This window comes from Pteronotus mesoamericanus, unplaced genomic scaffold, assembly GCF_021234165.1.
Source record: "Pteronotus mesoamericanus isolate MK-2021 breed Mesoamerican mustached bat unplaced genomic scaffold, CSHL_Meso_final scaffold_128, whole genome shotgun sequence".
Classification (NCBI taxonomy): Eukaryota; Metazoa; Chordata; class Mammalia; order Chiroptera; family Mormoopidae; genus Pteronotus; species Pteronotus mesoamericanus.
Genome location: NW_026555305.1, coordinates 1,702,076 through 1,772,034, shown reverse-complemented (window position 1 = coordinate 1,772,034; position 69,959 = coordinate 1,702,076). Strand labels below are relative to the sequence as shown.

The 69,959-nt window shown below is 49.0% G+C and overlaps 3 protein-coding genes and 1 long non-coding RNA gene across 4 annotated transcripts; 3 read left to right on the top strand and 1 right to left on the bottom strand.

Moving 5' to 3' along the window:
* Positions 1-1,168: 1,168 nt before the first annotated feature.
* LOC129082441 (zinc finger and SCAN domain-containing protein 5B-like) lies at positions 1,169-5,388 on the top strand. Its single transcript, XM_054588141.1, has 4 exons — positions 1,169-1,429; positions 3,021-3,233; positions 4,248-4,395; positions 4,616-5,388. The coding sequence occupies exons 1-4, from the start codon at positions 1,169-1,171 to the stop codon at positions 5,386-5,388; spliced, it is 1,395 nt and encodes a 464-aa protein (XP_054444116.1).
* A 17,713-nt stretch (positions 5,389-23,101) lies between these two features.
* LOC129082492 (uncharacterized) lies at positions 23,102-26,989 on the top strand. Its single transcript, XR_008530419.1, has 3 exons — positions 23,102-23,192; positions 23,625-23,651; positions 26,972-26,989. It is a non-coding gene; the product is annotated as an uncharacterized LOC129082492 (long non-coding RNA).
* Positions 26,990-30,273: 3,284 nt separating this feature from the next.
* Positions 30,274-37,398, top strand: EDDM13 (epididymal protein 13). Its single transcript, XM_054588140.1, has 6 exons — positions 30,274-30,283; positions 30,352-30,378; positions 31,247-31,273; positions 34,981-35,120; positions 35,698-35,735; positions 37,267-37,398. The coding sequence occupies exons 1-6, from the start codon at positions 30,274-30,276 to the stop codon at positions 37,289-37,291; spliced, it is 267 nt and encodes an 88-aa protein (XP_054444115.1). The 3' UTR covers positions 37,292-37,398.
* A 10,738-nt stretch (positions 37,399-48,136) lies between these two features.
* Positions 48,137-59,198, bottom strand: LOC129082573 (sulfotransferase 2A1-like). Its single transcript, XM_054588285.1, has 6 exons — positions 58,964-59,198; positions 55,866-56,074; positions 53,303-53,429; positions 51,703-51,797; positions 50,007-50,187; positions 48,137-48,469 (listed from the first exon to the last, which is right to left on the bottom strand). Exons 1-6 carry the CDS (start codon positions 59,091-59,093, stop codon positions 48,357-48,359), a joined length of 855 nt encoding a protein of 284 aa, XP_054444260.1. The 5' UTR covers positions 59,094-59,198; the 3' UTR covers positions 48,137-48,356.
* Positions 59,199-69,959: the final 10,761 nt, after the last annotated feature.

Here is a 69,959-nt window from a genome sequence, read left to right as displayed (position 1 = left end):
GGTCCAAGGTTACCTTTCAGGGTGAGGAAAACGAGGTTCTGGAGCTAGACGGCCGGGAGAGTCACACAACATTGGGGATGCACTGAGTGGCCCAAAACTGTACCCTTTAAAAAAGAATTCGAATGGTGACTTTTTCTTGTGCATTGTACCCCAATAACAAACTATCTGTAGGAGCTTAATTCTCAGAGGATTTTTTTTTGTGGTCACCCTTCCTTGGAACAAAGAAGGAAACATTGGGGGACAACCTTAGGTTACTATTCCCCATGTCTGCCCTGGCCCGGTGGCCGAGTTGGTTGGAGCATCATCCCGTGCACCCAAAGGCTGCGGGTTTAATTCCCAGTGGGAGTGCGAACAGGGGGCAACCGATCGATGTCTCTCTGTCATATCAGTGTTTCTCTCTCTCTGTGTCTCTCTCTCTTCCCCTCCTCTCACTCCCCTCCTCTCTCTCTCAAATCAATAACCATCCTCTGATAAGGATTTAAAAAAATCTTTCCCACGGTACTACACCCCATGGAATTCCCTGCTTGTAACTATGTTTCTATACCTTCCTACAGAGTCATGGCTGACATAGTGATAAAAAAAAAAAATTACCAATCAATTCCCCATGTCTTCTCTTGATGAAAAGCCATGTAAGCTGACATTATTATCAGAGTGTAGGACAATCACGCATCATGACCGCATTTAATTTACAGGGAAGGACAACATTGTCCCACTGAGAAAACGCACCCCCGGGCTGCGCCCATGTAGGAGCCAGCGTCTAGGGGCCATTCGCACATGGGGACCAGCACCTGTAGTCAAAGGCGGACATCAGAGAGTAACAGTGCGGATTCACTTCCAGGGTGTTCAATAAGGGACCAGTGAATGGCGTCTTGTATTTCGAGGAGGGCTTTTGAGGGGAGGGGAGGGCGGAGTCACTAATCTCACCCCCCCAACCCTCCCCCGACTTCTGGATCTATTACAGAGTAAATCCCTTCTTTAGGTCTCCATTAGGTGCTGGCTTCAGGAAGAGTTCGCTCAAGTCACATTGAAAACTTTTCCAGTGAATATGGATGCAAACCGGACATTTCCACGGGGCCCTGGGAGACCCCAGGAGAGCCCAGGATCCCAGCCGCCGCCACCCGCAGCGCCGCTAGGAACCCTCCCGCACGGGCAAGGCTGGGACACTGAGATGTGGCACGTGGTCTTCAGAGCCTTCACCTGCTCGGAGGACTCAGACCCGGTCCAGGATCTGCGGAAACTCTCTGAGCTCTGCCGCCTGTGGCTGAGGCCAGACCTGCTCACCAAGGAACAGATCCTGGACAAGCTGGTGCTGGAGCAGTTCATGATCTCCATGCCCCTGGAGCTCCAGGTCTTGGTCAAGGACCGTAATGTGCAGAGTTGCAAGGACCTGGAGGACATGCTGAGGCATAAGGAGAAACCCAAGGAATGGGTGAGCAGGACCCCCAGGGTCGACATGGGGAAGGGGGCGGGCTTGAGTGCTGGAATTTGGAATCGGACGGGCAGGAAGGATTGGTTCTGCATCTCTGGTTCTCCAATGGGGACCTGTGGCGATATCTGGAGCCGTTTTTGGCTGTCAGAGTGGGGAGCAGAGGGGATGCTAGAGATCAGAGATGCCGCTCATCGCTCTGTCCTGCGCAGGACAGAATGATCCAGCCCCGAATGTTGACTATGCCAAGGTTCTGTAACCCTAGTCGATGCCCATACGTTAGGCAAAGCGACCCTTTGGGTCTTCAACCCTAATGCACGGCACCAGTAGATGGATTGAGAGGTGCTCCTGTGTGTCTTCACTGTGTGGCGTTATCCTGTGTGAAGTGGTTCAAGACGCAGCAGGCAGTGTGCCTGTCCCCTGCGAAGGATGGAGGAAACGGGGCGAGGGCACGCGGGCTTACTTCTGCCTTGCAGCTCAGTTAAGAAGAGCTGTGACTACTTCAGAGGGATTCCCAGGGTGGGCCTTTTTTTTTTAAAATATATATATAGATTTTTAGACAGAGGGGAAGGGAGAGAAACATTGATGTGCAAGAGAAACAGCGATCTGTTGCCTCTTGCACAACCAGGGACCTGGCCTGCAGCCCAGCCATGTACCCTGACTGGGAATCGAACCAGCAACCTTGTAGTTTGCAGGTTGGTGCTCAATGCACTGAGCCATACCAGCCAGGGTTCCCAGGGTGGTCTTTTGGGGAAAAGAGACTGGCGTGTGCAGAGAACAGAAATCTCGAAGAACTTTTGGGGACAGCATGGCCAAAGGGTGGAGGGGTGAGTTCCATTTTGGGAAAGCCAAGCAGTCAGGGGTTGGCAAATTTTACCTGTAAAGGGACAGATAATAAATCGTTTAGGCTTTGCCGGGCCATATAGTCCCATGGTCTCTACCATGTGTGTGTGCGTGTGTGTGTGCATGTGTGTGTGTGTGTGTGTGTGTGTATCACAGCCCTTCATGTCAACAGTAAAAATAAAAGCAAAGTATAAATCCCATTCTTAGTTTGAGGGCCGTTCAACATAGCCTGCCAGGCCCCTGTCTGTGGGCGTCCCAGTGGAAAGGCATCAAAACTTAGAACAGGCCTGGGGATGGGAAATTAAAATGGGGAGCTGGACCCATGTAGAATGAGGTTGAGCGATGGCATAAGATGAGGTCATTGGGAAAGTGAGTCTTGGGACAGGAGAGAGAATGTCTGAAGGTGTCCGTCTAAGGAATGCTGCTGTGTAAGGTCTGGGTGAGGCAGAGAGGACCGTGAGAAGACAAGGGTGCAGGGGAGGGAGAGCAGAGGACTCTGAAGCGAAGGGAGGCAGACGTGACCTTCACGATAGCCTCATGAGTTAGACTTATCAGTTCTGCTTCACTGGTGGGGAAACTGAGGCACAGAGAGGCGGGAGCCTCAGCAGTGTCAGGAGACATTCCTGGTTGACACAACTCGGGAGGCTGTGATTTTAAACAAGTATTCCCAGTCAAGTGGGGGCGTCGGATCGGAGGCACACAACGAATATGATGCATCCTGTTCTTTTCTCGTTTGATGTCCTCTCTGCAGACGGTAGTCACCTTCGAAGGACAGAAGTTTCTTGCGCAAAACTCAGACGTCCAGATGGCTGAAGTGGAAGCTGGTGACGCGGACCTTGTGATGGACTTGTCCATGAAGTCCCGAACCCTCGTGAGTGAGGTGGAGGGACATCCCAAGAACAGCCAGGAGGTCAGCCCGGATCCAGGGAACCAGCCAGGAATCACGGACATGTCAAGGGCGCAGGTGATTGTGTGATGCCTCTGGGGACAGGTGGGAGAGGGTACAAGGGGAAGCAGCAGGCAGGGTAATTGGGACATTCGGCCCAGGACAGAACAGGACCCATTAAGGCATCCCAAGGATACATTAAATCCCTAGACATTTTTGAACTAATGTGAACAGTACAGACGCACCAGCCTTTGTCCCTCCTCCAACAGGCAGGCCAATGAGCTCAAAGCTAATTTTCCTCAAAGGCATTTCATGAAATAATAATTGGCCAAAGGACCAGTTTTTGGAATATTCTCCATTCCTTCCATTTAAAAGAATGGGTTTCCCCTGGAGCCCTTTGCCTCCCAAAGACCTTCACAAATGTCTGGAGACATTTTTGGTTGGCTGACTGGGTTGAGGATGCTATTGATGTCCAGTGAGTAGAGATCAGGGCTGCTGTTCATCATCCTAAATGCACAACAGAGAATAATCCAGCCAAAACATCAACAGTGATGACTCAGGAGATCTGGGTCTAGAATAATTTTGCTCCCACAGTCAGGGGGCAGTTGGGATGACCTGGTGAGGTACATTTAGAGAATTAAGAGTAAAAACTGTAAGATATAGCCCTGACTGGCATAGCTCAGTAGGTTGGGCATCATCCTGCAAACTGAGAGGTTGCCAGTTCAATTCCTGGCCAGGACATATGTCTGGGTTGCAGGCCAGGTACCCAGTTGGGGGCAAGCGAGAGGCAACTGATTGAAGTTCCTCTCACACATCCATATTTGAAAAAAAAAAAAGAAGAAGAAGACAAACCCCGTAAGTATAGATTTGATTGAAAGTTGTGGAGGGTACAGATGAACGACAGACTTGGGAGTCAGGTGATGGTTCTCGGGAGTGAAGCGGTGGCCCCAAGCAAGTCTGCGCAGAGCTGCAGAACTGCACCGTTCGGTTCGCTGGGGTCTCAGGTCAGGGAGACGGGTAGGGTGGGGGGAGGAGAGATGGGGCTTTCAGTGCTTGAATTTAGACACATTGATAATCACCCGTGGTTGTCAGGGTCAGGAAGCCCTCCTGCCAGAGACCATGGCCAAGGAGGGTGACCTGGCGGGTCCGAGGCCCACACAGATGTTGGAGAAGGGCCCATTGGAGGATCAGGATGAGGCAACAGTGCTTATGTCTCCAGAGCCTCAGCTTCCGACACCTGGTAAGTACGGACACTGGGACTTTAGTGGGGTTAGTGGCCTGGCCGGGCAGCCAGCATTCTCATCTCTTGGGGACAGTTGGCCCTCAATGCCAAGCCCTCCCTGTCACCGACCTTCCAGGGCGCCCTAGCATCCAATCTCAGGTCTGTTGATCCATGGGAAATGCATTCGATGGTTTTGAAAATGCTCTTGGTTAAGTGTTATGTGGTGTTTTTCTTTCAGAAGTCCCTGTGGGGACGGAGGGTGAGGAGAATCTGCGCGAAGGAACTGGCACTGACAGTGCAGATGCTGATGCACATTCCACCCACAATTTGGAGACGGATGTTTTGACTCAGCTTTGGAAAAGAAGAGATTCTCAGAGTGCGAGAGGTCCCTCCAGAAGAAAACGGGACAACACCTCTACTCCCCAAGGTGTGCCGGAAGGAGGAGCCATCTCGTTGGATAAAGGAAAGTTCTCTAGACAACTCAGGTCCAATTCAGTTCGCGCACCAAGCACCGAGAGACCAACTGGTCGCCCTGTCAGAAAAGAAGCCACGAGGCAGGTGCCGTATGAATGTGCAGATTGCAAGAAAAGATTTAATTATGAATCTCAGTTGACTATTCACCAGAGGACACATACAGGAGAGAGGCCCTTCGAGTGCCAATTTTGTCTCAAGAGGTTTATTCAGCCTTCGGATCTCCGAGTTCACCAGCGAATCCACACCGGCGAGAAGCCGTACAACTGTAGGGTCTGTCGGAAGTCGTTCACCCACGACTCCACACTGCGCGGTCACGAGAAGGTCCACACCGGGGAGAAGCCTTATCCATGCGAAGTCTGTCACAAGTGTTTCAGCCACAGAGGGAACCTCAACGTCCACCTGCGCACCCACACGGACCTCAGGCCCTACCGCTGTCATGAGTGTGACCAGGCCTTCCGTCAGCTGGGGACATTTAAACGCCACCAAAACACACATTCGAACGTGACTTCCCAGGGATTCCAAGTCCCTTCTGCCTAAGAAGGAAATTAATTTGTCACCTGTGTTGCAGAAACGATATATGGCGGGTTAAACGCTTACAAGGTTTCTGGTTCCCACTGGGGCTTCTATAAATTGGAATTAACATCTTTGGACACATACAGCTCTTCCCTAGTGCTTTCCATTTGCCGGTTCTTTACAACCTACCGTTTTCTTCCTCATAGGATTTTTTTTTCTCGGTTGTTCATGATGCTATTATTCTTCCAACAAAATGCAAGTCTTGTTAGTGGTTTCAATAAACATTTCATCATTCAGCCGTAATCTTGTCTTTGTCCTCCTGTTGTTTATTTCGTTGTAGCGTAGGGCCATCCCAGTGGGGTGGCTCGATTTCCTACAGGATACCCAGCGAGGAGTCCATTTCTGCTCGTGGCCACTGTTCCCCACACCTGGGCCGCCTCTCTAGCTGTGGCCCCCCAACCTGCTGGGTCCTTGTTGGAAATTAAAACCTGCGAAGCAGAGACGCGAGCCGGCGGGTCCAGCGCGCTGGTTTAAACGAGCCCTCCAGGTGGTTGCGATGCTTAGCGCCCTGACCCGCAGCCCTTCCTCCTGGTCCTTAGGCCTCGCGTCACCTGGTGCGAGTTCTGCTTCTTTTTAGTTTTACTTTGAAATCATTATAGCGTCACAGGAAGCTGCAACGAAAGCTCTAGGAGGTCTCGCGTATTAAAAATAGGCCTGCCAGCGGCACGGGTGAGAGGATTTAAACATCTGTGGGGACAGGGAGGCGGGACTTGCTTGTATTTCTCCCCATCCCCTTGCCGCCATTCCGGCCGTTTTCAGAGCCGACGGTCTGGTTTTGGTCTCGACAAAGCCAGCGGTCGTTTCTCAGGCCTGCGCTCATTGAAACGCCTGCAGCGCCCATGAACTTGACCTGGGCTCGCGCTGGCCTGACCTTCCCCTGCCACTGGCTTCTCCCCTGCCTCCTTCTCGGTCTCACACCCTCCGTTTTGCCCCAGGTTCATAAGTATCAACACGCCCTTATTATGGGTAACTGACCCCAGATTGTTAGAATGAAAAATTTAAAATGGCATTGACTTGTACATATTCACCATGGAGAAATGATAAAAATACAGAGAAAATAAAACATTTAAGCAGTGTTCTTTCAAAAGCCGGAATTTTTTTTCTTTAAGTGGTTTTAAAAATATTTTCTAAGAATTGCTGAAAACTAATATTAATACCTGGATATAGCAACTGTCAGTGTGTTGGCAAAGGAACGCCCTGGTCGGGGTGAGCGTTGTGGCACCAGGAAGACTGAGCTTCAAAACGTTAAAGGGCGCAACGTTAGCAACGCGGAAAATTACCTTGTCATTGATATTAAAGAAAAACATTTCTGACACCGTTAGGTTCAAGGTCGGAGGAGTGACAGGGCGGGGGAAATCAGGGCTGCGGCGTTTCTTTGCCGATTCAAGTTTTTCGCCGAACAAAGTGGCGATGACTAAGCTGGTGATCCGAGCCGCGCCGGCGTCTCGGTTATTTCGAACACCCTAGATTGATACGTTGGAACTGTTGATTCTACAGCGCGTTTGGGTAGTTATTACGACAGACGCCCACCAGGTGGCAGCAAAGGCCTTTGAATGGGCTCCGCTAGATGGTTTTGCTACCAACTTAAAAAAAAGGCTCTGATTTTATTTAGCTACACTTGACGAATCACAGAAAATTATGAGTATAATAGTAATTTTATATTATCATCTATATGCACATTTTCAAAAATTTATGTGTATGGCTTTAGTAATCCTTTTTCTTTTTTTCCTACTTATATTTATTAGAATGTAATTTTATGCCTTTTTAATGTATGAATGAGCAATTGGCCCTTGTATTTTTTTAAAAAAATGCTAAACGTGAAGGGATTAAGAAGTACAAATTGGCAGTTACAAAACAGTCACAGGGATTTAAGTACAGCATAGGGAAGGTGGTCGATAATATTGTAACAATGTCAAAACACTATGCTCTACATCTGAAAGGAATAGAATAATGAATGTTAAATGTAATTGCAAAACTAAAAAATCAAATAAAATTAAGAAAACAAATAAAATAACCGATGCTTTAAATGGGGAAATGTTTTTCTAACTGAGATACCAATGAATGAGTATCTTTTCAAAAATGAAATCTTTATGCTCTTAGTGTGGGGCTACATCTGACACTTCATATAGTAGCTCACATGATCTGACATTTTGTCTTTTATCAGAATAGCATATTTAAGTTTCACGATGAAATATTTTATTCTTATACAATTGTTAACCCCCAAGTACTACATAGAGATAAAATGGTGATTACTACATAATGATCTTCTAATTAACTTATAACTTGTTTCATTCATAATGCAATTTTAAGAGACCAAAATGATCACTTAATCTATTTTTAGAATTTCTTTTTTAGCCCTGGCTGGTGTGGCTCACTGAATTGAGTGCCAACTTAAGAACCAAAGTGTCGGTGTTCAATTCCAGTCAGGGCACAAGCCTGGGTTGCAGGCCAGGCCCTCAGTGGGGGGCACGTAAGAGGCAACCACACATTGATGTTTCTCTTCCTCTCTTTCTCTGCCCCTCCCCCCTCTCTAAAAATAAATAATAAAATCTTTAAAAAAGTATTTTTTAATTTTTGGTTTACAATTGACACCCAGTATTGTGTTAGTTTCAAGTATGCACATTTTTAATTGTAACAAATTCCAGGAGCAATTGCCAAGCTACTATATAACCTCTCCTAATGTCAGGATTTTTTAAAGGCTCAGAAAGAGGAAATAGAAAGACAATCATGATAAAAAACAAAATTTACCTTGGTCATTGAATAAAATCTTTAAGAAAATTGGTGAGATGCCAAAGAGGAAAAAGACTTTAGAGCTCCTAATTCCAGATGCATATAGGATGCCACCTTGAGGGACAGGTTCTCAACTGCTTGCCTATACCTATGTTAATTATTATTGATGACTCCCCCCAAAACCATAACAGAAAACCAAAACAGAGTCAATTCAAATGAGTGTTCTTTCCTCCAAAAGTTTTAAAGAAGCCTGTTTTTTTTAAAGATTTTATTTATTTATTTTTAGAGAGACGGAAAGGGAAGAAGAGAGAGAAACATCTGATGTATGAGAGAGATATCCATGAGTTGCCTCTCACACGCCCCCTACTGGGGAGCTGGCCTGCAACCCAGGCCTGTGCCCTGACTGGGAATCAAACCGGCGACCCTTTGGTTCGCAGGCCGGTGCTCAATCCACTGAGCCACGCCAGCCAGGGCTTTCCCCACTTTTTAAAATTGTGATAAGGCACACATAAGATCAACTTTACCTTCTTAGGCATTTTTCAGTGTAAAATGCAGCAATAAGCATATTCATGTTGCCACCCTCCACCTCGAGGACTGTTCCCAGTACCCCTCCCCCAGCCTCTGGCACCCCCCCCATCCGACTTCCTGTCTCTATGAATTTGGCTACTTTAAGTGCCTCATATAAGTGGAATCACATAGTGTTTAGCTTTTTGTGTCTGGCTTACTTCACCGAGCGTAAGGTCCTCCAGGTGCATCCATGTCGTACGTAACATGTTTCAGAATTTCCTTCCTTTTTAGGGCTGAATGGTATTCCATTGTATGCATCTACCGCTTTGGTTTCTCCATGCATTCATTCATTGATGGACAGTCGGGTTGTTCCCACCTTTTGGCTATTGTGTGTAACGCTGCTGTGCAAATGAGTATGCAAATATCTGTCCGAGACCCTGCTTTTAAGTCTTTGAGGTCTATAGCCAGGAGCGAAATTACTGCATTGCATAGCAATTCTTTTTCCATACTTTTCCTTGTGCACCCACAGTGCATGAGGGTTCCGACTTCTCCACATCATCACAAGCATGTGGCGGGGGTGTGTGTGTGTGTTTTAGATAGTGACGTATGGGGTTGTATCTCATAGTGGTTTAGGTTTTGATTTGTATTTCCTTAATGATCACTGATATTGAGTATCTTTTCATATGCTTGTTGGCCATTTGTATGTCTTCTTTGCAGAAATGTCTCTCCAAGCCCTTCGCCCAGCTTTTAACTGGGTTGTTAGTTTGTTGTTGTTGCTGCTGGTGGTTGTGGTGCTGAGTGTTGGAGTTTTTTACATATCCTGGCTATTAACCCCTTACCGGGTATGTAATTTACAAATACCGTTTCCCAGTCTCCTTGCATTATAGGCTCCCTTTAGACACTGTGAGTCCTGCTCCTTTGATGCAAAGATGTGATTTTTTAAAAAATATTTTTTATAATTTTATTTAGGTATAATTAAGATACAGTCTAGTGCACACATGAGCAGTTTAAGAACTACATGTGTTGACTTCTGTGCAGGCCTGTGTCGCCTGGTCAAAACCAAGATGACAATTCCCATCGTCCTCAACAGTTTCCAGGGGAGCCTGTGTGACACCCCCCTCCCCCGCCCCGGCGGCCACCGGTCCGCTTTGCACCATTGCAGGTTAGTCTGCGTCTCTTACAATTTTCAATAAGCAGAACCACAGCGGCAGCATGGAGTCAGGGTGTGTTTGCTTCCACCGAGAAACTCGATTTTGTGATTCACCGCTGCTAACCCTCATTTCATGGATTCTTTCCCCTCCTTGCTGGGTATTATGCCATTCTGCAGTCTTACCATTGTTTCTCTATTTGTTAATGGGCATTGAGCTGCAGAGCGTGGCCTTTTATTACACACCAAATTCTCCTGAGTACCTGGGTGTGTTTTTCTTCTCCGTTTGCTTCTGTGGATCTGTTTATTCAGGCAACTGTGCTCCACTAACGCACTCTTTTTGGCACTGCATTTCATGGGCGTCTCTCTCATTATTGCTTTCTTTTTATTTTACTCTGTGTGTGCGCACTTTCTCTTCCATGTGAAGTTTAGAAACTACTTAATAAATTCCATCAAAAAGCCCACTGGAATACGTCTTGCATTCCACTTTCTTCATAGCCACACCGCCACGTGCTGGCATCATACCCAGCTGTGTCCTGAGCTTCATGAGTATGTGCTGAAGGGGTGAATGGGTGACACCACGGGACATCAGGGGACAAAGGTATGTCCTCACTGAGGAAGAACAGGACAGACCTTTACCTGCTGGGCTGAAAAAGTGTCCATAACAATCTGATGACTCTTAAAAAAGAAGCAGGTTACCTAACCCCAGACACCGCTTGGTTCATTTGCATAGTTGGTACAGGTGTGTGCAGATGCATGCAGGTGCGTGCAGGTGTGAGCAGAGTTGTGTGCAGGTGCGCGCAGGTGCGTGCAGGTGCATGCAGGTGCGAGCATAGGCAAGCGCAGGTGTGAGCGTAGGTGTGTGCAGGTGCCTGTGCAGGTGCCTGTGCAGGTGTGTGCATGCATGTGTGTAAAAGGTCTAGACCACCCCGTGGGGGGGGTTACTGTGAGGAAGAATAAAGGGAAAAAACGCGCAGGGACGCTGGTGCTCCCTCTGCCTTTTGAATGCCGCCGTCTCTGGAAACAGCTCAGAGGCTTCCGTTTAGTTACAAAGCTTGTGGGTGACCCCGCTGTGAAAAGGCACACAGAACGGCACGTCCTGTGCAGTGCGAACCGCTGAGGACCCGGGCGGGGGCGGGGGCAGGCCTGGCGGCGTGACCGCAGGGACGGCCTGCGGTCACCCGCGGAGAGTCAGGCCCCAGCAGCAGGCGCCGCCCTCAGGCGCTGGTTGGCGGGGGCGGGGGGATAAACAGCAGCCGCAGCGGTCGCAGGCGGGTCCTTTCTCTGCACAGCCCCTGAGACTGGCCATCTTGCAATTTCAAAGTTCTAGTTCCCTCTCATGGGTCCAAGTTAATTTGTTCCCAAACGCCTCCTGCCTGAGGCCCCCGTCTGGCTTGGCCGCCGGCCCCCGAGGCTGAGCGATCGATCGGCCTAGTCACGCAGCCCGCGGCCCGCGACCCGCCCCCGGGGCCGCTGAACTGGCACCAGAAAGTTCACTCTTCTGATGGCGCAAACTTTTCGTGTCAACGGCCAGCCCCCAGGGTGACCCGCTCCGCGTCCAGGCTGACGCCGAAAGCCGGGCTGGAGGCTTGTTTCCGACCAGAAACTTAACAGCCGTCCGCTCATCGGATACATTTGGAAAAGACCGGCCCAGGGGCGGAGAGGCAGGAACTGCCCAGAATCTTGCCGTGGAGAAGAGCAGGTGTTACTGTAGTTCGTTTTTTTTCTTTTCAATTGTACCTTTTATGTATTTCTTTTTTCCATGAGAGCTGGCATTCAATATTACATTAGTTTCAGGTGCGCACCCCAGCGATTAGCCATTTATATAACGTGCAAAGTGCCCCCGTAAGTCCAGCGCCCGCCTGGCCCCGTGCGCAGGTATTACAGCATCGGCCGCCGCTGGCCCTGCGCTGGGCTCGGCTGTGACTGCCGATCTGGGCTTCCCGCCCCCGCCTTTCCACCCAGTGCCCCTGCCCCCTCGCGCCAAGCAGCCTCCGGTTTGTTCTCTGTGTCTGTAAGTCGGTTTCTGTTTTGTTTATATTGTTTTGTTTCGATTCCACAAATACGTGAAATCATAAGGCATTTTAGACAGGCAGTTTTAGTGTTTCATCTGTGGCCTTCTGATATTCTCCCTGCATGTGGGTGTGCGTATACATTTACGTTACGTATAAATATATATGTATACACCTACATGTGTGTGCATACACATTGCATAAATACACATATATACATGTATACAGTATATACGTATGTATAGATACACACGCATATATTTAAAATGCAGAACAATTTGGGAGTCATTGAAGAGACTCAAACCCAGAAGTAACTCAATCAAAATTTCCTTAAAAATAAATCAGTCTGGCAGTCAGTGCGGGAGAGGTGCCCCGGTGGCAGACACCAGGCGGGAGGCCCCTGCGGGGGCCCCGGGGGCCCGGGCACGTGTGGACGATGCCCTGAGTCAGGCAGCGGACAGAGAAAGAGAGAAGCCTGAGAAACATTCAAAACGTGCGCACGGCAGGTGTCAGCTCTCTGCTGCAGAAGGAGGCAAAGAAAAACAAACCCGTGGCTTGGGGGGGGGTCCCCTGAAGGGAAACACGAGGGGAGGAGCAGGTCTGAAGGGGGACACGTGTCTGGAGGGGACCCCCGCCATGACCGCCCTCCCTGAAGGGTATTGGGGTTTGATACCAGAGGAGGGATGGAGGGGAGGGATATGGAACCTGGGGGACCATGGGGTGGCCGACCCGGGCGAGGGGTATTGCGATATCAGTATTCCTGCCAGCAGGTGACTCCTCAGGTGTGAGGCCGCTGGAGACGCGCCCAAGGGGGACCTCCACGTTCCCGAGAGAAGTCACTGGGAGGATGCGGAACACGTGTTCCTGGGACGCGGGCTGTGGCCTCCCTTCAGTACCAGACAGATCACTGATGTGCAGAAACTGGACACCCACCGCCTTCGCCCGGCTGAGGAGCTCCCCCCTTCAAAGCCAAGGCTATACTGAGGCACAAAGAAGGACATTTCGTACACAAGAGCTGGGATACAGAAACACGCAACGTGCCCATCGCTAGATGAAAACAGGGGAGGCTAGATGCAGTGGAATGTGACTCGGCCATGCCAGAGAGTGACATCCTGCCACCGGCAACTGGGTGGAAGGCCCTGGAGGGCACCGTGCTCGGTGAAGCAGGTCAGACAGAGAAAGACCGGTACCAAACGCTTTCCCTTGTATGCGGACCCTAAAGAACAGAATAAACGAACAAACAAAACAGAGACAGACTTGTAGGTACGGAGGGGGGTTGAGGGAGTGGATAGGCAATCATAAGAACAGGCATGGGGATGCGAAGTCCAGGGCAGGGAATACAGTCAACGATATTGTGGTAACTGTGGATGGTGTCAGGCGGGTACTAGAATTACTGTGGGGATCACCTTGTCATTTATATCAGTGTCTAACGACTATGTTGTACATCTGAAACGAATATAATACGGCATGTCAACTGTCATTGAGAAATAAACAAAGTGAGTTAAAATGAAATCAAATCGAAGTTACATTTCCATGGTTGCATGAACCTCACTTCAAGTGCTCAGAAGCCGCCTGTGGCCGCCGTCTTGGGCACCAAGATCTAGGATGTGCCCATCGCTGCAGACACGCGCAGTATTGTAGATGCGCCCATCACTGTAGAAGTGCCCATCACTGTAGACACGCCCATCACTGCAGACACGCCCATCGCTGCAGACACGCCCATCGCTGCAGACACGCCCATCACTACAGACACGCGCAGCATTGTAGACGCGCCCATCACTGTAGAAGTGCCCATCACTGTAGACACGCCCATCACTGCAGGTCTACTGGACAGGGCTGGTTTGGCACATGCACTGGACACTTGGCTTTAAATCCCAGTCCTGGCAAAGACCGGCTGTGTGGCTTTGTGTTGACCTTATACCTGCTGAGCCTCGGTGCCCTCAGTTATTACATGGGGCCTGTAATGGTTCCTACCTCGTTGGGGAGCAGGAGTTAGATGCAAAGGCACTTAGAGGAGCACCTGGCATATAGTCGATGCTGTAAAGAGTGTGAGCTGTTGATGTGACATCTCCAAGACATCGAGAACCAAGGAGAAACAACTTGTCCAAGTTCACAGAGACAGGAGGCAGAGGTGGAGGTCTGATCGCACAGCTTGCTTTTTGAAAATTGTTGACACTATCACAGACGTCCCTGTTTTCCCCGCTTTGCCAGCCTCCACCCACCTCCCACCCCCAAGCTTCCCTCTGGCCCCTCCGGCCGTCACCACACTGTGGTCTGTGTCTATGGGTCATGCGTGTATGTCCTTCGATGAATCCCTTCCCCTTCTTTCTTCCCCACCCTTCTGAGACCCGTCAGTCTGTCTCCTGCAGCCACGCCTCTGTTTCTATTTTGTTCATCAGTTTATTTTGTTCACTGGATTCCACATCTAAACGAAGTCATATGGCGTTTGTCTTTTTCCGACTGGCTCATTTCACTTACGGCAGGATGTGGAGAGGAGGGAGCCCTCATGCGCTGCCGGTGGGAATGCAGAGGGGCCCAGCCACTGTGGAAAAGTATGGCGTTTACTCGAAAAATTAAAAACGGAACTGCTTTTTCACCCAGCAACCCCATAGTTTTCTTATTTCACAGACGGGCTCCTTCTCAGAAGGGACTTCTGGGCAAATCTCTTAAATTCCTCACTCCCTCATCTGTTTGGGGGGGGCAGAGAACTCCAGCCCCCACCTAGGACAGAGGTGAAGAAACGGGCCCCCAGAGAGCCGGCCCGAGACCAGGAGGTGGGCGGTCAATTCCAGGGCCTGGCCTTCCTGAGACGTTGGGAGGAGGAAGCCAGACAGCCCAGGTCAGGGGAGCGTGGCTGTGGCCGGGCAGGTGGCACATGTCGAGGCCGCAGCCCCCTGCCTGGGGCCCCTTTGTGGGTGTTAGCGCCCCTGGGCATGGACGGACAGCTCCTTCCGCCCACCCTGACTGCGCTCTGGGGCTCCGCCAGGAACAGCCTGCAAGGATCAGACGGTTTTCATTCCTGTTCCCGTAAACAGCTGGGACCTTTGGGACTGGCTGAGTTGTTAAATGTGGTTTGTTTTAACATGTGCTTTGACCTTTTTCTTGTTTTGTAATAGAGGTTGCTATTTTAGTGTTATTTTTAGAAATTGTCGTATATGTTTCCACCCTTAAAGTTTTTTTTTTTATTTATTAATGTGAGAGAGAGCGAAAGAGATTTGTTGTTCCACTCATTTATGGATTCGTTGGTTGACTCTTGTCTGTGCCCTGGCCAGGGATCGAACCTGCAACCTTGGCTTATCCAGTTCACACGGTAACTGACTAAGCTACCCAGTCCGGGCAAAGTTTTTAAAGTTGAGATAATAATCACCTGGCATAAAAACGTGAAAGTAACCATTTGAAAGTGTGCAATTCCGTGGCATTTGGTACAGTCACAACGTTGCGCAACCACTACCTCTACTGGTTCTAAAGCATTTCCATCGCCCCCAAGGAAACCCCACCCTCATTAAGCGGTGGTCCCCGTCCCTCCCCACACCCTGCCCCTGGCAGTCGCTCGTCTACACCCTGTCTGTGTGGATTGACCTAGCCTGGAGGGTGTATACAAATGGACTCGTACAGTCTGTCACCTTTTGTATGATGGCGCCCTGTTTCCAAGGTTCATTCACGTCATAGCGTGTACCATGACTTCCTTTCTCTCTATAGTTGAATCCTATCCCCATGTGGATAAACCGCATTTCCCTTCCCCGTGCACCCGTTGAGGGACCCTTGGGTTGTTTCTACCTTTTGTCTCTGTGAATAATGTTGCTGTGACCGTGTGTGTGTGTGAGGGACTCCACATGTGTGTCCCCCTCGAATTCACATGTTAAAGACCTTAATCCCTGGCGAGATGGTGTTTGGAGGGGAGGCCTTTGGGGGGTGATGCGGTCCCTCTCGGTGGGGTTGGTACCCTTAGAAGAAGACATCGGGGAGCTTGCTCTGCTCTCTGCCAAGCGAGCCCATGCGGAGATGGCTGTCAGCAGACGAGGCACAAAATACCTCTTACATTAGAGTGGTGCATATGTTACAGCATAGGAATGAATATTAACCTCTTAGATTTCTGTGATACGTTTGTTACAACTGATGAATGAATATTAACCTCTTACGTTAGTGTGGTATATTTATTATAACTAATGAATGAATATTAATATGTTAGTGTGGTACATTTGTTACAAAGGATGAATGAATATCAATCCATTGTTGTTAACCAGAGTCTACAGTTTCTTTTAGGGTTCACTCTGTCTTGCACACTCTATGGATTTTGACAAACATATAAATGTCCTGTCTTCACTCTATGGATTTTGACAAACATATAAATGTCCTGTCTTCATGGCCCTAAAACTCCCCCCTGCTCCACCTCCTTAAAACATGCTTTACTTTTACGATAAAATGTCAATGTTTTACTTACAAAACTTTGTGGCTAACAAATATTGGAAGCCTGGGAGAAATGTTGCGTGTATGCTAGGTGTAAATAATAAAGCACTTTAAATATTTATGTATGAAAGTATCACTTCTTCAGAGACGCATGCATAAGATACGCAAATATCATATATTAAATGTATGTATGTACGTGCCATATACCTGTGTTGCATTCCTAATGTACAGAGAGAGGGGGAGGGAGGCCCTGTGCCATGTTCTATGTGCTTTACAGACATAAACGCAATTAATCTTTTCAACAACCCAATGAGGTTGAAAATACCATTGTCTCCATTGTACTGATGAGGAAACTGAGGCACGAAGTGGTCAAGCCACTTTTCCAGGGCACACAGCGAGTGTGAGAGACCGGCGTCAATGCAGACCTGTTTGGGAAGAGGGAATACACAGAAGAATGTGAGCTTACTGTTTATCTCTGAGAAGAATAAGGGTGTGTGCTTTGTGGTTGCTTGTTTTATGGTTTTCCTGAAATTTACAATTTGTCTACACTGGAGTGCCAACCTTCTTCTGCAAAGGGCCAGAGGGAGGCCTGGGGGTCAGGCGGTCTCTGTCACAAAGCTCAACCCTGCCTTTGCAGCTTGAAATACAGCCACTGACCATCCAAACAAAGGTGTGCCTGTCTCCCCAAAAAGCGTCGCTGATGGACACCGGACAGTTGCATTCTGTATCATTTCCACATGTCATGAAATAGCATTTTTTCTTTTCCCTTTTCCCCCCTACCCATACAAAAGTAAGAAAAACCACTTACAGCTATCAGTTCTACAAAAGCGAGAGTCAAGCCCTGGCTGGTGCGGCTCAGCGGATTGAGCGCCGGACTGAGAACCAAAAGGTCTCCAGTTCGATTCCTAGTCAGGGCATGTGCCTCGGTTGGGGGCCAGGACCCCCGTAGCAGGCGCTTAAGAGGGAGCCACACATGGATGTTTCTCCTCGTCTCTTTCTCCCTTTCTTCCCTTCTCTAAAAACAAATAAATAAAATCTTTTTAAAAAGAGATAACAGACTTTAAAAAGAGAAAAAAGCAGGAGCTGAGCAGGATCTGGCCTGTGGGTCGCAGGATGGCTGGCCTCCTGCTCAGCCTGACGTTGCTCAAAATGCTGCTTTCAGATCAGTGAGCGGCTGGGGGCGTGGGCACAGGCTGGGCCCCTGCCAGCCCCAGGACAGCTGGAGGGCACGCGTGGGCAGCTGGCTCTGCCCCTGGCACTCGCGACAGCGGGGACGAGCAGAGTCCTGTCTGCCCTGGAAGGGGAGCGTCCGCCCCAGCCCCGGCCTCATCATGCCCGGACCGGAGCCGCTTCTGAAGATGGCCTTGCTCATCCTCCTCTTCCTGGGCCTGGCAGACGCCTGCGTCACCCGGGAAGGTAATGCCTGCTCCCCTTTTTGGTCTCCCTCCTTGTCTTCTGGCCGGGGCTGGCTTCACACAGGGCCTCCTGAGGTCTACCCGGATGCCTTCCTGCTCCAGGTTCGGACATTCCCCGCCCCGTTTCCCTTGGCGGAGATGGTGGAGTAGACGGGTCCCCGGGCACCGCAGCCTCCGCCCTTGCACGGGGACAGGCTTGGGTCTGCCTCTGGGCTTTACCGTGGATTGGACGGCCGGCCGGGACATGGGGCTCACCGTTCTCACCAGGCCAGCGGGCGTCAGAGACTCTCCGCTCCGCAGGCTGGGGCTGTGTGTCCTCGATGGGCTTATGTTTGTGAGCTGCCCTGGAGTTGATATTTTTGTGGCACAGAGTTGTAAGGGAGACCCCGGGTCTTCAGGACACCACATGCTGGGAACCGCGGTGGAGTCTTGTCCCAAAGCTGAGTCCCTATTTTGTCATTTGCTCTACAAATGTTTCCTGAGTCCCTGTTTATTTTTTTTCCCACGTGCGTAATCTAAGAATTCAGTGGGTGAAAGAGACAGAGGGGTGCCGTTGTCACAGAATTCTCAAGTTGCACACGCAGGCACACCCTAGTCTGGCAATTCAGAGACGGCATCTCTGTATAAGTTGCATTTGAGGCAAGACTCCAACGACGAGGAGGAGTGAGCCAGGGACAGTGAGGGGAGGCGGTTCTGCGTGCGAGTGTCCTGGGCCAGGAAGCCGCTGGCTCCCTGTACGGGCCTGAGGGAAGGGCCTGCGAGGAGGCAGGCGTCCGGGGCGCGGCGTGTGCGGTGAGGGGCCTGGTGGCTGCGGATCGTTACAGGGAAGAACAGATAGGAGGCCGGAGCCAGAACATACAGGGTTTTTGAGGGTTATATTCAGGGTGTGGATATTGTAGGTGGCTGTTAAAGGTTTTCAGCAAGGGAATGTGAGATTGAGGGGGGCGTGTGTGCGCGTGCGCACGCAGGTGTTCGGTTAAGCGATTCGTCTCTGCCTGGGTGAAGAACAGATTAGGCAGGACACAGGGTAGGAGCAAGGACGCCTGTTAGGAGACTGCTGCAATCAGGCGGGGCTATGTGGGAGGTTGTGAGGCTTTTAGGAGCAAGAGTTCATGGGGTCGAGTGATGGATGAGGTACTTGAAGTTAGTGATGGATGAGTGAAGAAAGGCTCCCATTGATTGATTGCCTGATTTTTTTTTTTTTTTTTTTGCAACTGAATGATCAAAGTTTCCCTTAACCGAGATGAGAAAGTTCTGTAGAGCAGTTAATGTTTTAAACTTTATGGGACCCTGGCGGTAACTCAGCTGGTTAGAGCATCATCCCCACATGCCAAGGTTGCGGGTTTGATCCCCAGTCAAGGCGCATACAGGAATCAACCAGTGATGCATAAATAAGTGGAAAAACAAATTGATGTTTCTCTGCCTCTTCTATAAAATCAATAAATAATTTTTTAACACCTTTATTTTGATGTAATTTTAGACTTACAGAAAAGTCACAAAAGAAGCCCACGTTCCCAGCTTCCCTTAATGTTACCATCTTAGTGGTTTTAATTTAGTTAATTTAGTTAGTAGCTACATAGTTGGTAGCTACAAAACTACTGCCTAAATTACAGACCTTATTCCAACGGCACTCATTTTGCACAAATGTCCTTTTCCTATTTGAGGACCCAGTCCGGGACCCCACACTGTGCTGTCATTGTGCCTCGTTACTCTTGTGATTTCGTCCTGGAACTCGTGATGGAAGCTTGTCCGTTTTTCACGACTTTGACACATTTAAAGAGCCCTGGTTAGATATTCTGCAGAATGTTTCATGGCCTCCCATGAAATCCGTCCCCTACAACAAATGGATGGACACTGCGCTGGTCTGAAGCGGTCTCATGATTATATTGTGGTTATGCATTTTGGGCAAGAATATTGCAGAGGTGGTGCCATGCCTTCCTGCGTGCGTTTGTTGGGGGCTCCATAATGTTGATGTGTCTTGTTACCCGATGTTGACTTTGATCACTGGGTAAGGTGGCATCTGCCAGGGGACTCCGCTGTCCAGGTACTAGTCCCTGTGTGTAAGGAACAGGTATCCTGGGGGAGATCGTTAGAGACTGTGCAAATAATCTCATTTCTCCTTGAGTGTTTGCTCACTAATCTTAGCATCCGTCTGTGGATCCTGCCTGCGAAAATGATTACTGTGGTCGTCACACGATGGTGATTTTCTCTTCCTATTCCTACCTGCATTAATTGAAATTCTTCTGGAAGGAAGAGCTGAAACATCTTCCCCATTTATTTATTCAAGTATTTGTATCAATGCGAACTCATGGGTATTTATTTTATTAACAAAAAATAAAAATATTTTTAATGGGTGGGAGGGCGATGACCACCAATTCTCTTTTGGACACGCTAAGTTTGAAGGGCCTCTGTGATGTTCAAGGCATCCATTGGTCCCAGATTCCAGGACAGTAGGGCTTGAGATGTCTTGTTTACTCCTTCCTATACCAGCGTCTTTACCCCCAATGAGCCTTGCAAATGCCTACAGAGTAGGGGATGAATTTAATTCTTTGCATCCCCAGCACAAGCATACACCAATGGCCAGAGTATGTACCAAACAAATGTTGGTTGGGTGGATAATGAATGGGTGGATGATGGATGGATAGATGGATGGATAGATGGACGGATGCATAAGTAATGGAGGGATAGATGATGGCTGGCTGGATGGAGGATGGATGGATAAATGGGTGGATGATGGATGGATGGATGGATGATAAATGGGTAGGTGGATGATGAATGGATGATGGATGGATGCATAAATGATGGGTGAAGGATAGATGATTGATAGGTGGATAAAATGATAACGGATGGGTGGATGGGTGGATAATCGAGAAACGAAGGTATGGATAATAGGATAAACCCAAGTGGCTTCATCGATACAAACAGTGAGTGGGTTGTCTTGTCTCCAATGACACTCCCAGCTCTGGTCTCCCTGGTCGTTGCAGTGATTTGAGTCTAATTCTGAATTCTCTCCCTGCTCCCCGCTTCCTGCTCCTGCTGGGATCCGGATGGCCAATGACTTTGCTTCCAGTCGCAATTGAAGAAAAAAGTAAGAACGGTGGAAACCCCACATTTGCATTCCAGTAGGTAGATCCTTTCAGAGTCCTTCCGCTATTAAGACCCCTCAGGGAATTCTGGGGGAAGTGGCACCTAGATCTGGTTACACAGCCTTTGTCTTGGGGACAGGGCCTTGCTAGTAGTTTCACATGGTGATAACTGCATGAAAATGGCCTCCCATGAAATCCCTCCCCCTGCAACAAAAGGCAGATAAACGAAGGAATAAGAAATGCATGTGGAAGTTAACTGGGGTGGATAACGTTAGTATTAATCCTAGTCTCCTTGTTGCCTTTTTTTTCCATGTCGATTCTCTGACTCCTGGCTCTATTGTCCCTTCCAGTTAAATGTAAGTCCTGTCTCCTTCTCCCTACATCCATTGGGAGGCCTTCCACCCAGAGAAAGAAGGGGCACAAGGGAGAGGCGAAACTGCTGACCGCCACGTTCAACCTGGGCAGACTCAGAGACATGCTCTTAACTTTACGTGGGCTCTGAAGCCAGAATCTGCAGTTCCCCGGGGGTGAGGGTCAGGGAGGTCAACAAGCCTCTGTACTCATGTGTAAAGCTGGGTGAGGGAGAAGGAACCTGCGTGTTTTCTGGGAACATGGATTGCATTGCTTTGACCAGATGTTCAGTAGCGTGAGTGATGTCTGCTGTAAGTTGTGAACATGCATTGGTGCATTTTACTTGGGAAAATGCGGTGCAGAGTGAGTGAACCTCCCTCTTTGGCAAGTCCTAACCGTCCTGGTGTCTGGTAAAGAAATGGAGGTGCTGACTGGTTGTCGTGGAGACCCTCCTTCCGCCAACTTCCCGAAACTGGAGGGGAGGACGGAAGATTTGGGTGCCGCAGGCACCTGGTATCCCCAGGATTTCTTGACTTCTGGGATAAATATGTCTCCAGAGGGGTCCAGGGCTCACAGAATGGGTCACAGCTTCTCCCTCTGGTCCCCTGTCCTATCTCAGGGCCCACGGAGGGGACAGGGAGGTCAAGGATGACTTAATTCTTTTGTGTTTTCTCTGAACCTTCACTGGGAAAATGATCCCCACCGGCCACCATCTGCCCGCTCTGTCCTGCTGCTTGCACGTCAACAGTGCTGAAAGGTGAGCCTTGGTCCGCCCCTCCCCCTCCCTGCGGGGACTGTCCCTGTCCCACGCGGGCGCTCTCTGACGGCCTTCAATGGGTCTTTCCTCCCGGGGAAGCGGTTCGGTCAAATGAAACCACCGCTTCGTGATTGGGTTTGGAAGCTGGGGAGAGAGGAGCCTCCGTGGGAGGAAGTGAGATAGTATCTCGTAGAAAGGGCTCCGCCCCCCTGTCTCCAGAGCCCACGTTGCCCCTCCTTAGCCGGACAGCCTTGGAGAAGCCCCTTCACCTCACCTGTGCCACCTGCATGCAGCTAAAGGCAACCACAGATGTGAAACCCTCTTCAACCCAACCTGGGAACGCCAGGGTTCAGTAGTCCTTCCTGCTCCTACCTGCCCCCACACACATGCGCACAATCCACACCACCTAGGGATGCTATTATTATTACTTTGATTATCATTTGCACCATGTTACTCTTTCTAACACCTACGAAACGTTTGCCTTGAGCCGGGAATTACCTTCCTTCGTGGTCGGCCCAGTTCCACATGGAAGATTAACATCCCCACTTTAGAGGCACGTTCAGTGACCAGCCCAAGGTCACCCAGTCAGTAAAATGCACAGCTTGGATAGCAAGCGTTTACTTCCATGCCTACATTCCTGACAACGTTAGGCAGATACGGAGGATGGTTTTGTGAGCGACATACAGACAGATGTTTCCACTAACAAATTTAGTGGAGTTCCTTAGTTTGTAGAGAGTCCCAGCCCAGCCTCGTAACGGATAATACTAGTCTCATTTTGTGGATGGGGATGCGGAAGGCTTATAGAGAGAGTCGGAGAGAGCTGAGTTTGAATTCTTGTGCTTTCAGTCGACAGCTGTGTGTCTTTGCAAATTATATAATTTCACAGGCTTTTGCTATCCTCATCAGCAACATGGAGACTGTTCTCTGGTCTGAGGGATAGAAGCAACGCTTGACACCTTTTACTAGAGTCAGGGAAGGGTACCCATATTTTGCTGTGTATAATGCGTAGTTTTGTGCCCAAATTTTTGAGGGAAGAATAAAGATGTGCATTGTACATGGGAAAACAATGGTACTTTCTTCCTCTCGTTCTAACGTGACTGAAGAATGGTTCATGATCATTTCCCACTTAAAATAAAATGCAAAGAGGCTCTCCAAAACTCAGAGTTCTGGGTCCTGGTCCCTAACCACTCCCCATGACCCTCTGTGGACTCTTATTTCACAACCTGTTCCCAGCACTTGGCATCTGATCTCGTTTTTGGTTTTCTATTTATGGCTTCACCCCTCCGCTCTGCACCATGTCCGTGACCTTGAACTCCATGCTGTCTCTTCTGGATGGGCTGCTATCAGGAATCCTAGGTAACTACCTTGCCACGTTCATGGTGCCCCTGGACGGTGAACTTGGGCAGCAAACCTTGAGCAAGAATTCCTGAGCATGTCCCATGTGCCTGGGCTCCTGCTTGGGGGGACGGGGACCCACGTTTGGGTGAAGGAAACCCACAGATGGATCGCATCGGCTTGCTGTTTAGGAACTCAGAGACTGGCGGAGAACAGAAGCGAATAAACATAAATTAAATGTGATGAGAGAGAAGGGACGCCTGCTAGCGGTGACAGGGTTGGGAAGAGGGACAGCGGGAATATCGAGGTGCCCTAAAATATCCCGGAGGCATCGTAGCCAGACTTCCCAATGACGAGAGTTTCTGAAGTCTGTGGCTCTGGGGAAATTTATGGGTTAGGGATATTTCTTTCTGATGCATTTTCACCCATCACCTGGTATGTTTCCTCCCTCAGGCATGATGAGCAGGCTGTCAGGGGATGGTAAGTGTGAGAACTCTGGTCTTTTTCCCGGTGTGTCTTTCCTCTTGTCCTTGTGGAGTCAGTTGTCTTTTTCCTTGTTCATTGAAAATAAATACTGTTTTGTTTATTTAATTTGGAAGAACCATTCGGATAGTAGCCAGTCCACATTTTGCAACTTTGAGTTTGGAGGTAGTGGAAATCTTTATTGGCGTATCGCTTTAGAGCTCGGACTTTACCTACTTATTATTTCGTAACTTTTTAAGTTCTAAAAGTAGTACATATGCACCAAAAAATTGAGGGGACATAAAATGAAAGTGAAACTCTTCTTCGTCATCCCAGTCCAGCTCTGCTGTCTAGAAACAGCCACACCCATCAATACAGGGAATTATCTAACTTCTTTGTCTTTGACTATGAGATGGCTGAAAATAATTGGTCCTCATTTTTCAAAGACAGACTGAACCCCAATAAGCATTCCTGCCACGTCTATGTAGTACCAATCCTATTCTTTATATATATATTTTTCCATCCTCTGCTGAGGACATTTTTTTTTTCCTTGCTTTACTTGGAGAGAGAGAGGAAGGGAGAAAGTGAAACATCAATGTGAGAGACAAGCATTGATTGGTTGCCTCCTGTATGCACCTGGACTGGGGATTGTACGTGCCCTGACTAGGGACTGAACCCACAATCTTTTAGTTACGGGACAACGCTCCAACCAACTGAGCCACACTGGCCAGGGCTATATTTTTCTTTAAATGGACTCAGTTTTTATTTAGATCAGCTTGAAAAGGAAACTGTGCACCACCTAAATGGAAAGCCAGTATTGTTTGCTATAAGCAGAAGACAGCTGTGCAAATAGGTTTAATGTAAATAAAACGCTACCAGATGATAACATTAGAATGTTATAGTTTGTTAAGTTACAGCTTTTGTCTACAGCCGTACCACCCTGAATGCGCTCGAGCTCGTCTGATCTCGGCAGCTAAAGTATAACTCTTTGCTGCTGAGGCTCTTCTCTGGAGGCTGTTCTCTCTTTGGCTCAAAGGGCAAGTAGGGGGCGCTACACAGGTGTCATAGACCAGTTAGTATCATTGGAGACGTACTGTCCGGTAGAATAAGGATTGTAAAAGGAGTTTACAACCTGGAGTTTCAACCTAGCTCCTTTTTTTTTTTTTTAACCAGTATATATGACCAGGGACAAGTCTCTTTTTCCCCTCTTAACATAGAACTAATAATTCACACTATACGGGTGGTTATGACGTTAAGATGAAAATATATCTATATATTTAAAGATTTTATTTATTTAATTTTAGAGAGAGGGGAAGGGAAGGAGAAAGAGAGGGAGAGAAACATCAATGTGTGGTTGCCTCTCATGTGCCCCCCACCAGGGACCTGGCCTGCAACCCAGGCCTGTGCCCTGACTGGGAATTGAACTCTTGACCCTTTAGTTTGCAGGCCGACACTCAGTCCACTGAGCTACATTAGCCAGGGCTAAGATAAAATATATTTTAAAAACTCAGGTACGAGGAAGCCGGTTAAAATTAGTTCAACTCCCCCCACCGCAATTCCATGGATTCCAGAATCCAAAGCCTTCTTCATGGTTCCTGCTGCTTCTAAGATAATTTCTAAGTTCCCTCCACCTGGGGTCGTCTGTTTTCTCCTCAACCTGGGAGCATCCCTCTCTCTCCTTCACTGGTATCCACGAGAAATCAGCTTATATTCACAACTGGCCGGTTCCGCTGATGATCGGACCGTGGAGAGCAGCGGCCGAGAGGGTGGGCTTCTCCATCTCCGCAGCTCAGCTCCCCTCCATCTCTCCTTTGCTTCCTCCCACGCTGCTGGGGGAGCCCTGAACCTCTCTCCTAATGAGCCACACCGCTCAGCGCTCCCTAACTCGGGCCCTCAGACCATCCACCTCACCCAGAGACAGCGCCCTCTGACAACCGGAGCCTCCCTCCTTGGAAGGCCGCTGGACTTGATAAAAAAGCGAAACGTGCTTCTTGTTCCCCACGTGAAAAGGCCAGAAAGCCAAAGATCCACGGAATAGAGCCCCAAATGGGCTTCACAACCTCCCACCCTGGAGTGGAAGTGGAGGAGGCGAGATCCATGGGCTCATGGAACTGCGCCCCCGAAAGAAGCAGGGGTTCAGAGACAAAGGGCAACCCGCAGAAAGGTGTTTAAACTCCTGTGCCTTCAGGGCTTTGCGGATATTGTTTTCTTTAATGCTCAGACCTCCCCCTCCAAGACAGGTCCACGGTATTTTCACCTGGGGTGACCCCGTGTGCCCAGGACATTTCTGGTTTTAGCATGAAAACTCCCTCACCCCGAGCACACCTTCCATCCCTGGGGAAGCCAAGGTGGTTGGTCATCCCGTTAACATTGCTCTTTTTGGGGGCGGGGGGAGGGAAACGGAGGCACAAAGAGGTGGGATACGTTGCCGAAGGTCACCGAACTCCTAAGCAACAGAGCTGGAATTTGGACACAGGTCTATATCTCTCGGGACGCTCCTTTTTTTAAAATTTTTTCTTAAGAGGGAGTCGGAGGTCTTTTTTCTTAATGGAATCATTTTTTTCCTTTTTATTGAATGTATGAGGGTGACATTGGTTAATGAAATTACACAGGTTTCAGGGGCCCACTTCTGCAACACGCCATCTGTACGCTGCATGGGGTGCGCACCACCCCACGCCAAGTCTCCGTCCAGCACCATGTACCCCCGCAGGCCGGCCATAGTCCGAAGTCTTTAAAACTACCGACGCGGCTCTGCATCGTCTGGCTCTGGTTACTCCCAGGCCACTGCAGTCTCCTCCCACGGAGGGTCTCTCCATGTCCCCAACGCTGCAGACCAAAACCTTCCCTCCCAGCGCCGCGCCCATGCTCTTCCCTCCCAGGGAGGCGCCTTCCTCTCTGCCCTTCCAAAGGTTCTCACTTGCCTAAGCCCCACTCATGTGCCAGGCCTCAGACCCACCAACACACTCTCCAAGATGCCTTCCCGGGCACCTCGAAAAGCTCAGCCACCGTAGCCCCCTTCTAGGTGGCCCCTGTGTCCCGCAGGTGTAGCCAGAAACACCGTCCCACCTGTTCCCCGTTGCTGACTCCCGGTGGGGGCGCGGCTGACTAGGCTCGGCTCGCTGACGTTCTCTGGGTGCAGGGACCTCGCCCGCTTCTGTTAGCGAGGAAGGCAGGCCACACGATGGAGCCGAGTCTCACCTGCCTCATCCCCGGTAGCGTTTCTGCCTCTGCTCTCCTCTGGCGGGTCGGGGGTGCTTCCTCGGTGGGGCCCAGGGTCCCGGTCTAATGCCGATTTCTCTCTCTGCTCTGCACCCCCTCTGGAACCTGGCCGCCTGCAGACAGGACAGAGGAAGAAGGTAAGTACCGTGGAGTCCCAAGTCCGTGGGTTTGACATCGACTCCTTGGGAGCCTCCTCTGGGCCAGGAAGCTTCTTAAAATTTCTGGCGCTCGCATGTTTTAAAATTATTTTTTATTTATTGACTGTAGAGGGAGGAAGAGAGAGAGAGGTCAATTTGTTTTGTTCCACTTATTGATGCATTTATTGGTGGAGTCTTGTATGTGTCCTGACTGGGATTGAACCCACAACCTTGGGGTATTGGGATGATGCTCTAACCAACTGAGCTACCCGTCCAGGGTCCTGACACTTAGACAGAGGCCTGGGGTCAGGGGGAAAATCAGTGCATACAGACTCCACTAAAGCATAAAGTTGTGGGGGATGGGTCGGGAAGGGAGCCCCGATAGGGAGCAGCTGCCAACTTGTAAATATTGTGTAAATACTTCAACTCTGGCCGATTGCAAGATACTAATGGTTTCGTAGCCGGCTTGCAATATTTGTAAAAATGTAACCTTCTTTTTGGGGAGCCAGCTCTGGCACAGGGGTGCAGTGTACGAACAAGGTTAGGGGTAGGGTTCCCCTCAGCCTCCAGCCTTCTGTTCATGTCCCGCTCCCACTCTGCCCTCCCGATGGAGAGGCAGGGGTTCAAGGACACCCACCTCTTCTGGGTCATTAGCTGGATCTTCAAACTGAACACCCCCCTCCCCATGACTATATAAATCTCCCTTCTTTCATTTATAAAGCAAGAGAACGATGTCCTTCTTATTTTAAGATCGCTTCCCTATGACTGAGATAGATATTTTCAAAAGTACAAAAATATGAGTGCATGAAAACACTGTGAACTCTGAGTAAGTAAGATCCGTAGTTTAGGTAACAGCCTGGGGCCAATGTCAATTTACTGGGCTTTTATTTAAGGTTTTATTTATTTATTTTTAGAAGGGAAGGGAGAGAGGAAGAGAGAAAGAAACATTGATGTGACAGAGAAACATCCGTCGGTCGCCTCTCATACACACCCTGACCAGGGACCAAACCCATGACCCAGGCTCTTGCCCTGACCTGGAGTCGAACTGGTGACCTTTCGGTTTGTGGGTTGATGCCCAATGCACTGAGCCACACTGGTCGGGGCGACACTCTGGCTTTGATAACATGCTATGGTTGTGTGAGGTGCCGTCACCAGGGGGAAGCTGGACAATGGGTACATGAGACCCCTCGGTGCCGTTTTTGCAGTGTTTTGTGAGCCCATAATTACTACATAATCACAGTAAGCTTCAGACTCTTTAGGGAAGGAACAATGGACTGTCCTGGGGGTGTGAATGTTGATCCTGCTCTCTCACTCCCTCTTTTCCGTATGGACTCCTTGACTTCTGGCTCTGCTGCACCCTCCAGTAAAAAGTAAGTCATTTCTTTTTTTTTGTTATGGGTAACTTGGATACTGGGAAGAAGAGAGAGAAGGGGATCCTTGGCTGCTTCTCCATTTAAGAGCCTCTGCTAAGGGAGGCTCCTTCTGCTGTCCCTGTCTCTGAAGGAGGCTCAGGAGAAGCAGGAGGCTCAGGGATGGCCCCTGATAGGATGTCACACTGAGTGTCGCAAGGGTGTGTCGGGGATGTCGGTGGCTCCTAGGCAGCAAGTATGATGGAATAGGTGAGCCCATAAGCATATATGGTCCCCAAACGTTATTGGATTCTCAAAAGCCAAGAACCACTGCCTCAGAAGACTGAGTTGCATGTATTTGTTGGATAAGGAGGACCCGAGAGGTACAACACTTCTCTCAAGTTTTCTCCTTCCTGACCTCTCAGGAGAGCAATGAGATAAAATGGGGTCAAGGGGACCTAACCTCTGGAGGGGGGTGAATCCCCAAGGACATTGGGTACCTGGGGGTTCTGGCTACCTGGATAAATGTGTCTCCAAAGGGGACCCGTCTAGTAGAAGCATTTAAAGTCAGCCACTCTGGCCCCCAGCGCATCCCATGAAATCTGGGAGCCGCTCTCACTTCCCTCCTATGAGAGGGTCCCTTTTGGGAACCAGCAGAGTGGGACACGCTAGGAAGGAGCCATTGACACACTTCTCCCCTCATTCCTGTTTCTGGTGGTGCCGACGACTCCTCCTGGATTTTCTCCTCCTTGCTGCTCACATCTCGACAGTACTGAAACGTAAGACTCTAGTTCCACATCCCTGCCCCTCCCTCTTTGGGCGTGTTCACTTTCTTCTTTTTAAAAGAAAAAAGAAGATTTTATTTATTTATTTTTAGAGAGAGGGGAAGAGAGGAAGAAAGAGGGAGAGAAACTCGTTTGGTTGCCTCTTGCACGCCCCCTACTGGAGACCTGGCCCAAAACCCAGGCAGTTGCTCCCATGGGGTTACCTGCTTTGCAAGATGATGCCCAAAGCACTGAGACACACTGGTCAGGGTGGCAGGTTCCCTTTGTTATGTCTGCTCTAGGGTCCATTCCAGACCATAGATCATCTCTCAGAAAACTTATTTTAGCCCAGGGATTGGGGAAAAAAAAGCATCATCTTCCCCTTCAAAGAGTTGGGGTGTCTTCGAAGAACCCAGCCCCTCCTCAAGTCAAGGGTGTGGGCAATGCTCTTACGAGGATGGTGACGACCATCACTAAAAGTTATTAAGAGCTTCTTAGGTGCCGGGCCCTGGAAGCAGCACCTTTAATGTGTGCCCCCCAAACTTCTGCATGAGGTAGGTGTTACCCATCAGAAGTGCGTAGGTGCCCACCACGTGGTGACAGAGAGTACACGAAGAGGTGGCTGCCTTCGCGTCTAACCCTGATTCAGCGCAAGTCCTTTAAGCCATTGGACCCCCCTCTGACCCCCACAGTGAGGCTTGTGGTCGTCCCCCCGCATCCTGTTACCTGCCATAAGCCCTAACTGCTCACCACCACCCACCTGCGCTCTGCTCTCACTGGGTCCCGATCTCCCACCTTCTGACCTTGTGATTTTCCCTCTTACTCACGGTCTGTCTCATCTTTCGTGACCTCTTCTACTCAACTCTCTGGACTTTGCGAACTGGACTGTGGTTTCGCCTTCTGGACCACACTTCCTTCTGGATGGGCGACATCAGAGATTCTAGGTGAATATCTCACCCCATTTATGACCTGGGATTTTGGTGGAAATCTTACCTGGCAAAAATATTCTTTAATACTTAGTATGTGCCAGGACTGTGGAGGGGTGGTAGAAACCCAAAAGATGAATCTGATGTCCTCATACCTCTACACAAACCTGTAGTCCGGGGCGGGGGAGGGGGGGACAGACAGAGAGTTAGAATAAAATATGAATGAATGTCTTTGGGGAGGAGCAATGAGAAAAGGTAGTGGTGGCTTGTAGAGTCTGTCAGCCTGGGGGTATTTATCATTGTTTGTGCGCTGTCTTCCACAGGTTTGCTGAGCCTCCAAGTGTTAACCGGTAAGTGGTAGCTATGTTATTTGACCCCACTATTTGGTTTTGGTTCTGTGCACAGAAATAGAGAATTATTCTTTTTAAAAAAATGTTGGAAGAGCCTTTAGATATCATCAGACGTTATACTCTCTGTCATCATCATTAGCGTCATAAATGTTTAACATTTTTCATTCATCTAACCACAAATACTAGTAAATATTAGCGAACCTGTCTAAGTCCAGTTCTAGGTATTGGAGATATGGAAGAGAATCGAACAATCAAAAATCTGTGCCCAGATGGAACTAATGAGAGGAGAAAGAAAGGAATAAGGAGTAGGTTAAGTCTGTTGGAGGCTGACAAGTTCTATGAAGATAATAGGGTAAGGGAGAGGAAACTGCATCATGGGAGAGGTCGAAATGTTTTTGAAGGATGATCAGGGAAAGTGTCATTTCTGCAAAGACTTGAAGGAGGTGAGGGAGCCAGCCATGTGTACGACTGGGCTAAGGGTGTTCCAGGCAGAGGGAACAGCATGTGCAAAGGCCGTGAGAAGAGAGCTGGGATCAGGGATGGCAAGGAGGCTCATTGTGTTCCCTTCTCATGTGAGGCATTTAGAAGCACTGTTTATAGTTTGGTCTTCATCCATTTCATAATTTGTTGATGATTTCTTTTCTTCTTTTCTCTCCTCCTCCTTCCCCTTCCCTTCTCTTCCCCTCCCTTCCTCACTCCTTCTCTCTCTTTCCTCCTCCTATTCTTATTCTTGTTTTTGTTCTTTCTGCCCTTCTTCTTGTTCTCCTCCTTCTCCTTTGTCTTCTCCTTCTCCTTTGTCGTCGTTGTCTTCTTCTTTTTCCTGCCCTTTTCCTGCTTCTCGTCCTTCCTCCTCCTCCTCCATTTTTAGAAGAAACAAATGACTGCAAGGAAGAAGGTGAGTGCATGGAATCTGGAGGACAGTGAGTTCCTCCAGCCTGGGTTACAACAAAGCTTTGAGGTGACCTCAGATAGCCAAGATCAGGGCTTCAGTACCTGAGAAGTCCTTTCAAAGGCCATCCAAAGCCTTCATACCACCCCGCCCCTTCATACTGCTCACTAGTATCCAGGTGACCCAACACATTAAGGTATGAGTGGAAGACATTTTTGTTTTTCCCAGTAGCTTCTTCTGTTGACTATTGAACCTTGTCCCCTCTCTGGAAATTACCAGGTAGGTTCTGCGTGGCAGGACTGTATGGCTGAAAAGCAAGAGAAAGGACAGCAGGGAATCCAAGCAAGCTTCTAGGTGATCCACATATTAGAGATCAGCACTTTTAAGCAGCTGAGATTATTCTGTTCACAAAAATAGATGAATTGTTTCACCAGAGAATTATATTTTATTTAGAAAGGTAATCAAATGGAAATTCTAGAATTGAAAACATATAACTGAGATGAAGAATTCAGTCATTGGACTTTACATCAGAGAGGGTGATTATTAAGCTAGAAAGACGGAGAGACCATTCAAATAAAGCACAATAGACAAAAGTATAGAAAATACAAAAAGGAGCACAAAAGATAGATGATAGATACCCAGTGAACAGTTGTGATGAATGTAAAGTTAGAATTTCAGAAAAAGCGGCAAGAGAAAATAAAGCTGAATTAATTTCTGAAGAGTTAATGACTAAGAATTTCCCATATGGATAAAAATAACCATCAAGCAACAGATTTTAAAAGTTCTGAGAACCCCAAGGGCACATGTATATTTAAAAAGTCACTTCTAGGAACACTGCCACAAAATAGTTGAAAGCCACAAAGACAAAAAAATTAACTTCACCTCACATTAAAAAAAAGGACTGAATTCATTTCCTAGGGTTGCCATAGCAAATTATCATAAACTGGGTGGCTTAAAACAACAGAAATTTATTTTCTCACTGTCTAGAGGCTGGGCACCCAAAATGATGGAATTGGCAGGACCACGTTATTTCTGAAATTTCTAGGGAAGAACATTGTCTTGTCTCTTCCGAGCTTCTGGTGTTTGCCAGTAGATCTTGCCATCGCTTGCTGAAGATGCCTCACTCCAGTCTCTGTCTCCATCACATGGCATTCCCTATAGATATATGACAAGAAAAATAATAAACATTATATCATAAAAGTGCACCTTGCGCTGCTCACTAAAAGAAAGCTGGCATAAGCATGCCAACATCAGACAAAGTAGGTTCTAAGTCAAGGAGTATTCCTAGAGGTGAAGCCAGACATTGAAATTGGTAACAGGGTTAACTTGCCAGGAAAACAGACCAGTTCTAAATTTGTTTTCTTGCAGTAGCATGTTTTTTTACATAAATAAAATGAAAATTAACAAAACTAAAATAAATAGACAAATCCGTGATTATAGTGAGAAATTTTAACACCTTTCTCAACAGGCGATAAAACAAGCAGGTAAAATTTAATTAAGAATATAGAATATTTAAACAGCCAACAAAATTATACAGGTTTTAGGTATGCCCTGAAATAAAAATAAATTCAAGAACAAAACAACAACAACAAAGAAAAAGATTAAAAAATAAAATGAATGACTAACACCCATGGCCTAGTTGACATATCTAGAACTCTGAACACAACAGTGACAGAATGCAGTCTTGTCAGATGGACATGGAATTTTTAAAAAATTAAATGTATTGGGGTAAACATTGGTTAGTAACACTTACAAATTTCAGGTGTGCAGCTTTATATTACAACATCTGCCTACTCCATTGCGTGCTCACCACCTGAAGTCTAGTGTCCTTCAGTCGCCAGATATTTGACCTCCTTTACCCTCTTCATGCCTGTCCCACGCCCCTTCCCCTCTGGTAAACACATACTGTTGTCCGTGTCTGAGTTTGCTAAATGTGGGATTTTTGTCTTACCAAGAGTGGGGTATACGTTTGTTCATAATGCAAGCCTCAAGCAATTTCGGATTGATGTCATTTAGGGTATCTCCCTGAGTAAAATGGAATTAGCCTATAAATCAACAATAAAGGTATTAGAAAATCCAAACTTATGGATTAATAGATATACTACTAAATAACCTATGAACCAAGGAAGTAATCATAAAAACAACTAGAATTTTGAATTGAATTATAGTAAGGATAATCATTATTAAACCTCATCAGATACAGCACAAGCTTTACTTAGAGGGAAATTTATAATTTTAAATACATAAATTAAGAGAGAGGAGGGAAGGTAGATAATAAGTTAGAAAAAATATTTGCATATATTACAACTACACATTTTCCAAAGTAAAGTTCCTAAGAAAAGGAGAACAGGGTGCCTCTCCCTTAATTTTCAACAAGGAGCATTATTTTTTTTTTCAATTTGTATTTACTTTTACATTGGTAATGTTGTTTTTTGGGAGGGAGGCCTATTTAGGCAGGTGTGTTTTGTCAAAGACCCAGAAGTAGCAACGTTACAACCATAAGATCAGTAAAATAATATTAAATAAAAGTTTATTGTTCAAGTAAGAACAGTTCCCAAAGGGGGAGCTTCCAAGTGCAAATCTGATGTGAAGCTCACAGGCACGAGGTTGCAGGACGAATAATAAAGTGTTTCCTTTTTACAACAATGGTCATTACAACAGAAGTTTCCAGGTAGCAGTAGGATTGGTCAAGTGATTAACTTGTACCATTTTAGGGAAGATGACAAATTTCTTTCATGATTATTAGAGGCATTTAAAAAAACTTAAGTTTTGCTTATGTTCATGAAATAAGTTAGATTTAGTTCAGCTTGTGAGGCTTAAAATGGTTTTGTCTGCCCAGGGAATTTTCAAGTTCCGTCCTCATTTTGTATTTAATTTTAACAGTTTATTTGTAGAATTCTGAGTTTTTCATATGTAAAACTTTCATTAAATTTTTTTAAATCCTCGTCCAGAGGATATGCCTACTGATTTTAGAGAGAGAGGAAGAGGAAGTGGGGAGGGGGAGAGAGAAAGAGAGAGAGAAAGACTGATGTAAGAACCATCCATCAGTTGTCCCCCATGCTCGCTCCTGACTGGGGATCAAAGCCACAACATTTTGGCGGGCAGGACAACGCTCCACCCAACTGAGCCACCCAGCCAGGGCAACTTTCATTAAAATTTAAAATGAAAAAAAAGTACAGCATAACATAGTAATAACTATGAATGGTGTCAGGTAGTAACTGGGCTTATCAGGGAGATCACGTCCTAAGTTATATAAGTGTCTAGTCACTATGCTGTAAACCCAAAATGAACGCGATATTACAATTACATCAAGTATAAATGAAAAGCTGTTAAAAATTAAAAAAATATGGAAAGAATGTTGGGTAGGCAAAAAGAACACGTGTGCGCTGCATTAGGTGTAAAATGAGGAGGCAACATGATTGGGTCTCCGGGTTAGAAAGATCCTGGCAGCCTCGTGGGCAGTGGTTTGAGGGAGAGGGAGTACGGAGCTGAGGCTGGAACGCCGTAGTCCATGGGACGCTTGGCCACAGGACACCTGCTTAGACTGGTGCCCTGGAGATGTCTGAGAGCTGTGGAGGAACCTGGCAGCATTTCAATCCAGCGGGCAGGTGAAGACGTGGGTGTGGGGCCGGAAAGGAGATTCATAAAGGCAAGACTTTCTAGGCGGGGAGGGCATGCCTTCGGGGTAGGTCATTGCCATCTGCTTCTCCCAGTTAAGCTTCCCCCAGCTAAGCTTCCCCCAACGACCACCCCCACCAAGAAAGCACCCAGGAAAAGGAACAAATGGAACTTACTGAAATGCGCCTACATGATGGTCACCTTCTTGTTTGTGTCCTACAATAAAGGAGACTGGGTAAGAAGGAGCCTGGCACCTAAGCGGGGAGAAGGGTAGGGGAAGAAGGAGGGAGCAAGAAGAGAGAGAAGGGAGAGGAGCAGGAAGAAGGGGAGGGGGGCAAAGAATGGCCCAGCAAACAAAGTACACAAGAGTACGCCCCTCCTCTGTAAATCAGACCCTCCCTCCCTTTCCCCGTTTCTCCCCACACACTCGGACTCGGAGAGCAGCCACTCCCTCTGCAGGCCCACAGCCCAGAGATTCCTCTGCAACAGCACCACCCATCTATCCTCTCCCTCTGCCTCTTCCCCTCTCTCTCCTCCTCCCTTCACTTAAGGGAAGCTCTTAAGGACCAAGCATTTGCCAATAGGCTGCAGATGCTGGAAGGCCAGGCGGAAGGTGGGAGCTGTGAGACAGAAGGGAGGCTGAGTGGATCAGCAAGGCCACAGGATGTTACAATAGGAGGAAAGAAGGAGAGAGGGGAGGGCAGGAAAGAAGGAAGGAAGGAGCGGGAGGAAAGAAAGGGAAGGCGACAAGGGGACTTGCCTCAACCGTACCATTTCTCTGTTTCCGGCTCACTCCTTCGCCAACCTCCCAGTGCTACTGCCACTACTGTAGCGGAGACCCGGACGTCAGGTATGCTGTGGCAGGGAAGGAGGTTTTTCTCACCCCCGGGGTGGGAGGGCTGGGGCCCAAGCACCTGCTGTTAGGGTAGGGGCCCCCGGCGGGTCTGACACTCCAATCCTACAATCACAGAATTGTATAAAAAGGTCCAACTTCATCCCTGTTAACCTCAAGCCACTGCATCACAACTGATAGGGATTTGAAGAGCTGGAGGAATTAATTTATGAATTCTCTTAACATAGTTTATGTTTCTTTTATTTGTGGCAAAATACACATAAAATGAAATTGATCATTAGCAACCTTTCGTGCATGCCCAACGCTGTGCGAACATCACCACTATCCAGCTCCAGAGAATTTTTATCAACCCAAGAGGGAGCTCTGTCCCCTCAGGCCGTCCCTCTGCCCAGCCTCTGACAACCACTAACCTACTCTCTCTCTTGCTAGATATTTACCTACTCTGAATGTTTTATGCAAATAGAATCATACACTATGTGGGCTTTGGTGCCTGACTTTATATTAACTTAGCACACTCTTTTCAAGGTTCATTCAGGTTGTCGCATGGATCAGTGCTTTATTCTCTTATGTGGCTGAATAGTGTTCCATTACATGGATATGCCACATTTTGTTTATCCGTTCATCAGTTGAAGGACATCTGAGTTGTTTCCCCATTTTGACTATTGTAAATAGAGCTGCTATGAATATTTGTGTATGAGTTTTTGTTTGAACACCTGATTCCAATTCCGTTGGGGACATGCAGAGGAGCAGAACGGCTGGGCCATTTGATAATTCTGTGTTTAAGTTATAAAGGAACTCAGTAAATTTTTATTTAGCAGTTCTTCTGGGGACATAGCCAGGAGCGGAATTGCTGGGTCATTTGATAATTCTGTCTTTTAAGTTCTTAAAGAACTCGATAAATCTTCATTTAGTATTGCTCTGTAACGCATTCTGGATTAATTAAAATGATAAATGTTGTGTGGCCATTACCACAATTTAAAAAAAAACTGTAAAAGGGGTGGAGGCTGGAGTCAGCCTCAGGCTGTAGTTGTGGGCCCCTGCACTAGACTGTGAGCCCCTCTGGGAGCAAGAAGTCCGCCTGATCGGCCTCTGGGACTCCAGTGCCCAGAGCAAACCTTCTATATTCACTCCTGCCCCAACCCTGTGTGCCGCAGTCTGCTGCGCTGCAGGTACAGGGGGCCGCCGCAGAAGAGGTCCTTGGGCTCGTGAGGTCGCCCTCTAGTGGGAGGCCAGCAAGCAAATTAAATCGAAGGAGTTTCCTTGGAAGGCTGCACAGGGTGCGGTGACAGAGAGGAGACGGAGAGGGCCCCTTCTTTCCACTGGCTGGTCAAACGGGCCCCTCTCTGAAGAGATATTTGTACTGAGTAATGGGGAGGGGCAGCCGGACTGAGATCTATGGACATGTGTCCCAGCTGATGGGACAACCTGGGGAAGGAAGGACGGAGTGGAGCACAGTGAGTGAGGGCAGTGGTCTAGGCTGCAGCCTGATGCACTAATACATTTCTTTCTTTTTTCCTCTTTTCCTTAGGAATGACCCCTGCTGTTCTTTCTAGCAACTTTGCTCCATCTCAGGTCGGCCTTCACGGGTCCTTCATCTCCCAGGTAGTCTCACCTCCCAAGAAGGCTCTTTGTGCCCTGGACAGCAAATGTGGAGGGGAACGCATTAGGTCCTTTGAGGAATGACCTCTGTCTGCCCAGAAGCACAGTGGGAGGGTGTCTCTGGGGGCCCTAAGGAGATGGGTCCAGAGAGCAGCTGAGTGGGAAATTGGCAGGGGTTGCCCTCCCACTTTTTCTTCCAGACGCTTCCGACCCTTCTTCATTGTTTCTATAATAAACTGTACACTTGCTGAAATGTTACACTCGGTTATTCCATTCACCCCACACGGAGAATTAGTAATATGTAGGGAGTCAGGGGACGCCAAGATTCACAGGAATCACTTAATCCTGGCAACAGCCCCAGAGGGAGGCTCTGCTACGCTGCCTGCTTTATGGCAGAAGAAACTGTAGCTCAGAGGGATCGATCATTTGTCCAAGGTCACACCAGTGACAGAACTGATTTTTGACCCAGATCTTACTCATTCCAAAAGCTCTATTTTTCTAAATAAAGGTTTAGGATTTCCCACTGAGGAAATAAAGATCTGAAGATGTAGCCGTTCCAAGTGTCTCAGCTCTCCAGCCTGCATGTGCCTCGCTGCTACCTGAGGAGGCTTGGAGTCCTGGTTCAGGTGTTAGGAGGATTTTCTTGAGACCGAGCCCCACATACACTCCGGGCTGGATGTGCAACCTTGGGGAGTTGTTGCCTCTCAATGCTGCATTTTTCCTCCATAAAATGGGGGCATTAATTGAGTAAAATCCCTCTTATCATCATGACCAGGGACAGTTGTTAGTTGGTTCATCACAAAGTTGGTTAAAATGGGCAATTAAAAATACATAAAAATTTTTTATTCATTAATCTTATAGAGAGAGGGAGAGGGAGAGAGAGAAGAGAGAAACCACTTAGTATGCATTCATTTGTTGATTCTTGTATGTGCCCTGACCTGGGGTTGAACCTGCAACCTTGGTGCATTGGGACGACACTCTAACCTACTGAGTACCTGGCCAGGACCTAAAAAATACTTTAAACCATATAAACATAAATGTATTTGCCAACCTTTTGGTATAGGACCAAGGTTTTCTTTTTAGTATGGGTCATGGTTGGACCTGTGGTTATGTTTGTTCTTAGCAAATGTGACTTCGTTGAAGGAAATGTGGCAAAGCTATAGATAAGGAAATAAAAACTTTACTCCTCAGAGGGAAATTTCATGTGCTTTAGCTCAACGGCTACCCAGGCTTCTAAAAAGGCCTCCAAAATGAAGGACCTCCCAAGTCAACAAAACTTCATTCAAGCGGGTGGGTAAGTGTGGCTGTGTTTGCACAAGTGAGTCTGTGCGGCTGAGCCTATGGGAAGCTTTCGTCTTCTCTTACAGCAACCTGTGTACAAAAAGCGTTGCCCCTTAAACAAGTAAAGAGAAACTGCTAAAGGGCACAAAAACCAGTAAGCTGATGGCAGATAGATGGGACGGAATGCCAACTCTCTGCAGATAAGTGAGGCGAAAAAGATGGTGCGGTGTCCTGTACCCCAGTGAAACCCAGTAGTGACTAATTTTCAAGCTAGTTTTAAATCTTTAAACTAGTTTTTATTAAGTAGTTCATTAAAAGGAACAGGTTTTATATGCTTACCTGAGGCAACCCTGGTGGTTGACGTTAGGTTTTGGTAACTTCCCCCCACATGCCTTTAACGGCCTCTGCATTCAGTCTCCCTTTCCTGGTGGATGGTGGTGTGAAGGAGGGTTGTCTTAAATTTTATTTAAAACTGAGTTCATAGCTCTGGCTGGTGTGGTTCTGTTGTTTGTAGCACCGTCCCTTAACCGAAGGGGACATTTGGCAGAGTCAGGAGACATTTTTGGTTGTCACAACTGGAGGGCAGGGAGCGGTGTTGCTCCTGACATCTAGTAGGGGGACAGCAGAGATGCTGCTTGATGCCCTTCAGTACACAGGACAGCCCCCCACAGCGAGCAGTGATCAGACCCAAGAGACAATAACGCTGAGACTGAGAAACACAGGTTCTCTTCCTGCGTCTCCTTGCTCAAAGTATAACATTCTAGGCCGTTTGCTGTGTGTCACTGCCGTCTCCCTGGCAACTGGCCCTTTTGGGGCATCTAACAATGGCCTGCTGACTGAATAAATGCACGGCCTGAGCCTGCCATCAGGCCCAGAGCAGGCAGGGGGAAACCCTGAAAGGTAGTTGTGACCTACTTTCCCTAGAGACAGGCGTTAACCTAAAAATGAAAAGGCCTTTCAATGTGAGAGGCTACACTATTTATTTGAGATCAGATATTTGGGATGCATTGATTCAGGCAGAGCCCAAAGGGTGCTCAGGATTAAGAGACAAGAGGCAATGGGTATTTATGAGAAAGGGGAACGAACGATTCATCTGTAAAAAAAAATGTATTGTTATTGGTGTAGATAACATAGCAATGTTAATTCTAAATAATGTTCTTAATTTTCAGTTCAGTGGCCATCAGTCCAGTAGTTTTGCTATCTGCTTCTTGTTATTGTGCAAACGGGTTTGGGTTTCTGTTCTTCTTGTTGCTGTTGTTGTTTGGAGGGTGGGAGGGGTATAATGTTTCTTTGGTTCCCGTCCCAAGGGTATTTGGCTCCGTTTTAACATCCAACGGTTTGCAGCATTAAGTGTGGAAGGCTCTTCCTCTGGCAAGGCAGCTCAAGATCCATTTTAGCGTGGTTCCATTTAGTAGTATTATTAATGAATCCCAGGGACGTTTCTGAGCAGATACAGAAAGCAGGCACCCAGGCACAACGCTAGGTGCTCCTACGTATACTGTTGATGGTTTTTTTCCTATCATTTTTATTCTTCAATCACAGTTGAAATTCAGTAGTATTTTAGATTAGTTTCATTTCAGGTGTACCACACAGTGATTAGATATTTGTACCATTTATGAAGTGATCCATTCCCTTCCCCTAGGAACACACCCACCCACCGACCCACTCACTCACTCACTCTTCTCGTCTCGCACGGCTCACGTAAGTACCTTCTGGTCCGAACCCTGGCTCCTCCTACACCTGACCCTACCACCTCCCTCCTCCCGCGCACCCGCCTGCTGCCTCCTGAGGGGCCCGGTGTGTGACGTCACCACGCAGGGGCGGAGGGCAAATGAAGGCTGTTACCGTGGTGACCGTTCACTCAGGAACCTCAAGCAGCGTCTTGCCCCTCCCCGCCAACCGACCCCGAGGCTCGGAAACGGGTCGACCATCGGGGCAGGAGATGGAAAGTGGACATAAAGAGGGAACGCCAGGGTTAGGGACTCCCATCAGCAGCTCCGTTGCTCGGCGGCTCCTTCTTTATCCGAGGCGAGGGGCCGGCTCCCAGCCCGACCTCAGCGCGCTGAACTACAACTCCCAGAAGCATCTGCGGCAACTCCTCCCTTCTCGCTTCCCCAGCAAATAGCCGAGGGCGACAGCGGTTACCAGCGCTTTCTAGGCACGAAGTCCTGTCTGGATGTAGGCATTTTGGTCACAGTCTGTTCTTCTATGAGCAAACGCGCCTCCCGTTTCTCTGTCCCATTGAGAGTACGACACCCGCAAGCCTCTGAGCCGCTCAGTCGGAGGGTTCCCTCGGAGACAGCGAGACGCGGAAGCCTGACGAATGAGGCGGGGCCAGGTTGGAAGAAGGATTCCGATTGGCGGAGAGGCCACGCCGCGGGCTTGAGAAAACTGGTCACGGGTGCACGTGCGCCTGGCGGCCCCACGCGGGGCCTTCTAGGTCAGGTGAGTTGAGCGGCGTCCGCCAGCTCCGGTCCCCCGGGCAGGGTCTCAGGGTAGCGCAGGCGGGATACCGAGTCTGCGAATGCGAGGCGCTCGGGGCCTAGTTCCCGAGGCCAGAACGGCGGGCTCCGCCGAAGTGCCCCGGAGGTGAGTGCGGCCCCTGGTTCCCCTGCCGCGGTTTCCCAAAGGCGTGCCCGGTCCCTGTGGTAACCGCCCCCTTCTCGCTTTCCCCGGAGGGACGTGTCCCAGCTCCGCCTGCGGGGGTGGGGAGCGCCAAGGAGAAGGGCCTGTTGATTCTGACCCGCGTCCGTTCCTCCAGGCCGCCGGGGAAGGGTGGGCTGGGACCCTTTCACCCTCTCACCCTCTCTGGGCCTCGGTTTCCCCTTTTGTGAAGTGATCTTTGGAGCCCCTTCTGTGCCCCTTGCTAGTTCCGGGACCCGAATCAAGGTACACACGCCCCGTTCCTCAGTTTCCCCATGTAAGAGGAGGCGGAGGATAGAACCTGGCTCGTACCGTTATTGTGAAGTCTCAGGAACCTTACTTAGGACAGGGTCCGGTACACAGTGACCGCTCGGATGCTGGTTTGGGGATTTGGACAGGCGCCTCGGCCCCTCTGGGGTCCAGGGTGTGGATCTGCCTTAACCGGTCGGCTTATTATTATTGTTTCAGTTCTCTTTCAGGCTTCACGGGTATATGGGTAACCTCTTCTGTATCGGGTTGTTTCTTTTTTCATTGTATTGTGTTCATGGCGAGTGGTACTGTCTGTCCATTGGGGACCATGAAATGTAGCTTCACTTTGAAAATACACTTGGTACGTTCACGGGCTCTCGATGTTGGTTGTGCGTCACAGCCACGCGCGCACCTGGCGCCCAGCTGGAGGTGCAGGTGCGGCCGTAGCCGCGTGACTGCAGCACGCGAGCACGTGCACCCGCGAAGGGCTTTTGGATGTCAGGTGTGTGGGCAGGGCCTCATCCGGCGGCCGTCGTCCGTGGAGCAGCACCTGCGCGAGCACGGGGGCGAGAGGCCCATGGAGCGGCAGTGCTGCGGGCAGGCCTTCGGTACGTGCGTGCCGCTGGCGCGGCAGCGCTGGCCCCACGCCTGTGCTGGGGCGCGCTCCACTGGGGAGGTGCACCAGGAGCGCCGGGACACCTTGGTGGGGAGCCCCAGCCTGCAGGGACCCTGGGACCGGCGCCCTCGCAAGCTGCCCCCCTGCCTGTGTGCAGCGTGGGAGGGTCTTCAGGGACAGCGCAGTCCCTGTGTTCCCCAAAGGGAAGGACCGGCCAACCTGCGTCTCGAATACGTGGGCGTGGGTGTTGACATGGCCCCTTTCCAAGACACGGGATGGGATTTGGGGCAGAAAGTCAAGGGCAGGGTTTTCTACAGAGGCCTCACTCGTTATGCCGCACCCCGTTTGCAGAATTCGTTGGAAAGCCTTAGGTTGTCAGGCTGAGTTCCTACGCCTCTTTCTTTGGAGCTGAACCTGAGGGTGTGCAAGGTCACTGGTCAGGAGGCTCCTTGGCGGCTCGCCCTCCTGCCGGCGTCTGCTCTGGGCTGGAGTGTCAAGGACGGGAGGCAGCCGCTTTAGAAGTTTCCTCCGAGGCCGGAGACCCGGTTGAAAATCCATCCCCAATGGCCAAGGACCTAATCGAGCCTATGTAGGAAGCCTCCATAAAAACCCAAAAGGACGGTATGAGAGAGCTTCCGGGTTGTTGACCACGCGAGAGGACGGGAAATTTTGAGATTCCAAGGAAGCTCCACACGCCTCCCATATACCTTGTGCTATGCCTCTCCCAAGTGGCTATTTCTGATCTGTCAGTAATAAGCGGTGATCTAGTGAGCAGCGTTTCTCTGCGATCTGTGAGCCCTTCTAGGTAATTAAACCCCAGGAGGGGGTTGTGGGAACCTTGATCTGTAGCCAGTGTGTCAGAAGCTCAGATGACAACCTGGTCTTGTAACTGGCACCTGATGAGGAGGGCGGGACCAGTCTTGTGGGACCCAGTCCTTCACCTTTGGGATCCGGAAAATGGCATCAGAATTGAGCGGAACTGTGGGACACCCTGCTGGTGTGGGGAATTGCCTTGTGGGGTGGGAAAAAAACACGATAGTAGGTGTCAGAATCGGAACATGGAGTTCCGAGTCCCCCTTGTCCCAGGGGAGACCTCGTCTTTCTTTTTGAGTCTGAAGTCCAGGACTGTCGGAATAACCATTAAATTAAGGTAGGGTCTGGGCCTGTGTGGTTGCAAGTCTTCAGAGCAATGTTATTGCATTTACTTAACCTCTTGCAATTTGGACTCACAAGTGGGAGGCGGGGCTGGGGCTGGGGATCCGCCCTGAAGACCGGGCTTCATTTGACCACAGGGGAGGCTGTGTCAATTTTGTTCTGTTTTTTTAAAGGAGTGGTATTGATGCCTTGGGATGGATGGTGGTAATCGTTTGCAGTAGCGATATGTCAAGTCAACGCCTCAGACTTCCACGATGTTCTGTGGCCATTGTACAGTGTGATAAAGCTGGGGAACGAAAAGAAGAAATAGCAAGGCCCCCCCAGGGTTCAGCCCAGGTTAACAGCAGGCCCTGCGGACCGAGGCGCGCCTCCTCGTTCCCTCCTGGGGCTCTCTGTGACTGCCCTGGGCAGGGGCGGACAGAGGAATGGACAGCCATGCCCGTATGAGAAGTGCTATGATGAGGACGAGTACAGGAGCCCAGGGGACCCATATCAAGGTAGCACTTACTTCACTGGGGCTGGGGAGGGAGACAGGTCCGGGGGCACCCCAGAAACAGTTTCTGAAAAAGTACTGTGAAATCTGAGAGAGAGAGAGAACGCACAAGTGGATGTAGATGGTTGAAGACTAGGTGAGTTCTGTCCCATTTCTCTGGACACTAGATTCAAGGGGGCAGAGGAGCGCAGCTTGGATGGACAGAGGCCCTCGGGCCCGCTCCGAGTCAGGGTCCCATCGCTGTGCTGCCGAAGAGCCTGGCTGCAGGGACTGACCAGCAAAAGTGGACTTATATAGCTAATAGGTAACAATAATAACCAAGCAGCTGTGAAAGTATACACACCTAAATGCCATTTGCTGGGTGCATGCAGCTCAGCAGAAATTCTGCCAACCGCTTGACCCATAGCTACCTCCGTGTAATATGCTGGAAGCCCAGAAAGGTGTTGCCCTGTCTTATAAATGACGCTGAACCGGGTGTCGCTGTCTGAGCCTCACTTCCCTCGTCTGCCGCGTGGAAAGCCCAACTGGCTACGCGCACTTGTAAGAACTTGAGGATGTAGCCTGCCATGCTCCCAGCACACAGTAGGACCTCAGTAGATGGCCTGTTTTTCTGACTCGGCCTGACAGTGGGAAGTGCTCGCCCGCCCTCTAGTGGTTGACGAGCGCGGCCAAGGTGCCACCTGGTGGCCACATCCTGCAATTGCGCCTCCGAACAGGGATGGGTGTGGCTTCCCAGGCGGGTTCTCAAACTCAGGTAGGCTGGGGGGCTGGACAGGTGACGGTGACGGAGGCTGCCTGGCTGTGACACCAGAGAGGTATGATTGTGACAGACTGCGAAGCCGGCCCAGGTCTCCAGCAAAGTGTTGCCGCGTGGGTATGCAGACCCAGGATTTACCTAACACGTGATTCCGCGCCCCCCCCCCCCCGCCCCCAACAAACCCCAATTCATGTCCAGGTGTGTCTATATTTTAAAGATGGGCACTAATCAAAATTGTTTTTACGACCCTGGCTGTGTGGGTCAGTTGGTTGGAGCGTCATCCTGTGCAGCAAAAGGTTGCGGGTTAGAACCCTGGTTGGGGAGCATATAGGAGGCGGCCAGTCGATCTTTCTCTCTCACCCCACACACGGGCGTCTCTCCCTCCCTCCCTGGCACCCTCCCTGCCTCTCTCCCATCCTCTTTATCTAAAAGATAAAGTGGCCGCCCACTTGGTGACATCTGTCTTGCCTCGTGTCGTCTCATGATTTTGAAGTCAGTCTTCCCCTCGTGTTCTTTGGTGGCCACAATGGCTGATTTCACACGTTAGCCCAACTGGGTCACAGGCCTAGTATACTCAGTGCCTTTTTAGGAAGTGGCAATGTCGCCAGCCACGTTCACATGTCATTTCCCGGCAACGTGAAGGGTAGCAGTTATAATCTGACGTGAACATCATGAATAATAAAAAGGCCTGAATTAATCGAGCTCTCTGCATGGGCTAGGCGCTTTGCTAAATGCAGTGTGTAAATGACTTCTTGGGGTCTCTACACCCAGCAATCAGGGTGCAATCGGGGTTAAGACCGACTTGTATCTTGCGTATGCAGAGAGGGGCACAACGAGGGGGAGTGCCCGCCCCCAGCTCACACAGTGCTCAGGGGCCTTCTCGCTCGTGGCGACGGTTCTCATGCTCAGCGGGTGGACGGAGCGGCGTCCGAGCGGACAGTTAGTGACTGAGTCGAGCCCTCGGTCCGGGATTGCTCTGTGGGTCGGATGGGTCACAGACCTCTTCTGACAGCAGAGACATCCTCCTTGTTTGCAAACGCTCCGTTCGATGCCACAGGCGGCGTCTTTGACCCTGGCAAGGAAATTGTGAGGGACTGTAGTGCTACCTGTTGGGATATAAGCGTCTGCCAAAGCACCAAATGTCCTGAAGTCTCCCAAGACATCTCCCCACCCCAACCGTGTATAAGTCAGGGTCCAGAGGCCCCTGTGACAAAGCTGCCCGTTACCATGAGCAACATGTGGTGGACCAACGTTCTGGACCTACTTAGTTAGGGAGCACAGTGAAGCTTTACAGCCGGGAGCAGCAGGGGACAGGCCGCCTGAGGCCGTTTTCCCAGCCTGCTCTGCTCTCGTGGGCCGACAGGAACATTTGGAGAACCAAGGCAGAGGGACAGTGACGGGAATCGTGAAATGTACCCTGTCCTGGGAAAGAAGGGCCCGCTGACCTGGGGTGTCAGCTGTGCCGGCGTTTTTATCTTTTGTGGTGACAGGATATATAAAATATCCCCACCCTCGTGGTCATGGTGATGTGGTCTTGGACACCTGGAATCTTCTGTCACCAAACACTTCATCCTCGACGCCACTCAGGTCACATACGTGTGAGCTCCTTAGCTCCCAGGATTGTGCCACATAAACGTGCCGGTTGACGAAGGCAGAAAATCCACGGGTCTGTCCCAGCTCCACGCTCTTCTCAGCACAGCGGGTCTTATTCCGAAGCTCCAGAGCTGATGCATTGGAACAGGTGGCCCTGAGACTCCCCGTGGTAATGGGACAAGAGTCCCGTGCCGCTCTGGCCACTCTGGGACGCTCCAAAGTAACAGCGTGGCCTTTCTGGTTCTCCAGACCTGACAGAGACGACTAAGTGAGGAGGAACTCTGGTGGTCCTGGGTGGAAAATGCAGTTTCTGCATCGGTTCACCAGCGCACGTGGTGCCTAACTAGAGCCTGTTAGAGAGCCGAGGTTTCCCGTCAGGTAGGAAAGGTGAGGCCGAGTTACCAGACTGACCCGTTTCCTGGATTGGGGAGCTGGTGATTGGGCCGTGGGGAGGTGTGTCCGAGCTGCTCTGTTCTGTTTGTTTGATCGCACTCTGTGTCCTTTCGCCGCAAGGCCATTGATCCCGGTTACTGACCCGTTCTCTCACTCGACAGCAACCAGCTCAGCTTTTCTTTTCTTAAATTATTTTTTTAATCCTCACCCAAGGCTACTTTTATTGACCTGAGAGAAAAAGGGGTGGGGAGAGAGAGAAAAACTTCAATGTGAGAGAGAAACATCAATCGATTGTCTCCTTTATGCACCCCCGCAAGGGATTGAACCTGCAACCTAGGCATGTGCCTTGACCGGGAATGGAACCCGGAACCATTGGTGTACGAACGATGCCCAACCGCCTGAGCCACTCTATTTTAGCAATTCCATCTCTAGCGATATACTCTTTATTAGTTAACTATTGCTGTGTAGTAAACAACTCCAGTGCTTGGTGACCTAAAACAAAAAGCATTGACTATAAGAACTGGGCAGCCCTGGCCAGTGTGGCTCAGTTGGTAGGAGCGGCATCCTGAGGACAGAAAGGTCACAGGTCCAATACCCAGTCACGGCACATACTTAGGGTGTGGGTTTGATCCCCTGTCGGGCAGCCCATCAATGTTTCTCTCTCACATTGATGTTTCTCTCTCTCTCTCCCTTCGTCTCTCTAAAAGATCTGTGTAAGGGTCCTAAGAGAAAAATCTTCCTTTGTAAGCACAGGATAGGGAAAGACCAAGGAAAGACCTTGGTGATTCATAGTTTATTAAGCAAAACTGGCATATGAGGGCGGCCACAAGGTAGAATGGATGGCCACACCCCTTTGCAGGTGCCAATGTCTGGTACAGGGACGAAGGATGGGAAGACTCAGGGCCCTCGTACATGAAGCTACCACTTATGGGATATTCCTGTCTGTGCTTGATCAGGTCAGCACAACTGGCGTGATTGCCAGACCCAGCACAAGCCGGGAGGCTCGGGGAGGGGCTGCTTAGTGTCCAAATACACAGAGTCGAAAATCCAACTGCCACCACGGAGGTCCACGACAGGCAGTGCCCCTCTGGCCCAGCTGTAGCTCGAGGGCCAGTCAGTGGCCAGGCCGCGGAGCAGCCTGTCCCCGCAGCAGGTGGGCCTTCCGCTCCAGGCTGCGGATACAGATGTGGACGGGTGTCCCTCACGTGTCCACACCCAGCTGGCCACGTGACTGGGGTCTGGTGGTCTAGAGCGACCTCAACAAAGAGCTCCCTGTGCCTGAAGGCTCGCCTGGGATCGGTCGTGCGGTAGTGGCCAGATTGCCAGCGCCCCGTGATAGCTGTTGTCCTGACGTGTGCCACAGCCTACGCCACAGCCTCAACCACAGCAGCTGGTGAATAGGCACTCTAAGCCTTCTCTGCAGAAATATGCACGCTCAAGTTCTCATTTAAGGTGGGATGTCACAGATACCGAGAATATGTGTGTTTGGCGGTGGGCACCGAAGGTGTGGTGTGTTTGTGTGTGTGTGCACGCGTGCGCTGTGGCTCCTGGTGGTGGTGTATGTGCCACACATGTGGGACTGTAGTAACATTTATTCATTAACCCATTTAGAAAGGGCATTAGCTTTAAAACATTGTTTTCTTTATTATTCTGACCGTTACTATTCCAGAACTTTTTGAAGCTGACATGGCTCAAACCTGTAAAAAGGAACACGGTTATTGTCAATTAAGTGCAAATGCACTGTAACATTCAACACAAAGCTGGCTTGTATGAGCAGGCCGGGACCCAAAGACCTCAGGAAGTTTCGGCATTTAGACCACATGCAGGCACACGAGGCCATTAGTCCCATGGGAAGAGACCCGGGGGAAGCCCGGCCGTCTTCTCTCGGTAAACTTGATCGAAGGCTTCGCTCTGGGCCACTGTGAAGTGATTTTTCCAGTCCCCGGTGATTCCTGTCAAACACAAAGTCAGTCCAGGTTAGTGTAAACAAGGTCCAATACATAATTTGAAGGTCTGTGTCTGTCCCTACTGTGAATGTGTCACATGCACTGGACTGGAAAAGGCCCTCAATGTAGCCGAGTGGCCAGATTTCTGTGATCCGGATTCACGTGCCATTGGCTGCAGTCCCAGAACGACTTGCCTAATAGATTGAGTTTACGCTATGCCATCTGTTCCCGGTAGCGCCCTCACAGCGACTGTGAGGATGAGCAGCAAAGGCACAACAGCACTTTCTTCTCTGCCAGGCACTGAGTTAGGATATGACTTGTCTGCCTCTTTAACACGCAAGGCATTTCTTTAGGACAATGTTGCTCTTGCCCCGTGTCCTAAAGGTGGGACTGGAGTTCTCGTATAGATGTCGAGTGCACGTCAGTCCTCATCCTTGCACTCTGCGCCCACGAGGGGCATAGCACCCAACTGCACTACCCGAAGCTATCAAGAGTCTTCCTTGCCTTGAATGCTCTTCCTTTGGGTAGCCCAGCCCACAGTCCAGTGTATGTTCTCTCTTTTTTTCCTAAAGATTTTATTTCTTTATTTTTAGAGAGCAGAAGGGATGGAGAAAGAGAGGGAGAGAAACATCAATGTGCGGTAACATTTCTCGCACCCCCTGCTCGGTACGTGGTCTGCAGCTCAGGCATGTGCCTTATACTGGGAATCGAATAGGCGACCCTTTGGTTCTCAGGCCTGCGCTCTGTCCACTGATCCACACCAGCTATGGCATGTTCTCTCTCTCTCTTTTTTAAAGACAGTATTTATTTATTTTTAGAAGAGAATGGAGAGAGGGGAAGAGAAACCACACCAATGAGGGGTTGCCTCTCACGTGCCCCTACTGGGAACATGGCCTGCAACCCAGGATGTGCCCTGTCTGGCACTCAGCACAGAGCCACACCAGCCAGGGCTGGTATCATCTGCTTTAGTTCACCCCAAACACTCTGTTTTAAATCCAGATTGACAATGGAATCATCGCAGTCTTCGCATTCAGCACTGTCATTTCTTATGTTCAATAACCATGTTTCAATTTTATCATAGGCATTTCATTGGAACATTAGGTCTGAAGCTAAATCTCACATCCTTCCTCTCACTTTTTTCTCCACAATGGCCCCATTTAATGCTTGTTTTAATGGAATAGATATTCCCATTGTCATGCATATTAGGAGTTTGTCATTCTACACGCCTAGGTACCACACTAACACTGTGAGTGGAATCTCCGTATAGAAAACAAGAGTGTGCTCTACCTGATGGGCCACATCTAGGAAATGGGTGGGCCAATTTGCACCCCAAGCGATGTGGGGTTCAGCAGCAGTGTTTCTTGTGTCTGAGTTTACTTTACAACCTAATAAATACAAAACACCTTAAACTCTTAAGGCCAGCTCCCACTGTGTGGTCTGTGTACATTCCCACAGCTCCATCATCCCATGTCTCAGAGTGTCCGTAGAGGTGGGGAGATCATTGTCCACTTCATTTGTGTCGTAAAAGTAGAAACTCTCTTACCTTTTCTCATAAGTTTTCCTTTGCTGTGATCCATATAGGCATCTGATACTAGAGAGAAGTTGCTCATTTTATTGTCCTTCATGGCCTGGAAGGACACATTCTTGAGGACTGAGTTCAGTTCTCCTGGACTTAGCTTCACACCCAGGAATTGGCTGACCCTCTCTACGCTGGCTCTTATGTCCTAAGGAGAAGCACAGAACAGGAAACGTGAAAGTAAAGTGAGAGAGGGAATAAGAAAAAGGCAGAGACGGCAGAGAAGCAGAGAATGAAGGTGAGGAGAAGTGAGAAAACAAAGAATAGCAGGAGGAGCATTAAATCGCCATGTTTGTCTGGAACATGTGTAACTGAGTTCATGATTGAGGAGAGTCCTTACGAGGTAATGCTTGTTAGAGACTAACAGAGTGAGTGAAATTCGCTTCAGCTGCTTTGACTTTGCGAGTATAGTTACATAGCTAGTATGATTAAACAGTCAGAGGAAATGGAATCAACTTAAGCCTAATCAACGCAGGAGCTGTATTGGACAATAGCCTGATTCTCTAGGAAGCCACAGCCTTCAAAGGCTTTCTAGGGATCGCAGCATCGTCCACTGAAGTGACTTAATCTCTTCTGACTGGTAGCAGCATTATCTGCAGAGAACTGGGGGAAATCGTCAGCGGGGACGTGTTCAGTAGGCTTCAAGATGGAGACCCTAGAGGGGAGGTGTCTAATCTGGTGAAAAGACCAGACTAGTTAAAGGGAAGGCCCAGCCCAAGCTTGTGAAGAACTGTGATAAGGACTGGTCACTTTGACATCCTGAGGTCCTATAATCAAAGCTTAACAAAGGTCTCCTGCTTGATAACAGCAATCGCCCTTTGTTAGTGCTCACGTGTTCTCTCTCTGTAGCAGCCTTGGGGTTTTAACAGTCACGTGAGGCTTACACTGTGGCTCCAAGTGCAGTCCGGCTGGAGTGCAGCTGGGAATGGAAACTAAGCTAGCCCACGTGGGGACAGAGATTGAACCGGAAAAAACTTTGACGTGAACTCATTAAGTGATGGCACAGAATTCTGGGCCCTGGCCTCTTCTGGGCTTGGTGAAGGCAAGGCTGACCTTCTTCCTAAACGGCACAAACAGAAGGCACCAAGGTCATAGGGGTGGCTATTTATTTCTACCCCAGTAAGTCTCAGCACTACGCCTCGTCCTCCCACGTGTGCATCTCCAGAAATGCTTTTCTAGTGATTCTGTGTACAAACTCGGTTTCCACAAGCAACATTTTGATGCCAACTAACACTTTCTATAATTTCTGACGTAATCAACTCCTACAGGAACTCCTTTTCTTTCAGACAACCTGCGAACATGTCAATACTTCCGGCACCTGTCCAACCCTGTCAAGTCCCACGTTACGCTTTATCCCCACTGACGCTGCGGCTGGCTTCCCAAATTGCACTCGATTTTTGTTGTAGAATCATTGATAGCCTTCACCATGTACATATAACATTAAGCGCTTCCTCAGCACATGCATTAAATATGTTAAAATGACGTAAATAAGAGAATCAGAGGAAGAATGTGTGCCAACCAGAGGTTAATGAAGGAGAGACGATGACGTTTCTGTGACCGGCTCTGATAGGAAGTGTAGAATGGGAACAGTGAGTAATGGAGGGGAAGCAGACAGCTATGAAATAAAGCTGGAAAGCAAGTTGTTTTGGGGTAGAAGAACTACCTGATACAGCTCCTCATAGGATATTACTAGGAAATTCTCTTTCCCTTTCATCTGCAGCCATCCACGAACATGGTCAAACCATGAGCCAAACATCACTGTAAGAGAGGTGAAGCACGAAGGTAACTAATTCTCGTTTGAGCTCTGTTGCCTAGGGAACTCTGCAAAGGTTAGCTCTGCCTTAGCACTTGATGAGCAAGTGACTGAAGTGCTGGAAATTCTTTCTCTCATTTGCATGAGAAGTAGAATTCCACATTAGCGGCCTGCATGGCTGAGCAGTGGATGCTGTGTAAGAGACCATGTTTAAGATGAGTTCCACATCTACCAGCGATAAAATAATTTTGAATTCTGAAGAGAGTTCAGTTAAGAAATTAAAGGGCTAAAGTGAAACTCCAGCTAGTTTGAAGTCAGTGTCTTTTTTTTCCCCCCGCCGTGAGTCATAGTGTAACTACCTGTAGCAGACATTTGTTTTTCTCTCTTCCTTGCCCGCCCCAAAGCTTAGGGACAGCACATGTTAGGAGGAACGCTTCCTTACCCACGGCCACTGTATTCAGATGCTTGTAGCTGGGGGGTCCTATGGGGTGATCCTATCACTTTGATGTAATTGATTTGTCTTGGACAGGGCATCGTACGAATAAGGATTATTTAAATAGTCTTATAAATCCAACTTTTCTGCTTTTGTATTTTTTTTTCTATTGGTGCATGGCAAGTCACACATGAAAGCGTAAATACTCAAATGTCAGAACTTTAAAAATTACCATAGATTGGTTAGTACATTTTCCTTCCCACCATCAACACTTGAGCATGTGTTATATGCAGGGTCTCACCACCAGATGTGATTTAAATGTTTTGAAGGAGAGCTAAGGTAAGAAGAATAATGACCCCCACCACTGTATTCATGGACTAATCCTAAACATCTGTAAATATTATTTTTATGGGAAAAGGGAATTTGAAGATGTGATTAAGGATCTTCAGATGGACTGTCGTGGATTACCCAGGTCGAAGCATTTCTCGAATATGGGGGTCCTCATAAGAGAGAGCAGGGGCATGAGAACCATATAGAGGGGATGTGACGACGGCCGAGTCGGAAGGATGTGGCCATGAGCCAAGGACCGTGGGCACCTCTCGATGCTAAAAACCCAGGATGTGCATTCTCTCCCAGAGCCTCAAGAATGGAATGTAGCAAGGCCCTCACATTAATTTATGTCCATGAAACATGATTTGGCTTTCTGACCTCCAGATAGTAAGAAACTTCTTGGTTGTTGTATGGAGGCACTAAATTTGTGACAATTTGTTCATAGCCATGAGAGAAAAGTGACACACTTCCCAACATATTGGTGAGATGCAAAGTCTCAGTGTACTTTACATTCACACTTTTTCTATTTGACGTGTTCTGAGTTATCTTAGTTATCTCTTTATGTGTGTATGACACCTAGGAAAATGCTCTGGGAGCAAAGGATGTTGAAGATTCCATGTTATAGGTGTCGTGACTGATGTTGTTTGTAATGTTGTTGTCTAGACCATGAGATATTAAGACCTGAAGGGAGAGGGTCAGAGACTCCTCCACTGTTTTATCTGAAACCTTGTTTTGAGGTAGACTCACCTTTTCCTTGAAGGAACCATTCAAAATGTTCTTCAAATGAATCCGTATTTTTGATGACTTTCACTGTCTTATTGAAATGATAAGCAGAAATAAGAACATCTCTGGGATTTCTCATGATGTAAATGAGCTTAAATAAAAAAGGAGGAAACGAGAGTCAATGTATCCATATTCCGTGCTTAAGGATATTGGCCAACGGAGAAAAATCTAACTCCCATTACCATGTTGGCTATAATTTACTCTTCTCTAATTCATTGATTTAACAAAATTTGTGGACACCACCATGTGGGAGACATTTTCTTAGGCACCGTAGAAGCAGCTGTGAACAGCAGTTGCACCATTCTGCTCTCAGGGGCATCATGACGCTCTGAGGCATGGCAGAAAAAGGTCTCCAAAGGTTCACGGGGAAAGGGAGGTTGTGACTCTTAGGCGCCACCGTGTGAGAGGTTGTGGGCAACGAATCAGGAAATCTGTGTTTTGTTGGCAGTATGACAGTGGCTTCTACTCAGCACTTTTCCAGGAAGATCATGTTCGGGGCCTCTGTTAGTTTTCCTAGAAATTTCTACCACATAAGCATTTCCCAGATACTGATCAGACAAATGTTAATGATCTTAATAAACCAGGAAGGCCATTAACATTAGTCAATAAAATGTTAATAAGTGTTAATAAAATTCCAAATGGTGGCATGAATAGGCTCATTTTCCTGCTGTAAATGGTGCAGCCTCAGGGGATGAATGCAATACGAGGGTTTCTCAAATGTTTACTCAAAATGTGGAAACCAGGTGCAGAGAAAAGAGAAAGTCAAGTGTTCTCAGCCTCTAAAATCTGCTTAAGGCTTGCTTTTCGCATGTACAGGCATGGGGAAGACCTGGCCTACAACTCGGCCATGGATCACAAGTGGCTGAGAACAGGTATGAGAGCCCATGGCATTCGAAGCAAGGGGGGTCCAAGGTCTAGTTTAGTGAAGGGGAGCGAGACAGACAGCAGACATATGCAGGCGCACCACAGGGGGCCGTGGCGTTTAAGTGCCCAGCACTAACGACACTCCATAAGCGTGAGTTCTTTGTGGTAAAACGCAGGCCCCTGAAATTCTCAGAAACAGACAGACAGAAACAGCCAACCAATCAAGCCAACCATATATCTGCCCTGTTAATCTGCTAATTAATTCTGTTTGCTTAGCCCCTTCCAGCTCTCACAATAAAATACAAGTATATCTACTCCTAGGGTTGATGAAATAGCTGTCACTGACTCGTCTTCCTGAGACAAAAAAAACTACCAGACCTGGTGAACTACATCAGGTAATACTTTTCAGGTACTAGACACGAGCCATATGAGGCAGAGGTTCGCTGGAGAAAGAACTTGGCAGATGGAGACCCCGACAGTTGCTCTCTGCCTGTGGGTTATTTGTTAACCGCAGGGGAGATCGCATGACCCAAGCAGAGGGCCATACTGGCCTGAGGAGACAAAGTGAAGTCTGGGCATCCAATGTGACTGGAAGTGACAGCATGGAATGCCAGAGGCGAGGGAGGTCTGCAGAGATGGCCCTGGTATGTCCAGAGGTACGGGATCCACAGCCGAGGGCTGGCCTATTGTGCACACACCAAGGTCACCGGATATTTGTCCTTTCTGGATGCAGTATTTCCGTAACCTTTATCATGTTCTGAGCATTCTGCCAGGTTTGTAGAAACGGTTAAAAAAAAAATAGTGACAAAATAGCCAGCTCTCGAGTGGTGGAGGGATCGGGCGAAAAACATAATGAACTAATGGACACAGTCAGCAGTGTGGTGACTGCGGGTAGGGGGTTGGGTGGCAGTGGAAGAGGGTATAGGGGAGAAAAATGGTAATGGAGAATAAGGATAATGCAAATGAACTATTCAAAAAATTAGTACAAAGTAGTCATGCTCTCGGTAATAATGGTGATCACTGTAAAATAAATGAATCTGACAGTAAAGCAAACAAATGTACAATAGTAGTGTAATGTAAGCCTGTGTGGCATCAGTGTATTTTCATGATACTACTACTACCACATCACACGAGATGTTTTGGGGCAGTTTCTTCCAAGGTGGGTGATGCTTATGGCATCATGTGTCTTCACCTATATCTCAGGTGAGGAAAACTGCACACGTAAGCCTCAAATCACTCAGTACCACAGGCACCTTTTCAAGCTCCTGAAATTTTTCATCGGAGGGCTGTGCACCTACTGAGCGGGAAAGACCAGCACAACACGGATGGCATCGTGACTGGGAAAAGCCAGGTGGGTTTCACATGCAGGAGCCCAGCGTAGTTGCCTCTGCGATACAGGCGCTGCCTTACAGTTGGGCTGCTCCCCCACAGTCCTGTCAACATAGGGGACGGACCTCGGTTGGTGCTACTGCCAGGACTGATTTACCTGAAGAGTGAGACTGCTGTGTGCCAACACCAGGGAAGGTATCTGGAATATGACACTGTACCTCAGAAGCTTTTCTAACATCGCGCTTTACTGAATCATCTGCAAACCTGCCATAGGTCGCAGGCGCCCAGGCCAGCCCGAGGAGTGACCCAGGCCAACGTTGCAGAATTAGCTCACCTTGGCCTTGGACTTGAAGAATGACTTGGGGAAGAATTGAACGGGGAGATGGGAGGTGTAGGAGCGTGGGCCTTTCTGATTCACAACGAGATCAAGCTGCTCCTTTACTTCTAGCCACGGTGAACGTTCCCAGCTGAGAGTAGATTGTACCCAGCTGGAATCTCCCTTGGTGTGGATCAGATTGACAATCTCCTTTATCCAGTTAGTTCCTGCATGAGAAAGAACAGTTACCTTCTTCAAATAACTTTTGACTCCCCCGTGATGTCTTCAAGACACCGGCAGTTCTGCATCGACCCCGTGTCTGTAAATTTCCCACCTTAGTGCTCGTCACATACCATTGATCTATCCTTAAACACTCTGTTGCTCTGGCTTTCCTGAGACCATCACCCCCTCGCATTCTTTCTAAATATAACAAAATTAAAATTATAATAAATTACACATGACATAAAATTCATTATCTTAACCTTTATAATGTGTTCAGTTCATTAGTGTTAAGTACATGTATACTGTTCACTCTTGTGTACAGAACTCATTTCATCTGCCAAACATGAAAGTATACTCATTAAACAACAGGCTCCTCCCACCTTTGCCCTTGGCAACACCAGTCTACTGTCTGTCTCTCTGCAGCAGTCCACGCTCGGTACCCCGTGTGAACGGAATCACTCATCATTTGTCGTCTCTCAGTGGCTCATTTCACCTAGTATAGTGTCCTCAAGGTTCAGTTATGTGGATGCAAGTATCAGAATTTGTTTCTCAAGGCTAAATAATACCCCGCCATATGTTTATACCACATTTTCTTTCTCTGTTCCACCATTACCGGACATCAATGTGGATTCCACCTTCTACTTATTGTGAATAACGCTGTTAGGGATGTGGGTGTACAACTACCTCTTCCAGTTACGGTTTTCAAATTCTTTTGGTTTATACCAGAAGTGGGATTGCTGGAGCCCTGTTACTCTTTCTTAAACCGCTCGATATCCTTTGCTTCTCGAAACACAGGAGCAGCCCTGGCCATCCTAAAATTTTGACGCCATACTATATACATGGAGCTTGACTCGCATGCACCAGCAGGCCAGGCAGAGGAAACATCGTTAAGGAAGGAAGCTTGTACAAACATCAAAACTCCATCAGGAGAGGGAGCTCTGCCTTCCTCCAAGCAGGGTCCTCCTAGCTAAGTGTGGCGTAGAGATCGCACAGGGAGGAGTCGTGGACACACGCTCTCCCAGTGAGGTAGACACTGTTTTTGCCTTGACAGTAGTCACATGCTAATTGTTCCTTCTCAGGTGAAGTTAGGGCTGAACACACGCCTGGATGCCTGGAAATGCTCTACAAGGGAAAGGGTCTGGGAAGCTTCAAAAGAGGAAAGACATTTGCCGTTCTCCTGGAAGAAACGCCTAAGAGGGGAACGGTCAGCCATTGTAACCACCTGCCTCTGCCTTTGAACGAACGGAGAGGACTCACTTGCCCAGACCGCACGCTTCCCTGGGAGCCGTGGGGAGGAAACCACCATCAGACATGCCAGCGGGTCAGCCCTTCTCAATGCCTAAATTTTGAATGCAGTGTGCCAATGGCATAACTCGAGACAGTGCATTTACAATAAAAGGAATCACACTCTGGCTAGGTGGCGCAGTTGTTGGAGCATCATCATGTACATCCAAGGTTGTGGATTCTATCCCCGGTTGGGGTGCAATATAGGAGGCCATCAAGCAGTGTTTCTCTCACTGATATTTCTCTGTCTCCCTTCTTCTCTCTCAGAAAGTCACCAAACATATTCTTGGGTGAAAATAAAAGAAATCCCCTTATGTTAAGATGTGTTTGATAGGAGTTCTGTTATCAGCAGCCATCTACATCTGCACCCTTATACTTGGTTTATTTGTATTTGTCCTGACCAGATAAGTAGGAGAAAGTATCTTTTGCTCCAAATACTGTTATCCAACACCCACAGTATATAATGTCCAACCTCTGGACAAATGCACTTTCAAAGTATTTAGGTTTTCACCAATATGCTTTCATTTTTTTCAAATTCTTCCCAATATGTAAAACTTTGTTTTCACAACCAAAACATTTAGTACCTAGACCAAAGTGTCTGCGGTGCCACCGTTCAGAAATGCTGCCCAATTTAACAATCCCCAAATCATTTTGAACCCACTGCCTATCACTTGGGTCTCTTTCCTCTGTCACTTTCCTAGTGTGATCATAGTTGTCCATGGACTCACTTACTGACACAGAATTCTGAAGTCTAATCTCATCCTCTGCTCCATCCTTACCCTGAACTCTTAAGTTCCTTCATGGTAGAGAGCACCTAGTGATCTTTACACACATACCATGCCCCGGCCATGTGCCATTTAAATGCTCTCTATGAAATGAGCCCATCAGAGAGAGAGAATACCACACGATCTCACTCATATACGGAATCTAAGGAACAGAATAAACTGATGGACCAAACAGACACAGAGGCATGGACACATGGAACAGACTGATAGATCTCAGAGGGGAGCGGGGTGGGGGGACTGGATGAAAGAAGGGGAAGGAGTTAGCCAAAGAGCAGACACGTGTGACCTGTGGATACAACAGTGTGGTGATGGCCAGAGGGAAGGGGGTGGGGGTGGGCGGAGGTGGGCAAAGGGAGAAGTGGGACATCTGTAATAGTGTGAAGTATAAGAATAAAGGGGGAAAAAAAAAACCTCTGTGGAATTACATTGCCTTTGAATAATTTCCTAAATCTTTGAGTTTCAGGTTCCACAGTAATTTTCCATTTAAGCACAGCCAGCCTGCCTTCTTGCGCCTACTCTTCCTGTACTCTCCACAATGTTTTTTTTAGTATCTTTAATATCTGAACCATTCTGTGCGGGACGTACCCTGCTGTTCCCTCTTCACCTCTGGCAAAGACTCCTGAACAAACTAGTCTGATTTTTCTGAGTCCTTTTTTCAACTGCATATTGACTTTGGCCTTCTCTGTCCATCATCGCTGAACCAGTGTAGCAAGATTCCTACTGAGTCAACAATGAAAGTGCTCCCACTATTGATATCGGATTATGGTCTTTAATTGGTAGGGACCCCATTCCCTACCTCCTGAATTGCTGATCCCGCTTCCTCACCTGACTTTGGGTAAGAAACTGTGATGACGTCTTCATCCCTCACCACAAACTGATCCTGCAGAGATCTCAGGTCTTCGGTAGTAGTTTTTGGGAAAGGAATCCCTTCAATCCAGAGATACTCTCCAGTCATCTCAAACAGCAGCCTTGCAAGTTTTCTCTGGTGGTTCTGATCTCAGCAATACAGACGGCCAGCCTGCCTCGTTTCTGATCCCGGTCACCTGTCATAGGTCCACCAATGCAGTTTCTGGATGACAGTTGTGAAACAAAAAGAGTCAATGTTCTTTTGTAAATATTGGCTAACTCAGAATACTTTCTATGTAGTCATCAATTAATTTCATGCCAGGGGACACCAAAGGTTAATAGAGAAAAAACAAAGAAACATAGATGCCTTTTCATTTAACGACAATTTCTGGAAAAATGAGCCTGATGCTTTCTTCCTGCCACGTAATCATCCTTATTCTGTGGACAGTTTCTCTCAAGGTCCACAGCTAATTGTTGGGGCCCTAAGGAGATGGGCCCAGAGGGCAGCTGAGTGGGAAATTGGCAGGGGTTCCCCCCTACACCTTTTCTTCCAGACACTTCCAACCCACCTTCATTGTTTCCATCAAAAACTGTACACTTGTTGAAATGGCTGAACGCTCGGTTATTCCATTCACCCCACACAGAGAACTAGGAACAGGTAGGGAATGGGGGGATGCCAAGAATCACAGGAATCACTCTATCCTGGCAACAGCCCCAGAGGGAGGCTCTGCTACGCCGCCTGCTTTATGGCGAAAGAAACTGGCTCAGAGGGATTGATCATTTGTCCACGGTCCCACCCGTGACAGAACTGATTTTTGACCCAGGTTTTACTCATTCCAAAAGCTCTGTGTTGTTTTTTTAAATAATGGTTTAGGATTTCCCACTGAGGAAGTTAAGATCTGAAGATGGAGCTGTTCCAAGTGTCTCAGCTCTCCAGCCTGCATGTGCCTCGCTGCTACTTGAGGAGGCACGCAATGCTGGTTCAGGTCTTGGGAGGGTTTTCTTGAGTCCGAGCCCCAGATACACTCCTTGCTGGATGTGCAAACTTGGAGAAGTTATTGCCTCTCAATGCTGCATATTTTCCTCCATAAAATGGGGGCATTAATGGAGTAATTAGTCCCTCATCATCGTGACCAGGGGCAGTTGTTGTTTCATCACAAAGGTGGTTAAAATGGGCAATTAAAAATACTTAAAAAATGTTTATTAATCTTAATGAGAGAGAGGGAGAGAGAGGAGAGAGAAACTACTTACTATGCATTCATTCATTGATTCTTGTACGTGCCCTGACCTGAGTTTTAACCTGCAACCTTGGTGCATTGGGACGACGCTCTAATCTACTGAGTACCTGGCTAGGACCTAAAAAATACTTTAAACCACATAAATATAAATGTATTTGCCAATCTTTTGGTATAGGACCAAGGTTTTGTTTTTAGTATGGGCCATGGTTGGACCTGTGGTAATGTTTATTCTGATCTCTGTGTTAATAATAAGCAGTGATCTAGTGAGCAGCATTTCTCTGAGATCTGTGAACCCTTCTAGGTAATTAAACTGCAGGAGGGGGTTGTGAGAATCTCTGATCTGTAGCCAGTGTGTCAGAAGTTCAGATGACAACCTGGATTTGTAATTGGTGTCCAATGGTGGGGCGGGGGGGCACGGGCCAGTCTTGTGGGACCGGGTCCCTCTCCTGTGGGATCCGGAAAATGGCCTAAGGATTGATGGCAAACATCCTGAAGCCAAGGGGGTCTTTGGCGGCAAAGTGTAGGAAGCTGTGGTCTGAGGGGAAAGCTTTAGCTTTACGAGTCCAGAGACCCCCATGGCTATAGACAGACCAGAGTGCCAGGGCTCCGGTGTCCCGAATCCTGATCAAGCTATGTTCAGCACATTCTCTGAATGAGAAAATCTTCCCCCAAGAAGTCTGTGAACTTGTCTAAGGCAGTGAGCTTCTCTCCCTTGCTCTTCCTCCTTCCTTCCCCTCTCTCTAAAATCCATACTCATGTCCTCGGGTGAGTATAAAAAAAAAAAACAAAACTCTGATTTTTTCTATCTCTATGACCTTGGGTGAGTTACTTAACCCCCTGGAAACTGGAGATTTTAATAGAAACACACTAAGAGACAAGCTGAAGGATTTAATAAAACCTTAAATGGCAGAACACTCTGGGCCAGGGACAGCAATCAGTAAGTGCCAGCTAGCTGCTACTACTATTACTAGTGGTGACAATACTAACAGGAGTTCTTCTAATAATGTGTTATTGCTGTTTTAATTCCATCATGTAGTTATTGAGTCGGGACATCAAAACTCAGTAACTCTTGATACCTAGTCCCAGAAACTGACGTCCTGAGTCCCCCCTGCACACACACATACTGTGATGTTTCATTTGTGTGAAGAAATAGGTATTTGCTCTTCTCCAAACCCTTGGGATTTCCTAAGCATTGAACCTGGTGAAGGAGTCTTCTGTTATGTTAGTAAGATGACTCCAGGAAAGCCTCACAGATGGGGGCTGTTTACTGGAAAACCTACCACTGTGACCTGAGAATGGACGCTTTCGGCTCCACCCCAGACCTCCTGGTGAGGCAGGACAGTGAGAAGCTAGGAAACTCCTTGACAAGTGGAATAAGAGAAAGAAGAAAAAAAAATTAAACACGGCCAAACAATTTGAGCAATTTACATCAGCTAATGAATCATGAGGTTTTATCTTCTGACCAAGGACACTTAGGAGCAAATGGTTACGCACTCCAGACCATCCCAGTCCATCTTTGATGTTTTCTGAAAATATAACCAGAAAATAACCACTGACCCATCTATACGCACATTTTGATGAACCAACATATTGATGGACACACCGGAAAAGCTAATGAATATTCTATTAAGACCCTCCCCTGAGACCTTCCCTAGGAGTCCAGCTGGCCAAAGATGAAAAGCCTTAAGACAAAGGGTCCATAGCACCCATGCCTTGTATCTCTGCTGTTTCTCTCCTAAACTCTAAGGGTCCCCACGAGACTTGCAACCAGGGGGCCACTGGGCAGTGGCAGCTCATCCCAGGCTTACCCGTGATCCTGTCTCCAAGGCCCCCCTTTTCTCTCTCTCTCCTGTTGCTTCTTGTACCTTAAACCCTTCCTTTGTTTTACTGTCTCCAGCTTTAAAAAACGTACTCTCGAAATCACCTGGACTGGTGTGAAATGTTTCCTACACTAAGTCAAGAACCCACACACACTGCTGGCAGGCCCGAGGCAGACCCCCCAGCTCTGGGCCCAGACCCTGTCCAGTGACACTGGGAGGGGGGAAGGGCTGAAGATTGAGTGTAAGCTCCAATGGTTGTCAGTCATGCCTGCGTAATGCAGCCTCCATAAAAGCCCACAGAGGGGTTCAGAGAGCTTCTGATGGAAGAATGCATGGAGGTGTTGCAAAGTGGCAAGCTCAGAGAACATGAAACTTCCAAGGCCCTTCCCATGCACCTTGCCTTATGCATCTTTTCCCTTTGGTCATCCTGAGCTATATCCTTTCATGATAACCCATGATCTAGGGAGTAAAATGTTTCTCTGAGTTCTGTGAGTCACTCTAGCAAGTTAATCAAACTTAAGGAGGGGAATCATTGGGTTTAGCTGGTCAAATGCACAGGTGACAACCTGGACTGTGATTGGCTGCTGATGGGACACGCATGCGGGGGTTGGGGAGCAGTCTTGGGGACTGAGCTGTGGCATCTGAAACTACAGCCAGCTAGATGGTGTCAGAGTTGAGTTGAATTGTAGGACGCCCAGCTGGAGAATTGCTGGATGGTAGGGGAAAAAATCCACACACCGGCAGTGCAATCAGAATCACACATACGTACACCTGTAAAAATGCAAAAACTGTGTCTTTACATACAGGTCACAGTGATTTCCCAAACAGAACCACAAAAACGGAGCCACACACATATAATCACACACTTGTACAAACACGTATACACATTCGCTATCTGTAGTTCCCTACACACAGACACTACACACCACAGCAACTGGGATCAATCAGTTAATTTGGGCCCCTTGAGTCTTTGGATTTCTGTTGCAACCACACAACTCTGCAGATGTGCAAAAGCCACCAGAGAGGATACTCTCTCTCTCACACACACATACACACACACACACACACACACAACCACAAAAACTGGACTCTAAAGGGTCAGAAAGACAGTAAATATTTGAGGCTTTGTGAGCCATTCAAGTGTGGGCAGAAAAGGGGGTTGTATGGAAAGGAAACTCAGGGTGATAATGTTACCAAGGAGTTTGGGGAATTATCTCCTGGTATAAAAGAATTTAGGCTAGGGACACTGATAAAAGCAAAGGTCCGTTTCTTGAGGATCTGCAGAGGGTGAGAACACCAAGATAGGATCCCAGGTTCTGCACCCCAAATGCAGGGCTTAGGAGTTTTTATGGCTGGAGGACATGGAAGTTGCTGGGGTTAACCAATCAGAGGATAGGTTAGGAGGCTTCTCCCTTTTAAAAAATCATCACCTGAGGATATATTTATTGATTTCAGAGACGGGGGGAGGGGGAGAGGAGAGAAAGAGGAAAACATCCATCGGTTGCCTCCGGTACACGCCCCAATTGGGGATCAAACCACAGCTTAGGCATGTGCCCTGACCGGCAGTTGAACCCACAACCTTTTGGTGTGTGCGACCATGCTCCAACCAACTGGGCCACCCAATCAGGGCAGCTTCTCCTTTTTTGGAATACTGATGTCTAGGTAGACATCAGCAAAGCGAAGCATTCTGGCATTGTGCAGCTCTTTATGGGATGCAGGAAGGGACTTTCCCTACCAGGTACAGTATTGAGTTTGTCTTTGTGACTTGCAGTTTGGCTTTAAATCTGAAAAACATGCCTAAAAGAAGTCAGGTTCCTAACAGGGCAAGCCATGGCAGTCATTCCCACCCCAGACCCACCTTCTTTAGTAAAAGCATTAAGCAAGATCTTTGCCTCAAGCAAGTTCTGTGCATTGTTTCTGTGCATCTAGATTAATACACTTTTGAAATAAGCACCCTCAAGAGCTCGGTTGAGCAAAGTCCTGCAAAGCAGAAGGTCACCGGTTTGATCCCAGGTTGGGGGACATCTGTGGGTTACAGGCCTGGTCCCTAGTTGGATGTTTCTCTCCCTTTCTTTCTCTCTCCCTTCCCCTCTAAAAATGAGTAAATAAAATCTTCTTTTCTAGAAAAGAGCAGATAGCCCTGGCCAGGTGGCTCAGTTGGATGGAATGTCATCCCATACACCAAAGGGCTGGGGGTTCCATTCCTGGTCAGAGCACTACCCAGGTTGCAGATTCAATCCCCAGTTGAGGCATGTAGACAACCAATCCATGCTTCTCTCTCACATTGATGTTTCTCACTCTCCCCTCCCTCTCTCTCTCAAATCAATAAATATTTTTTAATTAATAAAACAAAAAAGAAAGCAGATAATCTTATTAATTCTCCTGTAATCCAACCCTGCTTTGCTTCTCCCACTTTCATGGAACATTCCTTCCCTACCCGCCTTAATTCCAAATGCATAAAAGAAAGTGCAAACCTGTCATTTTTTTGGAGAATTTTAGATATTGCTCATCAGCAAGTGTGAATTTGGACTCAAACGCATAAAAATTGTCTGTAGGTTCCAACATTCTCACCATGCAAGAGGCAACTACTCAACTCGGCCAAAAATTTTGCAAAAGGCAGCCGTAGATGACGAATCCACGTGCGCGAGCACAGAGTCTGAATCTACGTTTCCCGCACACGTACACAACCACGAAAGCGGGGCCTCTCACACAACCAAGGACACAAACGCAACACAATAGGGATACACAACCACAAACACGGGGTCACAGGCGTTCACGACACACTGACACACACACAATCACCCCCACACGGCCGGGTCCACACCTCACCTCTCAGACTCACGATCACACAACCTCCACCTCACACAGCGGTCGCCCCACGCGTCTCCACGGAAACGGGCCGCAGGGTCTCCTGGGAAATAGAGTCCGGGAGCCGCAATGGCGCTAAGCAGAGGAGTCTGGGGCCCCTCGTTGGATGGAGGCGCAAATGAAATTCCATTCCTGGCCTTAGGAACATCCCTCCGGCCCTCTCCCAGGTCAGTTCGTCTTCAGGAAGGGCAGGTCGCATCCCGCGCCTTCTGGCGCGCTCCACCTCACACCACGGCACTCAGAAGGCTCCTGGGAGTGAGTTCGCGGCAAGCAGGCGCTGGTGCGGGCGTCAGCGTCCGCCAGTGATCCCGGCTCCAAATCCTGAAGAGCCCCCGGGGCCCACGGATGGGCGGTGGGACCGGAAGCGCCTGGACGGGAACGCAGAGGCGCAGACGCCGAGAAGGGCGGCGAGCCGCGGAGGTTGGATCGGGCTGAACAGATCGAGGCGGGCGCCGCAGTGCCTGAGAACATCGAAGCGATTTTACCAGGGGAGTGCGGCCTGGCCTGTGAGCGGGGCCTTGTGTGCTCCGTGCTTCGTCAGAGGGTGAGACCTGGGTCGGCGCGCTGGCAGTGATGACCCCCTGGACCGCTGGATTGCGCGCGTGCTGGCGGTTTGGTGCGAGAGGGGCGGGGCGTCCGGGGCGAGGTGTGAGCTGACGCACGGGCGCCGCGAGCCTTTGTTTAGGGGCGGGGCCTGGCGCTCCCGCGGAGGCCCGGGGCTCTTGCGAGTGAGGTGGCGGCGTGCGCAGGCGCAGGGAGCGCGGGGTCAGCGGCACGGCTGTCCGGGTGGGCGCCGCCTGGGAGCGACCCGAGAGGGCGGAGGTGAGTTTGAGTGTAGATGTCTGTGCTCTCGCGAGTGCGTGAGGTCGTGGGGCCGCGTGACCCTTTCCGCCTGCGACCGGCTGTGGGGCTGGTCCCTGCGCTCCTGGATGAACGTCTGTGACAGCTGTGCGGTCGTGTGTGTGCGCGTGGTGGGCTGCATGTGAAGTGAAGGGCCGTGACTGTGTGGAAAGTGTGACGGCGTCGGTGTGCTGTGAGAAGAGGGTGGGTGGCCGTGTGTGTGTCGGAGCCAGCCGCGGGGTGCCGAGGCGTCTCTCTGGACCCTGTGGTCTGCGTTGTGTTTACGTGAGAGGCAAGTGTCTGCACCTGCGGGGCCGGGCGCGGGCGTGTAAGTGTGGTCCTGAGCGTCTGTGTGGCGGGAGCACGCCTGTGTGTGTGGCTGCGCCGTCGTCTCTCCCAGCCTGGGGTGCTTTGACTGGGTCACTGTGCGACCCAGCGTCGGTGGTTTTTCGGTTGCGGGTGTGTGGTCGGGCTGTCCGTCTGTGTACCTGCGTGTAACTGGAAGCGGACCCTGTTGGGAGGATTCCGAGCGCCGCTCAGGCGCCGAGAGCCCCGGCGGGGGCGGGGGGCGTGGGGGCGTGTGTACGGTTGTGCGCGGCTTGTCTCCTGGGCGAGGTAGGACGATCCCAGCGCCTGCCTGGGTGATGGAAGGATTAAATGGGTAACAGGGGAGACACCCAGCAGAGATCTTGCATTTACTTAGCACTGTAGGTGTTGGTTGTGGTGCCGATGGTTGTTTTCTGGGACTCTGTGCAGAAGGTCGGGGTGCAGTGGTGGTGCTGCAGGAGTTTTATCTCGGAACTTGACACTGGGCACTCGTCCCTGAAGCCCAGGGACTGACCTCTCCCGTGTGAGCAGCCGCATCCAGTAACGGAACCGCAGCCGGTTGTGCGGGGTTGAAGGGAGGGCAGAGCACACCGCGCGGGGCTCTGAGACTCTGGTTTCATCAATCACGAGCTGGGAGAGGTCGCTTAAACCCCTGCCCTCAGTTTCGCACGCAGAATGGAGATGACGGTACCAGTCCCAGGCTTGTGGTGAGCACTGAGTGGAACAGGACCGACACAAGTAAGCAGTGCATAAAGGACAGCCGCAAGGATGCCCAGAGTATAAAAGCCACAGGAAGAAAGGCAAAAAGTAGAGCCCCAGAGTAAAGGTTTCAGGACAGAGATAAAACAGCATGCAAGTCTAGGTCTGAGCTTAGATTCTGAATATTCTGTTCAGTGTCCCGGGAGGGCTGGAGAGGGTGGGGGAGGGGAGACCAGGAGCAGAGGGTCTTCCTGAATGGAGACATGCCTAGGGAGCTTGTTGGGGGCGGTGGGTGGGGGGCAGACCAGAGTTGGGAAGTGGCTGGGCCTGTGGTGGTGGGGAGGGGTCCCCATAACATGGACTGGAGACAGTTCTTTGTTTAGACCAGTCCTCAGCCTCCTCACTTTGGATACTTTGGGTCAGATAATTGAAGGGGGTTCCTATGTACTGGCGGATGTCTGTCAGCGTCCCCCGCCTCTACCGACCAGATGCCAGGAGCCCACGCTCTCCCCAGTTGTGAGAGCAGAATGCTTCCAGACACTGCCAGGTGTCCCCTGGGTGGCAAAATCATCCCAGTTAAGAATCACTGGTGTACGGGACTGTGGCGAGGGCACACCACAGACAGTCCCAAGATGTGAGGAAGGGAGGAGAGCGAGGGGGCTGAAGGGGAGAGGTCATAAAGGGAGAGTGTCCCGAGATGAGGAGACAGGCTGTTGATGACCTGCAGCCCAGGTGAGCTCTAGGAGGCACTAACTCATTCATAGTCACATGCCTGCATGGGCTGGGCTGGTCAACCGACAAGACAGATGAGGTTCCTACTCACCTGGAACTTGCATTTGGTAGAGAGACCACAAATTTACAACAGGTGGCGATAAGTATTTAGGAAAGTAAATTAGGGTGAAAGGATTATGGGACAACAGCAGATGCTGTTTTCAGATTCAACACCCAGGCTTCCATGGGCATCTCAGTCAACTCCAATGCTGGGAACGGCCACCATCAGTGACTGGCAGTCCCTTTAGTTTCTCACTCTTTTCTCCTCCGGTGTTGAAGTCCAGCCCCACCCATGAGGTTCAGAGACTGGGGCAGTGGTTACAAACCATGGCTTTGCCTGAGCGTCACCTTGGGAAGCTTTAAAAAAAAAAAAAAGAAGCCCAGATTCATTCCCCAAAGATTCTGACTTCATTGGCCTGGCATGGGGCACAGCCATCATTATTTATCAAAAAGCTCCCCAGAGATTCTAATGTACAGAGAGGGCTATGAGCTACAGCTCTGAGAGCTTGTGGGCTGTTGGGGCTTCTGGGAGTAAAAGAAATTAATTTGGTGGAGAAGGGAGGAGATGAGTGACCAGTGCTTTCCATATCTCAGCGAAGGCAACGGTCCTGACAGCTGCGCTTCCTTGTGGTAGGGACGTTCCCAGCTTCATCCTGCAGGTGAGGAAGTCTCTTCTGGTACAAAGAAGAGAAACGGCAGGTCCCATGTTCATGTGCTGCACTGTGTTTTCTGTTGTAGCTGGATCTTTAGAGCAAGTGTCTTTGGATATCAGTGGGCTCTGGGGCTAGCAGGTTCAGGGAAGGAACAGTCTTTGAATATTTGACAGGCCCTGGCCGAAAGGAAGCAGAGACTGCCCATGGATTAACTGGCTGGCTTTCAGGTGTCGAGATGCATCCCCAACTCAGTACCCGGCACAGCCCTCGGGGTCTGTGGGGGACACTAGATAGTAGTCTGCCCCTGAGGGGAGACACAGCCACTGTCCAGTAACTCTTTGAAGCCTCTTTCCCTTCAGGTTCCAGCCATCCTTGCCTTAGGACCAAGAATTTAGCTTTGTGCTTTCCAAAGTCCTTTCCCACCTGGCAGGCTGGGACTTGGGAAGAGAGGCCGGCTGTACAGCCCTGCCCTGCAGTGTGGGATCCAGGCTCTTGGTTTCATCTGTGGCGGCGGTGGTTTAAAGAGGCGGTCACACACGCATGGTACAAAAGGTCGAAGTGTAGATGGGGAATGTGAAGGGTTGGGTTTCTTTCCCTTGCCAGGGGACCCGGTGTCCTTCCTCAGAGACACTCACTGCCACCAGCTTCTTGATTACCCTTCCAGAGCTTGGCTAGGCCTTTTCAAACTCATGTATTTGTACTCCGTGCTTCGTTTTCCCAGGTGGTTTCCCCTCTCCTTTTCCCCCCATCGTCGCACCATCTCTCGGAGCATCATGTCACACAGTTCCCGTAGAATGCACTCCCCAACCTTGGCACGGCTGACGTGTCAGCCAGACCATTATTTACTGTGGGGTCATCCTGTGCATAGCAGAATGCTGAGCAGCGTCCCCGGAGGCACCCCGCTACAGCCAAAGAGGTCCCCCAGTGTCACACGTGTCCCCTGGGGGCGAAATCTCCAATGAAAAAACACTGCTGTAGTGCGACCTTTATCTTTTTCAGGGTACAGGGTGTCCCCTATGTGCACATAACGCTCACTTAGCCATTTTCCCACTCATGGGCAGGCAGGTTATTCCCAATCTCTTGATAACTGACAGTCATTTAGCAGTGCACTGCTGTGTGTCGCCATGATTTCACTTATTCAGTCACAGTAGTCCTATGGAGTCACTGTTATTTGCCGCATTTCACAGTTGAGGAAGCTGAGGCCCAGGGGACACAGCATGAGATCACACAGAGGAGATGGCAGAGCTAGAAGCTGAATCCAGACAACCTGGTTCCAGGCACCTGCTCTTCCTAAAAACCCTGCCACAACCTGTCACTTCACACAGTGCAAGGGCACTCGAGGGCAAAGGCCAGAAATGGGGTTATTGGGTCAAGGGTCTGTGCACCTTCAGTCTTAGAGATATTGCCTTCCACTGAGGCTGTGCTGTTTTCTTTCAAGCCAGCACCATATAGGAACTCTAACCACAGCCCTTTAGTGGTTTCAGTCTTCCTCAGTGTTGGGGGTTTGGTGACGACTGACTCGAAAAGGAAAGGGAAGGCGAGAACTTACCACGTGCCAGTTGCTGAAGATAGCTTCAATAAATGCCTAACAACCATGGCTGAGGTAGATTTCCTTTACTCTGTCACGCAGCCGAGCAAACCGAGGCTATCAGTCTCTGTCCCATGGCTGGTAACGGGCAGAGGCAAGCTTTGCATCCAGAATCCCCTAGTGTCAAACTTGTTCTTTGTTCCCCAGGAGTGCTGAGTTCCTTGGAGAAGA

Bases quoted from the DNA above. Each gene is read 5' to 3' on its own strand.
- LOC129082441 (XM_054588141.1), top strand. From the start codon at position 1,169: ATGTGGCACGTGGTCTTCAGAGCCTTCACCTGCTCGGAGGACTCAGAC. The intron at 3,234-4,247 runs GTGATTGTGTGA...CGTGGTTGTCAG, and splicing joins CGGACATGTCAAGGGCGCAG to GGTCAGGAAGCCCTCCTGCC. The intron at 4,396-4,615 runs GTAAGTACGGAC...TTTTTCTTTCAG, and splicing joins GCCTCAGCTTCCGACACCTG to AAGTCCCTGTGGGGACGGAG.
- LOC129082573 (XM_054588285.1), bottom strand. From the start codon at position 59,093: ATGACTGGAGAGTATCTCTGGATTGAAGGGATTCCTTTCCCAAAAACT. The intron at 53,430-55,865 runs GTGAGCTAATTC...TTTTTATTTAAG, and splicing joins TCTTCAAGTCCAAGGCCAAG to CTCATTTACATCATGAGAAA. The intron at 50,188-51,702 runs GTAGTTCTTCTA...GCTTCTCCTTAG, and splicing joins CCTATGAGGAGCTGTATCAG to GACATAAGAGCCAGCGTAGA.
- EDDM13 (XM_054588140.1), top strand. The intron at 31,274-34,980 runs GTGAGTGCATGG...TGCTTCTCCCAG, and splicing joins AAATGACTGCAAGGAAGAAG to TTAAGCTTCCCCCAGCTAAG. The intron at 35,121-35,697 runs GTAAGAAGGAGC...CCAACCTCCCAG, and splicing joins CCTACAATAAAGGAGACTGG to TGCTACTGCCACTACTGTAG.